At 39.0% G+C, this 72,089-nt stretch overlaps 2 protein-coding genes and 1 pseudogene across 5 annotated transcripts; 2 read left to right on the forward strand and 1 right to left on the reverse strand.

Moving 5' to 3' along the window:
- The first annotated feature begins 25,533 nt into the window (after nt 1–25,533).
- On the forward strand, nt 25,534–27,767 carry LOC107771011 (uncharacterized). 3 transcript variants are annotated; one of them, XM_016590347.2, is made up of 4 exons: nt 25,541–25,665; nt 26,386–27,083; nt 27,358–27,471; nt 27,618–27,767. In XM_016590347.2, exons 2-3 carry the CDS (start codon nt 26,454–26,456, stop codon nt 27,439–27,441), a joined length of 714 nt encoding a protein of 237 aa, XP_016445833.2. In that variant the 5' UTR covers nt 25,541–25,665; nt 26,386–26,453; the 3' UTR covers nt 27,442–27,471; nt 27,618–27,767. The 3 variants fall into 3 exon arrangements, with proteins under 3 accessions (XP_016445839.2, XP_016445833.2, XP_016445826.2); XM_016590353.2 differs by having other exon boundaries at nt 25,534–25,614; nt 27,358–27,767; XM_016590340.2 differs by having other exon boundaries at nt 27,358–27,767.
- Nucleotides 27,768–41,495: 13,728 nt separating this feature from the next.
- Nucleotides 41,496–43,534, forward strand: LOC107801522 (uncharacterized). 2 transcript variants are annotated; one of them, XM_016624861.2, is made up of 3 exons: nt 41,496–41,624; nt 42,375–43,023; nt 43,297–43,534. In XM_016624861.2, the coding sequence occupies exons 2-3, from the start codon at nt 42,394–42,396 to the stop codon at nt 43,378–43,380; spliced, it is 714 nt and encodes a 237-aa protein (XP_016480347.1). In that variant the 5' UTR covers nt 41,496–41,624; nt 42,375–42,393; the 3' UTR covers nt 43,381–43,534. The 2 variants fall into 2 exon arrangements, with proteins under 2 accessions (XP_016480347.1, XP_016480348.1); XM_016624862.2 differs by having other exon boundaries at nt 42,378–43,023.
- Nucleotides 43,535–49,629: 6,095 nt separating this feature from the next.
- On the reverse strand, nt 49,630–70,643 carry LOC107770868 (DExH-box ATP-dependent RNA helicase DExH18, mitochondrial-like; annotated as a pseudogene).
- Between the last annotated feature and the right edge of the window lie 1,446 nt (nt 70,644–72,089).

Raw genomic sequence — 72,089 nt, forward strand, 5'->3', positions numbered from 1 at the left:
CTTCTTCACAAATAAGACAGGAGCACCCTAAGGCGATACACTAGGACAAATGAAACCCTTATCAAGCAATTCCTATAACTGTTCTTTTAATTCTTTCAACTCTATTGGGGCCATACGGTATGGTGGAATAGAAATGGACTAAGTGCCCGGTAACAAATCAATGCCAAAATCAATATTCATGTCGGGTGGCATACTCGGAAGATCCGCTGGAAATGCATCCGAAAAATCCCTTACTATAGGAACTGACTCCACGGTAGGAGTATCAATACTAACATCTCTTACATAGGCCAGATACGCATCACACCCCTTCTCAACCATTCGTTGAGCTTTAAGAAATAAAACAACCCTGCTAGGAACATGATCTGAGGTACCTCTCCACTCTAGCCGCAGTAGACCTAGCATAGCCAACGTCACCATCTTGGCGTAACAATCAAGAATAGTGTGATAGGGCAACAACCAGTCCATGCCCAAAATAATATCAAAATCCACCATACTGAGCAATAATAAATCAACTCTGGTCTTAAAACCACAGATAACAATTAAACACGACCGATACACACGGTCAACAATAATAGATTCACCCACAGGTGTAGATACATAAACAGAAGAATTCAAGGAATCACGTGATACGCCCAAATACGGGGCAAAATAAGATGACACATAAGAATAAGTGGAACCTGGATCAAATAAGACTGACGCATCTCTATGACAGACCGGAATAATACTTGTGATAACAGAATGGGATGCAACAATATTTGTCCTAGCAGGAAGGGCATAATATCTGGCCTGGCCTCCCCCTCTAGGTGACCTCTACCTGCCCGACCTCCACCACTAGATGGATATGCAGGTGGAGTGAAAACCGGTGCAGTAATAATGGCCTGAGAAGCCTGAGGACCCTATGGAATAGGTGTAGATACATAAACAAAAGAACTCAAGGAATCACATGATACGCCCAAATACGGGGTAAAATAAGATGACACATAAGAATAAGTGGAGCCTGGATCAAATAAGACTGATGCATCTCTATGACAAACCGGAATAATACTTGTGATAACAGAATCGGATGCAACAGTATTTTTCCTAGAAGGAAGGGCATAATATCTGGCCAGGTCTCCCCCTCTAGGGTGACCTCTACCTGCTCGACCTCCACCTCTAGATGGATATGCAGGTGAAGTGGCAACTGGTGCAGTAATAATGGCTTGAGAAGCCTGAGGACCCTGTGGAGTAGGTGGGGCCTGAGAAATACGTGGAGGTGCACCCCTCCTAAGTATGGGGCAATCCCTCATGATATGACGAGTGTCACCATACTCAAAATAATCCCTCGGAGGACGTGGCTGCTGGGACTAGCTCGGGCCTGATCGACTAGACTGTCTGCTAAAAGCACCCCGTACAGGAGGTACAGAAGACACTAGTGGTGCATAATATGGAACCTGAGGTCTGGGAGTAGTCAGAATACCACTGGAAGATGGAAGTGCTAAATGAATAGGATGGGTCACATAACCTCTACCATGACGGGTTGCAACTGGGGCACGAGAATTATTATATGTGCTAGAATCTCGGGGTCTCTTAGCTTCCCTCTCTTCCCTCTCCCGAGTCCGCATACCTTCCAATCTCCTAGATATTGACATCACATATTGATATGTGATGTCTATCTCTAGATCTCGGGTCATACTGTATCTGATACTAGGGTGAAGACCCTCAATAAATCTGCAAACCCGCTCTCGAATAGTAGCAACTAAGGCTGGTGCATGCCTAGCCAAGTCACTGAATCGGACCGCATACTCTGACACGGTAATAGAACCATGGCACAACTGCTCAAACTCTGCACGCCATGCATCCCTAAGACTCTGAGGAACATACTCCCTTAAGAACATATCCGAAAATTGAGTGCAAGTGAGTGAAGATGCCTTAGCAGGACTATCCAACTCATATGCCCGCCACTACTGGTACGCTGCTCCTCTAAACTGGAATGCCGTGAAACAAACCCCACTGGATTCCATAATACCCATAGTACGAAGGATACGGTGACATTCCTCCAGAAAACCTTGAGCATCCTCTGAAGCTAAACCGCTGAAAGTGGGAGGGTGGTACATCTTATACCTCTCGAGCCTGAGCTGCTCCCCCTCTGAAACTGTTGTCCTAATCTCCGGCCGAACTGGGACAACCGGCTGCACTAGTATAACCTCTAGGGCATGATCAACTTGGGCCCGTGGCTCTGGAGTACGGGCGGCGGGAGTCTGTGCTCCTCCCCCGGCCTGAGATGTGGCAGGAGCAAGTGGAATTAACCCTGCCTGAGCTAGAGTGCCAAACATGCTCAAAAACTGGGCAAGAGTCTCCTGAAGTGCAGGAGTAGTAACAGGTGTCTCAGGTGCATGTTCTCCAACTAGAGCTACTGGTGGCTCTGGTGCAGCAGCTCGTGCAGGTACTCTGGCTACACCATGTGGTCTTCCTCGGCCTCTGCCCTGACCCCGGCCTCTTGCGGCTCCAACAGGGGGCACGGGTGTCTGATCATCGGATCCAGTTATGCGTGTCCTCACCATCTGTGAGAGAATAGAAAGACAATTGTTTAGATCTTTGAAATCAACAAAGGCGCACGATAAGGAATCAAAGAAGTGAATATTTCCTAACAGTTCCATAGCCTCTCAAAGATAAGTACAGACATCTCTGTACCGATCCAAAGACTCTACTAAACCTGCTTGTGACTCATAACACCTATGAACCTAGTGCTCTGATACCAACTTGTCACTACCCCAAATTCCCTCTGTAGGAGGTCATGATGGCACCTAGTCTCTAAGACTAGGTAAGCCTATTAATACGAAAAAATCATAAATATCTGAAATAAATAAACTACAACTCAAATAATTACAACTCCCAAAACCCGGTAGAAATAAGTCACAATCTTCTAAAAATTTATTCTCAATGTCTTTATGTATCAAGGTCTAAAGAAAAATAAGGAAGCAACATAAAATGATAGAAGGGAACTCCGGAGTCTGCGGACGCTGGCAGATATACCTCGAAGACTCCGTGCGCAGGTAACTCACTAACGTATAGATTGGTAAGATGTACCTGGATCTGCACAAAAAGATGTACAGAAGCGTAGTATGAGTACACCACAGCGGTACCCAGTAAGTGTCAAGCCTAACCTCGGTAGAGTAGTGACGAGGTCAGGTCAGGCCCTACTGGAGAATAGATAATGACATGGAAAAATTTTTAAACAATTTAATAAGATAAAATGATAATGGAAATGAATCAAGTAGTATGTCACATCTAATTACACCAAATAATGGCAAATAAATACCTCGTAGAAACAAAACAGAATTTCTTTTCAACTTTAAGAAAAATCACAACAAAAATCAAAGGCAACTATGGCCATAAATCAATATCAACAAGGGAACTACCGAGGTACCGCCCCGTAGTCCCAAATCATAAATAAATTCACAATATATCATATCCTTATCTCATTGCGGGAGCCTTCACAATTTATTTTAAAGAAAATATTTTTCCCGAAATAGCATCCCACGTTTTAGCCATCCTTATCACACCGCATGACTTCTAGTAGTTCCCCTACTAGCCACGCGTATCAAGCCACCCTTATCTCACCGCATGCATTTCAATACCCAAACTTTATACCACCGCATGAGCATAAATATCACAATTTGTACCTCAAGTGCTCAAATAATTTAACGTGCCAGCATAATTCAACAACAATGTTTTTTAAAATAAAGAGCTCACGGCTCATGCATCAATAATATTTTTCCACAATAAAGAGCTCATGGCTCCATCACAATGAGTACAAAAATCTTACACAAATATTCAGGAATAAATAATTCAGCAAAATAATATTTCAAAATCTTTAATACGTTGCTTCAATACCAAATTTAAAATGTCAAATATTTCATATTAATAATATTTAAATTTAAAAAAATCAATTTCAAATAATGCACAGAATAAAAGGAACCAAGTTTCAACTAAACAGGTAAAACAATTAGCAGGAAAAGGTCAAGCAAATTTAAAGTATACAAATGAAATCAACGATGGAAAATATAACAAGATTTAATAAATTAATTAATATGCAACAGTGATCTTCACAATTTAAAAACATAATCCTTCACATTTAGTCTGTGTACATACTCATCACCTCGTGCATACGACTTTCATCACATTACAATTAATACCAATCCTAGGGAAAATTTTCCCCACACAAGGTTAGACAAGTCACTTACCTCGACTTGCTCCAATTTAACCAAGTAGTATATTTTTTCCACGATTATCCGATTCCGGTCGACTCGTATCTAGTCATAATTAATTCGATACAGTCAACAAAAATTATAGAATAAATTTTGTAATAAAATATTATATTTTTCAATAAAAATCCAAAATTAACTCAAAAATGGCTCGGAATCCGGCGAAAGTTACAAAATATGAACGCACATTCAGCCACGAGTCTAACCATACTGAAATGACTAAATTCCAATAACAGTTCGACCCTCAAATCCTCAAATCTATCCAAGAGGGTTTTCAAATTTTTCCAACTTAAATCATCAATTAAATGTTAAAAACAGTGATAGATTCGTGTAATCAAACAAAGATTGAGTTAAGAACACTTACCCCAACGTTTTCTCTAAAAATCTCTCAAACATCACCTCAATCCGAGCTCCAATTCGTTACAAATGGATTCCCATTTTCAGAACTTAAACATTCTGCCCAGGCTTTTACTCATCGTGATCGCGAACATCCACACGCGATCGCGAAGCAAAAATTACCACTGCCCAAATTAACTCTACGCGATCGCGTATATCCTCACGCGGTCGCAGAGCACAGAATTCCCAGCTCTACGTGATTGCAGTTCTCTTCACGCATTCGCGAGTCACAAGGTTTCAAAGATACGCGATCGCGAAGCACAAAACTTAGCAGCCCTCAATTAACATTACGCGATCGCAAACAATGCCACGCGATCGCGATGCACAACTTGCCAAACCTATGCGATCGCGGTTGACCTCACGCGATCGCGAAGAATAAAATTAACACTGCCTCAACTAAGCCTACGCGATCGCGTCCCAATCTTCGCGATCGCGAAGAAGGTTTAAAATACAAGAAATCAGCAACTACCAGCAGTGCCAAAATGAAGAAAAATACTCTGAAAACCATCCGAAACACGCCCGAGCCCCTCGGGACCTCAATCAAATATACCAACAAGTCCTAAAATACCATACGGACTTAGTCGAGTCTTCAAATCTCATCCAACAACAGTAAAAACACGAATCACTCATAGATTCAATCCTAATGAACTTTGAAACTTTCAATTTCTACAAACAACACTGGAACCTATCAAATCAAGTCTGATTGACCTCAAATTTTGTACGCAAGTCATAAATGGCATAACGAGGCTATGAAAATTTTCAGAAATGGATTCCGACCCCGATTTCAAAAAGTCAACTCCCCGGTCAAACTTCCAAACTTAAATTCCTATTTTAGCCATTTGAAGCCTAATTTCACTACGGACTTCCAATTGAAAATCTGATCACGCTCCTAAGTCCAAAATCACCATACGGAGTTGTTGGAATCATCAAAATTCTATTTTGGGGTCGTTTGCACATAATGTAATATCCTGTCACTATTTGAACTTAAACCTTTTATTTTTTATCAAAATTCCATATCCTAGGCTAGGGACGTTGGAATTTGATTCCGGGCATACGCCCAAGTCCCAAATTACGATACGGACCTACCGGGGCTCTCAAAATACTTATCCGAGTCCGTTTGCTCAAAACGTTGACCAAAGTCAACCCAGTTGAGTTTTAAAGGTCAAATTCACATATTTTCCATTTTTCACATAAACAATTTCAGAAAATTTTACGGACTGCGCGCGCATGTCGAAGAATGATAAATAGTGCTTTCAAGTCTTAGAATAGAGAATTAATTATTAAATTTAAAGATGATATTTTGGGTCATCACATTCTCCACCTCTAAAACAAACGTTTGTCCTCGAACGGAGTTAGAAAAAGTACATGAGCTAGTGAATAAGTGTGGATAACAGCAGCGCATATCATGCTCGGTCTCCCAAGTTGCCTCTTCGACCGGATGACCCCTCTATTGAACCTTCACGAAAGCAATGTTCTTTAACCTCAGCTTTCGAACCTGCCTATCCAAAATGGCCACTAGTTCCTCAACATAAGATAGATCCTTGTCCAACTGAACCAAACTGAAGTCTAACACATGAGACGGATCGCCGTGATATTTTCAAAGCATGGAAACATGGAATACCTGATGAACTGCAGAGAGACTAGGTGGTAGTGCAAATTTGTAAGCCACCTCTCTAACTCTCTCAAGAATCTCAAAAGGCCCAATATACGTAGGGCTCAACTTTCACTTCTTCCCGAACCTCATCACACCCTTCATAGGCAGAACCTGGAGCAATACCCGCTCACCAACCATGAATGCAACATCACAAACCTTCCGATCCACATAACTCTTCTGTCTAGATTGGGCTGTACGAAGCCGATCCTGAATCAACTTAACCTTTTCCAAGGCATCCTGAACCAAGTCTGTACCTAATAGTATAGCCTCGCCCGGTTCGAACCAACCCACTGGAGACCGGCACCGCCTACCATACAAAGCCTCATACGGAGCCATCTGAATGTTTGACTGGTAATTGTTGTTGTATGTAAACTCCGCAAGTGGTAAGAACTGATCCCAAGCATCCCAAAAATCTATCACACACGCATGAAGCATATCCTCCAGTATCTGAATAGTGCGTTCGGACGGCCCGTCCGTCTGAGGGTGAAATGTTATACTCAACTCTACCCGAGTACCCAACTCACGTTATACTGCCCTCCAAAATCATGAGGTAAATTGTGTACCCCGGTCAGAGATGATAGATACCGGTACATCGTGAAGTCTGACAATCTCGCAAATATATACCTGAGCCAGCTGCTCTGAAGAGTAAGTAGTAATCACAGGAATGAAATGAGCTGATTTGGTCAGCCTATCCACAATCACCCAAAATTGCATCAAACTTCTGCAGAGTCAGTGGGAGCCCAACAACGAAATACATAGTGATTCGCTCCCATTTCCATTATGGAATCTCTAACTTCTGAAGTAATCCACCCGGTTGCTGATGCTCATATTTCACCTGTTGACAATTTAGACACCGAGATACATACCCCGCTATGTCTTTCTTCATCCGCCTCCACCAAAAGTATTGTCTCAAGTCCTGATACATCTTTGCAGCACCTGAATGAATGAAGTACCTTGAACTGTGAGCCTCCTAGAGAATCAACTCACACAAGCCATCTACATTGGGTACACATAGCCTGCCTTGTATTCGTAGTACACCGCCATCTCCAATAGTGACTTCCTTGGCATCACCGTGCTGAACTGTATCCTTAAGGACAAGCAAATGAGGGTCATCATACTGACGCTCGCTGATACGATCATAAAGAGAAGAATGAGAAACCAAACAAGCCAAAACTCGGCTCGGCTCGGAAACATCCAACCTAACAAACTGGTTGGCTAAGGCCTGAACATCCAAGGTTAAAGGCCTTTTTGCAACCGGTAAATATGCTAAGCTGCCTAAACTCTCTACCTTACGACTCAAGGCATCGGCCACTACATTGGCCTTCCCAGGATGATAGAGAATAGTGATATCATAATCCTTAAGCAGCTCCAACCATCTCCGCTGCCACAAATTAAGATCTTTCTGTTTAAACAGCTGCTGTAGACTCCGGTGATCAGTGTAGACCTCACAATGGACACCGTACAAATAATGCCGCCAAACTTTTAAGGCATGAACAATAGCTGCTAACTCCAGGTCATGTAATGGATAATTATTCTCATCCACCTTTAACTATCTGGATGCATAGGCAATCACCCTACCATCTTGCATTAACACTACGCCGAGGTTAATACGCGACGCATCACAATACACAGTATAAGATCATATACCTATAGGTAATACCAATACTGGGGTTGTAGTCAAAGCTGTCTTGAGCTTTTGGAAGCTCTCCTCACATTCCTCGGTCCACCTGAATGGAGCATCCTTCTGGGTCAATTTGGTCATAGATGCAGCAGTAGAAGAGAAACCCTTTACAAATTGGCGATAATAACCAGCCAAACCAAGGAAACTCCAGATTTTCGTAACTGAGGACGGTCTAGTCCAACTCTGCATTGCTTCAATCTTCTTTGGATCTACCTTGATCCCCTCGCACGAAACTATATGACCCAAAAATCCCACTGAATCAAGCCAGAATTCACACTTTGAAAATGTTGCATATAACTTCCTTTCTCTCAAAATTTGAAGCACAGTCCTTAGGTGTTGTTCATGATCTTCCCGACTCCGGGAATACACCAGAATGTCGTCAATAAACAAAATGATGAAAGAATCAAGATAGGGCTGAAATACATTATTCATTAAGTGCATAAATGTTGTTGGGGCATTGGTCAGCCCAAAAGACATCACAAGGAACTCGTAAGGACCATACCGAGTTCTGAAAGCAATCTTCGGGATATCTGGCTCCCGAATCTTCAATTGATGATAGCCTGAACGTAAGTCGATCTTGGAGAATACTTTGTCACCCTGAAGCTGATCAAATAGGTCATCAATACGTGGCAATGAATACCTGTTCTTCACGGTAACCTTGTTAAACTGGTGGTAATCAATACACATCCGTATAGAACCATCCTTCTTCTTCGCAAATAAGACATGAGCACCCCAAGGTGATACACTAGGCCGAATGAAACCCTTATCAAGCAATTCCTGTAACTGTTCTTTTAATTCTTTCAACTCTAATGGGGCCATACGGTATGGTGGAATAGAAATGGGCTGAGTGCTCGGTAACAAATCAATGCCAAAATCAATATCCCTATCGGGTGGCATACCCGGAAGATCCGCTGGAAATATATCGGGAAAATCCCTTACTATAGGAACTGACTCCACGGTCGGAGTATCAATACTAACATCTCTTACATAGGCCAGATACGCATCACACCCCTTCTCAACCATTCGTTGAGCTTTAAGAAATAAAACAACCCTGCTAGGAACATGATCTGAGGTACCTCTCCACTTTAGCCGCGGTAGACCTAGCATAGCCAACGTCACCGTCTTGGCGTAACAATCAAGAATAGCATGATAGGGCAACAATCAGTTCATGCCCAAAATAATATCGAAATCCACCATACTGAGCAATAATAAATTAGCTCTGGTCTCAAAACCACTGATAATAATTAAACACGACCGATACACAAGGTCCACAATAATAGATTCACCCACGGGGGTAGATACATAAACAGAAGAACTCAAGGAATCACGCGATACGCCTAAATACGGGGCAAAATAAGATGACACATAAGAATAAGTGGAGCCTGGATCAAATAAGACTGACGCATCTCTATGACAGACCGGAATAATACTTGTGATAACAGAATCGAATGCAACAGTATTTGTCCTAGCAGGAAGGGCATAATATCTGGCCTGGCCTCCTCCTCTAAGGCGACCTCTACCTGCCCGACCTCCACCTCTAGATGGATATGCAGGTGGAGTGGCGACTGGTGCAGTAATCATGGCATGAGAAGCCTGAGGACCCTGTGGAATAGGTGGGGCCTGAGAAATCCGTGGAAGTGCACCCCTCCTAAGTATGGGGCAATCCCTCATGATATGACGAGTGTCACCACACTCAGAACAAGCCCTTGGAGGACGTGGCTGCTGGGACTAGCTCGGGCCTGGTCGACTAGACTGTCTGCTAAAAGCACCCCGTACAGGAGGTACAGAAGACATTAGTGGTGCATAATATGGAACCTGAGGTCTGGGAGTAGTCAGAATACCACTGGAAGCTGGAAGTGCTAAATGAATTGGACGGATCACATAACCTCTACCATGACGGGTTGCAACTGGGGCACGAGAATTATTATATGTGCTAGAATCTCTGGGTCTCTTAGCTTCCCTCTCTTCCCTCTCCCGAGTCCGCATACCTTCCAATCTCCTAGCAATTGACACCACCTGTTGGTATGTGATGTCCATCTCTAGATCTCGGGCCATACTGTATCTGATACTAGGGTAAAGACCCTCAATAAATCTGCGAACCCGCTCTCGAACAGTAGCAACTAAGGCTGGTGCATGCCTAGCCAAATCAATGAATCGGACCGCATACTCTGACACGGTCATATAACCCTGGCACAACTGCTCAAACTCTGCACGCCATGCATCCCTTAGACTCTGAGGAACATACTCCCTTAAGAACATATTCGAAAATTTAGTCCAAGTGAGTGAAGATGCCTCAGCGGGACTATCCAACTCATATGCCCGCCACCACTGGTAGGATGCTCCTCTAAACTGGAATGCCGTGAAAGAAACCCTACTGGAATCCACAATACCCATAGTATGAAGGATACGGTGACATTCCTCCAGAAAACCCTGAGCATCCTCTGAAGCTAAACTGCTGAAAGTGGGAGGGTGGTACTTCTTATACCTCTCGAGCCTGAGCTGCTCCCCCTCTGAAATTGTTGTCCTAATCTCAGGCCGAACTGGGATAACTGGCTGCACTAGTATAACCTCTAGGGCATGGTCAACTTGGGCTCGTGGCTCTGGAGTACGGGCGACGGGAGTCCGTGCTCCTCCCCCGGCCTGAGATGTGGCAGGAGCAAGTAAAATTAACCCTGCCTGAGCTAGAGTGCCAAACATGCTCAAAACCTGGGCAAGAGTCTCCTGAAGTGCAGGAGTAGTAGCAGGCGTTTCAGGCGCCTGTTCTCCAACTAGAGTTACTGGTGGCTCTGGTGCAGCAGCTCGTGCAGGTACTCTGGCTGCACCACGTGGTATTCCTCGGCCTCTGCCCCGACCCCGGCCACTTGCGGCTCCAACAGGGGGCACGGGTGTCTTATTATCGGATCCAGTTATGCGTGTCCTCACCATCTGTGAGAGATTAGAAAGACAATTGTTTATATCTTTGAAATCAACAAAGGCGCACGATAAGGAATCAAAGAATTGAATATTTCCTAATAGTTCCATAGCCTATCGAAAATAAGTACAGACGTCTCCGTACCGATCCGCAAGACTCTACTAAACCTGCTTGTGACTCATGACACCTATGAACCTAGTACTCTGATACCAACTTGTCACGACCCCAAATTCCCTCTGTAGAAGGTCGTGATGGCACCTAGTCTCTAAGACTAGGTAAGCCTATCAATGCTTAATAATCATAAATATCTGAAATAAATAAACTATAATTCAAATAATTACAACTCCCAAAACCCGATAGAAATAAGTCAGAAGCTTCTAAAAATTTATTCGCAATGTCTTTATGTATCAAGGTCTAAAGAAAAATAAGGAAGCAACATAAAAATGATAGAAGGGAACTCCGAAGTCTGTGGACGCTGGCAGATATACCTCGAAGTCTCCGTGCGCACGTAACTCACTAACGTCTAGACTGGTAAGATATACCTGGATCTGCACAAAAAAATATGCAGAAGCGTAGTATGAGTACACCACATCGGTACCCAGTAAGTGTCAAGCCTAACCTCGGTAGAGTAGTGACGAGGTTAGGTCAGGCCCTACTGGAGAATAGATAATGATATGAAAAAATATTTAAACAATTTAATAAGATAAAATGATAATGGAAATGAACCAAGTAGTATGTCACATTTAATTACACCAAATAATGCCAAATAAATACCTCGTGGAAACAAAACATAATTTCTTTTCAACTTTAAGAAAAATCACACAAAAGATCAAAGGCAACTATGGCCATATATCAATATCAACAAGGACACTACCGAGGTACCGGCTCGTAGTCCCAAATCATAATTAAATTCACAAAATCTCATTTCCTTATCTCACTGCGGGAGCCTTCACATTTTATTTTAAAGAAAATATTTTTCCCGAAATAGCATCCCGCGTTTTAGCTATCCTTATCACACCGCATGACTTCTAGTAGTTCCCCCTACTAGCCACGCGTATCAAGCCACCATTATCTCACCGCATGCATTTCAATACCCAAACCTTATACCACCGCATGCGCATCAATATCACAATATATTACAATTTGCACCTCAAGTGCTCAAATAATTTAACGTGCTAGCATAATTCAACAACAATGTTTTTCAAAATAAAGAGCTCACGGCTCATGCATCAATAATATTTTTCCACAATAAAGAGCTCATGGCTCCATCACAATGAGTACAAAAATCTTACACAAATATTCAGGAATAAATAATTCAGCAAAATAATATTTCAAAATCTTTAATACGTTGCTTCAATACCAAATTTAAAATGTCAAATATTTCATATTAATAATATTTAAATTTAAGAAAATCAATTTCAAATAATGCACAGAATAAAAGGAACCAAGTTTCAACTAAACAGGTAAAACAATTAGCAGGAAAAGGTCAAGCAAATTTAAAGTATACAAATCAAATCAACGATGAAAAATATAACAAGATTTAATAAATTAATTAATATGCAACAGTGATCTTCAGAATTTAAAAACATAATCCTTCACATTTAATCTGTGTACACACTCATCACCTCGTGTATACGACTTTCATTACATTACAATTAATACCAATCCTAGGGGAAATTTTTCCCACACAAGGTTAGACAAGTCACTTACCTCGACTTGCTCCAATTTAACCAAGTAGTATATTTTTTCCTCGATTTTCCGATTTCGGTCGACTCGTATCTAGTCATAATTAATTCGATACAGTCAACAAAAATTATAGAATTAATTTTGTAATAAAATATTATATTTTTCAATAAAAATCCAAAATTAACTCAAAAATGGCTCGGAATCCGGCGAAAGTTACGAAATATGAACGCACATTCAGCCACGAGTCTAACCATACTAAAATGACTAAATTCCAATAACAGTTCGACCCTCAAATCCTCAAATCTATCCAAGAGGGTTTTCAAATTTTTTCAACTTATATCATCAATTAAATGTTAAAAACAATGATAGATTCGTGTAATCAAACAAAGATTGAGTTAAGAACACTTACCCCAACGTTTTCTCTGAAAATCTCTCAAACATCGCCTCAATCCGAGCTCCAATTCGTTACAAATGGATTCCCATTTTCAGAACTTAAACATTCTGCCCAGGCTTTTACTCATCGCGATCGCGAACATCCACACGTGATCGCGAAGAAAAAATTACCACTGCCCAAATTCACTCTACGCGATCGCGTATATCCTCACGCGGTCGCAGAGCACAGAATTCCTAGCTCTACGCGATCGCAGTCCTCTTCACGCGTTCGCGAGTCACAAGGTCTCAAAGATACGCGATCGTATCCCACTTCACGCGATCGCGAAGCACAAAACTTAGCAGCCCTCAATTAACATTATGCGATCGCAAACAATGCCACGCGATCGCGATGCACAGCTTGCCAAACCTATACGATCGCGGTTGACCTCATGCGATCGCAAAGAACAAAATTAACACTACCTCAACTAAGCCTATGTGATCGCATCCCAATCTTCGCGATCGCGAAGAAGGTTTAAAATACCAGAAATCAGCAGCTACCAGCAGTGCGAAAATGAAGGAAAGTACTCTGAATACCATCCGAAACACGTCCGAGCCCCTCGGGACCTCAACCAAATATACCAACAAGTCCTAAAATACCATACAGACTTAGTCGAGTCTTCAAATCACTTCTAACAACACTAAATACACGAATCACTCATAGATTTAAGCCTAATGACCTTTGAAACTTTCAATTTATACAAACAATACCGGAACCTATCAAATCAAGTCTGATTGACCTCAAATTTTGTACGTAAGTCATAAATGGCATAACGAGGCTATGAAAATTTTCAAAAATGGATTCCGACCCCGATATCAAAAAGTCAAGTCCCCGGTCAAACTTACAAACTTAAATTCCTATTTCAGCCATTTCAAGCCTGATTCCGGGCATACTCCCAAGTCCCAAATCACAATACGGACCTACTAGAACTGTCAAAACACTTATCCGAGTCTGTTTACTCGAAACGTTGACCAAAGTCAACTCAGTTGAGTTTGAAAGCTCAATTTCACATTTTTTCCATTTTTCATATAAAAAAATTTCGAAAAATTTTACGGACTGCGCATGTAAGTCGAAGAATGATAAATAGTGCTTTATGAAGTCTTAGAACACATAATTAATTATTAAATTTAAATATGACATTTTGGGTCATCACATGAACCTGCGAGGTTATGGCCGCAGGTGCGAGACCGCAGAAGCAGCCCAGTGGTCGCAGAAGCGGTTCGGTCTGAAGTTGGCTGGATCTGCACCTCCGAGCTCACAGGTGCGGACATTGGATCGCATAAGTGGAACGGGACCTGGGATGAAGACGTGCAGAAGCGGAAACAAATCCGCAAAAGCGGACTCGCAGAAGCGGAACCTTGTCCGTAAAAGCAAAGCTCTGGGGGCAGTGGGGTGTTCGCAGATGCAATGGTTGGACCGCAGCTGCAGGACAGCAGATGAGGTCAAGTGGCCACAGGTGCGATGATCAATGGGCAGCGGTGCTTTTTAATCGAGACCTAGCTCTCATTTCTCTCATTTGCTCTTGGGTTCGCCGAAGTTGAGGAGCTATTTTGAGAGGTTTTTCATTGAGCAACATGAGGTAAGTGATTCCCACCTATTGCAAGTTAAATACTTGGATTATATAAGGATTCTTATATGGGAATTTATAGAAATTCATGGAAATTGTGTTTAAGAGGAAAAACCTAGAATTGATAATTTTGGATTTTGACCATGATTTTGGAAATGGAATTGAGAATAAATTATATATTTGAGTTTGTAATGTTATGGGTAATGTTTATCTTCAAAAGAATTCGAAATCTGGGCATGTGGGCCTGAGAGTTGATTTTATTGACTTTTCGAGCGGAGTTGAGAATTATTATAAATTGTTAAATTGTAAGCATTGGGGTATATTTTGATTTAATATTACGTTGCTTGACTAGTTTCATAACGTTTGGCTTGGAATTGAAGAGTTAGAGAGGCGTTGGAGCCGGTTATGGAACTTCGGAGCGAGGTAAGTCTCGTGTCTAACTTTATGAAAAGGAAACTACCCCTAGGTGATGTAATTGTTATGTGCTAATAGTTGTGGGTGCTACGTACATACGATATGACGAGAGTCCGTACGTATCTAAATCATGTTTCTGTCCGGGTAGACTTAGGACTTTACTATGTAATATTTGAAATACTTGAATCCATCCTGCTGGCTTAATTAATTGAAATTATAATTGAATTTATTTAGAAATACATGCATATATGTTAGGTCGAGCCTTATCGCCTTGAGTTGTTGGCTAGTTATTTGAGAAATGGTAAAGTATTATATTCACCTTGTACTCAGGTATTGTATTGTAAGCATGTGTCTCGTAATTCGATAACTTCCTTCCTTTCTTGTGGAGCGAGCCGAACGCCTCGGCAGTATAATATATGCATCTATGGTTCGTGTCGCTTGACCCTCGGTAGTGTACAAATTATTCTGGATCGGGCCGAACGACCTTGGCATAATCGTGCATTATATCATTGGTAGTCTGAACAATCACGAGATTATCTTTCTGTTGATGCCCATCATTTTATATGATGTCCCTTATTCATCGATATTGGCACTTGACATTTTCTGACCAGTTAAGATAGGATACAAGATTGAGAAATTCATACTTTGAATTAAATATTTGGAAGATTATGTAACTTACAGATTTACCCCGTTATCATTGTGCACTTCATATCTGTTATGAATTATTATATTATTTTATTGGACCTCTAGTAAGTGTCGATGTCGACCCCTTGTCACTACTCCTCCGGGGTTAGGCTAAATACTTACTGGGTACGTGTTGATTTACGTACTCATGCTGCACTTCTGCACTAAATGTGCAGGATCTAATAGGTTCATTTGGTGATCATCTTGGCACGTAGGCGCACCTGTTGAGGAGACTTTATGTGAGCTTCATACCAGGCTACGCATCGCAGTCTACCGAGTCTGCATCGTACCATTTATTTTATCATGTCTTATTTACATTCTGGACATATGTTGTATTATTATTGTACTCCTTAGAAAATGCTCATGCACTTGTGACACCAGGTTTTGGGGTTATACTAGTTGATGCTTATGGTTTCATTTATTATTAATGCCTTTTAATTCTTTTATAAACTACAAATGTTGTACGTTCCCGTGGATTTTGAAGTGTAAAACTCTTTCCTTATTAAAATCTATGATTTTGAAAGTAATAAAATGGGTAATTAAATTGATAAATCACTGTTGGCTTGCCTGACGGCGGCGTTACATGCCATCACGACCTGTTGTGGATTTTGGGTCGTGATAGCTTGGTATCAGAGCGTCAAGTTCACTTAGGTCTCACGGATCATGAGCAAGTCAAGTAGAGTCTTGCATATCGGTACGTAGACATCTATATTTATCTTCGAGAGGCTACATGGTTGTTTGGAGAACTTCCCTTCTTGATTACTCATCGTGTGATTTGATTCCATTGAGGCTTGTGCCTTTATTTCCTTCCTACTCAATCTTACGCAACGTGGGGCGCTTGTTATCAATTGGGCATCGAGGAGTTGTAGTAGTACTGTAGATGTGGTGCAAGATGTTTTTCCCTGCGTGTTCGGGCTGGCTATTATCGTCACCTTGCGGAAGGATGTTCTTTTGTTCCAGCTCAGTATCTATATTTCCTATGGTTTCGAGATTGTGCACGGACTGCTATGATGTCTATGCGTTGTTATCACACAATGTTGGTTTAATAGTAGGGTGATTGTTTATGTGTTGAGGCAGTGAATGACTTGAAAAGAGGATTTCTCAGTGCATGATTTAGAGGTTCAACATTTAATTCCAGCAAAGGAAAGGCAATCGGACTATATATATATTCAGGTTCGATTGATGAAGTAGCGAGACTTGATATTTTTTAGCGTAGTGGAATTCTCATTTGTGATATGGTGTCATCATTCGTGTTCGAGCGCATTAGGGTTTTCGGTGTTATGGTCTTCTTTGATTTGCCTTTGGGGTAGGGTGTTATGAAATGGTGCCTGAGGAGCGGTTGTCAGAGATAGCGATGTGTAGCGGTTCAGAATCGAATTGGTATTTCTAATGTTGATGGCTCGAGAAAGGTTATCTTCTAGGAGGTTTAGAGTTGGTAGGAATTCATTAGTTCTGGTGCTACAGGTATGGATTTGATTTGAGACAACATTTGGGCAGCGAAGTATGAGGAAGGATATGGCGGGAGGTGTCTCGTGGTAGTTGAATTACTAGCAAGTCAAGTATGAGAAGCGGAGGTCGATAAATTGCTTAAAGGAGATGGTTTGACCGAAGTGGGAGTGGCAGAGTAGCGTATAGATTCTGTGGTAGGATAGCCACGTGCTTTGAGAAAGTTTAGGGCGATTTGGGAATCGTGATGGAAGGTGATTTGGTCTACGAATATTATTTGGGATGGTGGCTACTGTACCGAGAGAGGTTGGATACGGAAGAAAGGGGTTTGCTTGAAATGAAGAGTGGTGTGAAGATTTGATTATATTTTCGGATGCAACGTGACTTCGAGTTTGGAAATGTATTGTCGGGCTGTCAGTTGATGCCAATGGGGGATGAACATACTTTTACAACTAGTGGGCGAGCATGGCCTCAGGAGAGTTTACTAATTTTGTGGTAGTTGTACCCAGTTCAGGGTTATTGGAAGATGTCGGTAAGGAATTCCACGAGTGGGTGATCTCCTGTGAGTAGATTAGCGGTTGCGTGATTCTGATGAAGTTTCTGTGAAGAGTTCTACTTACTACCCGACAGAAAGTCGAATATGCGATTATGGCGGATAATTCGGAATGTTCATGAGAGGTTTGACGAATAATTTCGATAAATTTGGCGGTTAAAGGTGCGAGATCATGGTAATTGAGAATGAGGAATCCTCATGGGTTCTGGGTTTATGTAATGGTAGCTTAAATCTAAGTGGGGGAGCCCCACCATCTACGATTAGATCACGTGGTTGTCTGCTTGTGCGGTTTCTGGTTATTATACTATTGGTGGGTTATTATGACTGAGGAATAAAAATATCAGGGGTAATTCAGGCAAAGAACTTGATGGATGTGTGCTATATTTGGCTTTATCGATTCATGTTCAGGTTTTTGGGAAGACTCTGAGTTTATGCTTTTTGTGGATGTGAGGTACTAGGAAAAGAGTTCAACCGGTTGCTTCTTTGAGAGGGTGTTCACGTGCTGGTAGAGCGTGGGAGTATGTTATATTCGGGACCAGGTCACAGTGGGTGACTCTCGACAACAATCCTAGTAGGTTAAGGAATTAAAGTGCAGTGCCTATGGACTTTGGGTCCATTGTGTGGCTAAGGATCGAGTTGTTGCAGTGGATTATGAAAGGGGGGGGGGGCTTGGATTGTTATATGTTATCATCGGGCCTATGGAACGGTATTAGAGGAAAGGAAGAAACAACTTCGGATTCGCGGAAGGTCTTTTAGATTGGGTGTACCAGTTGGAGATGTTATTGTGCGCATGAGGAAGGTACGAGACGGTTCATGGGTATTGAGATGACGTGGTCTCGTGAAGTGGGTCACTCGGGATGCGTGCTGAATGAGTTTGTTATGTTTTGAATGGAGCTATTATTATTTCAAGGGCAAGTCAAGAGTAAATTGGAAGAAGTTGGGTCGGTTAATAATGGTTTGAATCAGCATGATTGTGGCAATGATCAGTTCCTTTGGCGTGTTAGTTATACGGGTGATTTGTGGCTGTACGTGTGGGATTGACAACCACCGTAAATTGATTGAGTTGGAGGTATTTGATTATAATGGCATGTTATGTGTAGATGGATCCCAGAAGAGTTAATGTTCGTTTAGACCACGACTTGAGGTTTGTATTTTCTATGGTCGCGGGGATTCAGTTGTGTGTTGCAAAGGTTCTTTTGAAAAGAGTTAAGTGAAAGGTTTCTAGCCAATGAAGTATTTATTCTACTAGTTGTTCAGAGGTTATGATGAAATCTTGTATTCTCATGTAGCGACATGATAGGTGTAGTGAGCGGCATGGGAATTTGAAAGTTCAGGATCAAGGTTGTGGTTCGGTGTTGACAAAATGTCATGAGCTCAGATAAGCAGGGGGAATTTAGATGTTCAAGGTAAGCTGGAATTTTCTTTAGTGTCACATGAGAATGGCGTTGTGTGTAAGAGGCTATGTGTATTGATTTGCGGATTGTTGATTTGCTTTACATAATTAGAACGGTTGGTGGTATGGATGTGCGGAATTTGCTACCTGAGAGGAAGGTCGTGGGAGCGTACCCCACGGGGAGATTTGTATAAGTGTGTCATGTTAGTCACTTGATTGTTAAAGATTGAAACCAAGTACGTGGATTTTTGGTAATATCGTTAATGTGAGAGTTTATGCCTAGAAGGCGCTCTATTCCTTGGGTCGTGAACTGTGGAATTTTGGTCCGGAGTGGACGGATGCTCGTGGGTGTCATAAATAGGGCCATTGTGGTTCCTTGAAAGGTTGTTGGCCTAGTATGGGATGATCGGAATTGGCTTGGGGTCCGTTAGTGGGTCTAATGTGAATGTGTGCTCTACATCAGGTCGGATGGGTTCATTCGGCATAGCATTTCTTGCGGAGTCTTCGGGCGTTGGATATTATGCTCTTTGTCAGCTATTCCATGTAATACTCTATTATGCCATTTGGATTGTGAGACGGCTTGATTATTCACACATCTGTTGTGATCTAGTGTAGCTTGCGGAGCTATATGAGCAGGATGGCTCTCGAGATGCAGATCATATATAGCACCTTAGTTGTGCTTGGGTTTCGTAGCATATGACGCTATCTGTCTCCCCAAAATTTGTATTATGCACTTGGCGTGCTTGTGTCAATATTCGGGCATTTCGTAGGTATAAGCGTTACTGCTTGATGTGTGTTTTCTTCTTGATTGTTATGTGCGGATCGGGTGGCACGCCACCACGTGTATATTTTTTGGATAGGGTGGCACGCCTCCACAGGCATGTTATGTGGATCGAGTTGCACACCGCAACATTGTCATGTTTGGATCGGGTTGCATGCCACAACAATGTCATGTTGGATCGGGTTGCACACCGCAACAGCGAGATGTTGAACATAGTTCCTTATACTTATTTTGTGTGCCTAGCTTTTCATCCCTGAGGTAGGTTCACATCATCTATTCGGTCGTTTTATTCGTTACGCGGGCTGGGTAGTCCTTTTCCAGAGTTCGTTTTTCCTTATTTATCACATTCAAGTTTGTAGCTTGTTGGCGCATTGTGGGCGTCATATGAAATTTTTGGCAGTGTCTGAGATGGATTATTCCTGAGCAGCTTGTACTGGGTGAGACGAGGTTATTGGACCCGGGATTAGTGCGATCGGAGCTATGTAAGGTACATAAAAGAGAAAATATTATTATTTAGTTCATGATGAGGTAATGGTCCTTGTCAGGAGGAGAGACTCCATGATTTGTTGATTCTGCGGGTGGTCATTAGTTTCTACACATCTTTGTCGTCGTGGCGGTATTTTGAGAGTTGGAACATGACTTATATGCGTCATGAGACATATTGCGGTCATCAGATTCGTGAAATTCCAGTTATTATGGTCGGAGGATGTTATTATGGCAAATGACTTATATGGTGCATGGTGTGATTTCAGCATAGGTGCATGATCATGTTTTGGTACAGTGTGTTGTGATTGATACGGTGTTCGTATGATAGAATCAGGTCTTGTAGAGAAATTCGGAGGTTGGAATTTGGTTCTAAGGCTTATTGACTAAATAAAAGGGAGGATCTTCAGTCTGACTCAAGATAATGTGTTTAACTAGATTGTGGTGGCACATGTAGGTGCACTAGGTGTTATACAGTGATTTTGGACAACTCTAGAGCAGTCCTTAGCACGTACGAGGACGAACGTTTGTTTAAGTGGGGGAGAATGTAACGATCCGACCGGTCATTTTGAGTTTTAGCACGTCGTTCAGTGGTTTGAGGCCTTTAGTAGCTTCACTTCAGGTATTATGACTTATACATGTGATCGGAATTGAATTTCGGGAAGTTCGAAGGTGATTTGGAAAGCAAATTCTAATTTCGAAAGCTTTAAGTTGGAAAAATTGACTAAGGTTTGACTTTTGAGTAAAGACCTCAAAATCGGGATTTTAAGGTTCCAATAGGTTTGTATGATGATTTAGGACTTGGGCGTATGTTCGAGTTGAGTATCGGGTGGTTTGGGAGCATTTCGGCGCATATTATGGAAGGTTGGCATTTTGGATGTTTAAGAAATTCTTATGTTTGATTTGAAATGCATTTTGTTGTTATCGATGTCCGTTCGAAGTTCCAAGCCTTGGAATAGGTTCGTATCATGATTTGTGGCTTGCACAAAAAATTTGGCGTCATTCCCGGATGTTTAAGTGTGATTCGGATGCGTTCGATGAAGTTTGAATATTTGAAAGATTAAAGAAAGGTTTCGGTCATTGATTCGTAATTTTGATATTTTTTGACGTGATTTGAGGCTTTGACTAAGACCGTATTGTGTTTCGGGATGTGTTGGTATGTTTGGACGGGGTCCTGGGGGCCTCGGGTGCGAATCGGATTGGAAACAGATCCAGTTTGGACTTGGAGGAACAGCTAAAGCTTAAGGCTTCTGGTGTGATCGCACCTACGAGGTTATGGCCGCAGGTGCGAGACCTCAGAAGCGGCCCAGTCACAGAAGCGGAATGGGGCCTGGGATGAAGACTCGTAGAAGCAGAGAAAAATCCGCAAAAGCGAATTCGCAGAAGCGGAACCTTGTCCACAAAAGCGAAGCGCTGGGGGCAGTGGTGTGTTCGCAGATGCGATGGTTGGATCGCACCTACGGGACCGCAGATGCGGTCAAGTGGCCGCAGGTGCGATGATCGCTGGGCAGTGGTGCTTTTTAATCAAGACCTAGCTCTCATTTATCTCATTTTCTCTTGGGTTGACCAAAGTTGAGGAGCTATTTTGAGGGGGTTTTCATCGAGCAACATGAGGTAAGTGATTCCCACCTATTGCAAGTTAAATACTTGGATTATATAAGGATTCTTACATGACAATTTATGGAAATTCATGGAAATTGTGGGATTTTAAGAGGAAAAACCTAGAATTGATAATTTTGGATTTTGACCATGATTTTGCAAAATGAAATTGGGAATAAATTATATATTTGTGTTTGTAATGTTATGGGTAATGTTTATCTTCAAAAAAATTCAGAATCCGAGCACGTGGGCCCGAGAGTTGATTTTATTGACTTTTCGAGCGAAGTTGGAAATTGTTATAAATTGTTAAATTGTAAGCATTGAGGTATATTTTGATTTAATTGCACAATTCTTGACTAGTTTCGAAACATTTGGCTTGGAATTGAAAAGTTAGATAGGCGTTGGAGTCGGTTATGGAACTTCGGAGCGAGGTAAGTCTCGTGACTAACTTTGTGAGGGGGAAACTACCCCTAGGTGATGTAATTGTTATGTTCTAATAGTTGTGGGTGCTACGTACGTACGAGGTGACGAGAGTCTGTCCGTAGCTAAAGCATGTTTATGTCCGGGTAGACTTATGACTTTACCATGTAATATTTGAAATACTTAAATCCATACTGATGGCATAATTAATTGAAATTATAATTGAATTGATTTAGAAATACATGCATATACGTTAGGCCGAGCCTTATCACTTTGAGTTGTTGGCTAGTTATTTGAGAAATAGTAAAGGATTATATTCACCTTGTACTCATGTACTGTATTGTAAGCACATGTCTCGTGATTCGACAACTTCCTTCCTTTCTTGTGGAGTGGGATGAACGCTTCGGCAGTATAATAGATGCATCTATGGTTCGTGCCACTCAACCCTCGGCAGTGTACACATTATTCTTGATCGGGTCGAACGACCTCGGCATAATCGTGCGTTATATCGCTGGTAGTCCGAACAAACACGAGATTATCTTTCTGCTGATACCCATCATTTTATATGGTATCTCTTATTCATTGATATTGGCACTTGACATTTTTTGAGCCGTTAAGGTAGGATATAAGATTGAGAAATTCATACTTTGAAGTAAATAATTGGAAGGTTATGTAACTTACACATTTACCCCGTTATCGATGTGCACTTCATATCTGTTGTGAATTATTATATTATTTTATTGGACCTCTAGTAAGTGTCAATGTCGACCCCTCGTCACTACTCCTCCGGGGTTAGGCTAGATACTTACTGGTATGCGTTGATTTTACTAATGCTGCACTTCTGCACTAAATGTGCAGGATCTGACAGGTTTATTTGGTGATCATCTTGGCGCGTAGGCGCACCTGTTGAGAAGACTTTATGTGAGCTGCATTCCAGGCTACGCATCGCAGTCCACCAAGTCTCCATCGTACCATTTATTTTATCATGTCTTATTTACATTCTGGACAGATGTTGTATTATTATTGTACTCTTTAGAAAATGCTCATGCAGTTGTGACACTGAGTTTGAGGGTTATACTAGTTGATGCTTATGGTTTCGTATATTATTAACGCCATTCTATTCTTTTATAAACTACAAATATTGTATGTTCCAGTAGATTTTGAAGTGTAAAACTCTTTCCTTATTAAAATCTATGATTTCGAAAGTAATAAAATGGGTAATTAAATTGATAAATCACCGTTGACTTGCCTGGCGGCGGCGTTAGGCGCCATCACGACTTATAGTGGATTTTGTGTCGTGACAATAAGTCACATCTCCCCGAGGTTCCTTTTCCTGAAAATTAAGAAGTAATTAGAGATATATATATATATATATATATATATATATATATATATATATATATATATATATATATATATTCAGTTTAGCTTACTTGTAAAACTAAGAATATTTTATAATGAAATTACCATTCACAAACGATGGGCTACAAAGATAATTGAACATCCAGTATGCAACGCTCCATCCTTAGTAGAAGCTTTGTTTAACTTTGCATGTTCACTCTTCTTCTCCTTACACTCAGGGGTGTTCTACTTCGCCAAGAGCTGACTTCAGATATCTTCACGTATCCAATCAGGCCTGGTGCTACCTCTCCTAGCAACATGATGTGAATTTGATATCCGCTTCTGTGCTCTCTTTTCGAAGTTCTCATTCACCATATTTTCAAGTGTAGGCTGCCATACGCATCTAACCTGCAAAATTGAATAAATAATATTAGACGAATGAGGATAAGTATTAATAAAATTAATTTATTCTTACCTTAAATTGTTGCCACATATTCGTTCTGATCTGGTACGGTATCTGTCTCGAGGAATTCTACATGTCATGAAAAAATAGCTTCATAGATTCCACCACCATATGAGTGTCCTGAAATGATGGCAAATTTCAGTATTGGATACATACAAGTATACTTGCCATTTTCACAAGAACGTCTAACTAAAAAGAAGAAAAAAACTAATTAATCTAAACAAGTAAATTTTTAACAAGTCAGTATATACATATTTTATTGCAAAATTTATTGCTAATTTATCTATACCATATTGCAAATTATATAGGTAATTTATACATACTATTTTGCAAAACTAATGCAAAAACAAAACCTGAAAAACGACCAACGGATCTGCTGCCGAACCACCACCGGAGGGGAGATGAGCTGTCATATTCCTGCACCAAAAGCGAGTTAAACAACTTGGGAATAAAAAATTGGGGGGAGGGGGGCTGGACGAGGAAATGGAGCGGGTCAGGGAGAGGAAGTGTGAGAGAGAGGGAAATCATATCTTATATGGTTAGATTAGAGGAGAAAATCAAGAAATAGAGCGGGTGGGGGCAGAAGACAAGAGGGGAGGGGAGGGAAAAAAACTAGAGAAGAAAGAAGAAAAAACGGGTTAGGGTTGTATTAAAAATAGATTTGCGACCAAATCGGTCGCAAATTTAAAATTTGAATTTTCGAATTGTGACTGATTTGGTCGCAAATTCCGTTGACCAGTCAGACCTCGTTTTTTATTGCAGATTCCGACCAAATCGGTCGAAATATTTAATTTATTTTTTTTAATTTTAATTTTTGCGACTGATTCAGTAGCAAACCATAAAAAGAATTTTACGGTATTTTCTGCATAATTGAGCGACTGAACCAGTCGCAATTTTGAGCCAAAAATTAAAAAAAATTAACATGTATTTTTAATAAAGTTTTCGACCGAATCAGTCGAAAATTACGATAGAATTATTCACTTCAAACTTATTGGCCTTGAGTGCAGAAAAATATTTGTTGCACTTCGAACCTTTTGGCCTTAAGTGTAAAAAATTATTATTTTATTTTATAAAGTGGGTATAAGTTCAATTGTAACCCCAAAATCGGGTATAGATGCAAAAGCCACACCCTTTAGTGGGCTGGCCCATAGGCCCATTCATCATTTTTATTTTTGAAGAATTACCCAAATAGCCGCTCACTCTATCACTTAAACCAAAAATAGCCAATGATTATATAATATATGTATAATTTATGTATTATATATGTATAATTATATATAATTAATATATAATTTATGTATATCAGTTAGAAAAAGTAACTCATCATTTTTATTTTTCCTGTATATATTCAATTATTTGTTGCAGGAACAAAATATATATTCCTTCGCACAGTTCCCAGACCATTCTAGAACTTTTGTGACACAATCGAATAGCCACTTTACTCCCACTTTCGTCTTCATCCGAGAACGTAGGTTTCCTGTTCATGATCTCTTTCTAATATTTCACCTTATACTTGCTGGTAAGTTTTCAGATCATCAGATGTAGAATTGGTATAAACTGACTTTCAAAGTTTCTAAGATTACACTTATTCTAGCTTCTAAGGTTCAGAATTTTGAGATTTTATAAAATAAAAGCTAAGTTGGCTTAGTAGAATTAAAAATTGGCCGCCATTCACGTGATAATAAGGCCTGAATTAAACTTCTAATGCTTGTGCCTTGGGGATAATCATCCTATTATATATTGCAGTACACTCTCAAGTTCTTCACGTTTTAAGATATGACTATTCATATACGGTGTGTGCATTTGACTGCAAGCTCTTTGATTTCTCCGTTTTTTGAGATTAAATAGAGAAGAAAATCTTGAATAGTGTATGAGTTTGTGTACATGCAATTGGTGACTGTTTCACTACTGTGTCAAAAATTATTTGATGATGAAGCAAGCTCAAATATTTTATTGTGTTAGACCAGACCTATCCAAATTCAATCTGAAAGGAATACCAAATCTCCTAAGATAATGTAGGACCTATCCTAGTTCTTTCCTCTTGTAACCACAATTTGAATTCCAATTATAGATTATATAGTTACTGCAATTGTAATTATCCACATGCTGTAATTTTATCTGCATAAAAGGATCGAAAAGAGACTCAAAGAAAGTCAAGGAAGTCCCATTACATAGGCTAACTTGTTCCTTATGTTTTAGCTTTCTTTCTTCACTGTGTTTATGCTTTAATAAATCTCAGGTCCTCAACATATGAGATTTTCTTGAGGGTTTTGGAATAAAACTTGCATCAGTTATCAGCCAAACAAAATGACTACTTCTAAAGAAACCAAATTGAGCATGAAGCTTTTGATTGACACCACGGCTCGCAAAGTCCTATTTGCTGAGGCTGAAAAAGATTGTGTTGATTTCCTCTTTCACATTCTCTCTTTGCCAGTGGGAACTGTCACTAGACTTCTTAAGGAGAAAGAAATGAAATGTGGATGCTTGCCTAACCTCTACGAAAGCGTCGAAAATCTTAATGACAAGTACATTCAATCGAACCAATGCAAGGATATCCTTTTAAAACCCAAATCTTCAGTTGGGAATATCACGTCAGTTCCTTTTCTATTGCTTAATGACGTTCCGACACCTGAGAGGAGTTTCTATTGTTGTTCCAACAATAGTGGCCACTTTACTGTTTCTGATGACCCTAGTGCTCTATGTCCTACTTGTCAGTATAGTATCTCAAGAAAGTTGACGTATGTTGCTCCGCCGGATTCAAAGGAAGCTGAGGCAGCTACTGGTGGTTTTGTGAAGGATGTAATCACATGTATGGTGACGGATGACTTAGTGGTTAAGCCCATGTCCACCATTTCTAGCATTGCCCTTCTCAACAAGTTTAGTGTCCGGGATATTGCTGTGCTGCAGGAGGAAGTAGTAAGTATTGGAATGGAAGAGGTAATCAATTATACTGTGAACTTAAAGAATTCATATACCAACACTGTGTTTTAATCTGTTGTAGCATGTTTTTAGGCTTCCAATCTCACATATTTTGATCAGTTGCATATTGTTTGTTTAGGTGACCCAATAGTATTAAAATATGTTTACACTATTCATGTGTTTGAAAATAAGCTCAATAAATTTTGCTTGTGTGATATGTCTTTTTGTATTTCCTTTTTTCTTTGGGTAAGAAGTATTTCCTACTTAGTGAACTCCCACTATCATTTTGCAGGCGCTGGAGTTGCTGAAAGCATCTTTCGAGTCGAAAACAGTTCTGACAAGTGTTTTCATGAGCCGCATAAAAATGGAGAAATAGTCATAAGAGAAAATGGAATTGGGTGTTTCAGTTGAGTAATTGCCTTAAGTAGTAGTGGTTTTCTTTTGTTTCATTCCCGCTTGAGTTGATTCTGATTTGTAGGTTCATCTATTGTTAAATCGTACTTATGTATAGCTTGAGCTTCTTATGTCCTCTGTTTTCATCTTGTGTTACAGAGCATAGCTCCCTTGCGCTTCCACAATAGTCGCTATGAGTAGCCATTGGAAGTTTGTAAGAGTAACCTTGAACATCATTGTTCAGCCACTTAAGTTGCTCAGATTTCGTGTCTGTTTATCCACAATGCAATTCCTATGGTTTGGTTTTGACTTCAAGTTCTTCTGAATGGGCTTTGCCTAAAAATAGGGATTTTTATACAAATAGTCGGTGGAATTCATTACTTTTTTTTAGACGGTATATACAAATTATATAATGATTATACATATGTTACATATTTGCCTTTGTTTAATCACGGCTATTTAGGTTAATTCTGCGAAAATCTTTTAGGAAGTCATGTACACATCCCCACATAATCGTATTTTCCGTACCTATATCTTATTGAGAGGTCAAACTACACGTATTCCAAGCACTTTACATTACAGCTCCTACTGCTCATGCAATTCATACAAGCGAGTCAACCTGTAGCTAGGACCCAATTTATGGTTTCGTATCCTCCCTGCCCAAGATTGTATATTCATTTAAAGCACAAAAAGAGAATGGACGAAGAATGTCACTGTATAAGTACAACTTGTTTGTCATGAAAAATATTGTGATTATGGATAGTGAATTTCAAGTGGATGTGGAGTGTGGACTCATCACTCATATCCACTTTGGCAACAAATGTAGTACAAGTGCAAATTGAATTCTAGATGTGGGAAAACAACTGTTGGAATAGTGATTAACAAGTTATCTATTGAGCCCAAGATTGGACAGATACCATCCCATGTTCTCCATAGGCTGTTTAAATATGGCCATGGCAAAAGTGAATGGTGTGTAGGACCACGATTTAAAACATGCTTTTGTTCATTTGCTTGCACCTCTGCATTCCCCATTGTATTGCTAAGGTGAAGGTGAGTTTTAATTTCATTGCCAAAAAAGAGCAAAATAATTAGGAAAATATTGAATGAAACAAACGTCTTATTAACTGAGTAGGTTAGTTAGTTAGTCGGCTATTTATGCATAAAATGTCCTATACTATTCCTTGGTGCATGATGCATCTGAATACTACGTTTGTGCAGGCACAGAAAATCCAATTGTCATCTCATCCAAATAGACCTTTTCTATGTTATAATTAATAATGTCCCTACAACATTTAATCACTAGCTAGCACTCTAATGGAGGAAGGCAAAAAATATTAAAGCATACAGTGTCGTGGTTAGTTTCTTTCACTTGAGGACCTCAAAGGAGGTAATGTCTCCTTTGAAAATGGGAAGAAATGTGAGATCATTGGGGTTGGAAAGGTTCGTAAGATTGATTCTCACTCTATTTAGAATGTCTACTTGATAGATGGCTTAAAATACAGTCTAATTAGTGTATCACAACTGTGTGATAGATGTAACTTGGTAGCATTCACTTCTACCAAATGTTTTGTGATTAATCTTACCACTAACAAGATTATTTTGCAGGGAAAAAGAATGAACAATATATATAATGTAGTTATGTCCACACTTTCAGAAAATAAACTCACTTGCTTAAGTGTGATGGAAAATGATCCCCTCCTTTGGCACAAGAGACTTGGACATGCCACTCTGAGTCAACTCAACAAATTAGCCTCCAAGGACCTGGTGATAGGGCTGCCTAATATCAAGTTCAAGGAAGACAAAGTTTGTGAGGCTTGTGAAAGGGGGAAGCAGGTAAGATTCTCTTTTAAATGCAAGAAAGTGGTAAGCACCACCCAGGACGATGGAGCTGGTCCATATGGATCTCTGTGGTCCAATGAGAACATTAAGCAGAGGTGGTAAAAGATATGTGATGGTGCTTGTTGATGATTACTCTAGGTTTACTTGGACATTATTTTTAACATCTAAAGATGAAGCATTTGACATGTTCACTTCTTTTGTTAGAAAAACTCATAAACAACTAGGTAATCAACTTGCGTCAATTAGGTCTGATCATGGCACTGAATTTGAAAATGCTAAATTTGCTGAATTTTGTGATGAGCATGGCATAGATCATAATTTTTCTGCTCCTATGACTCCACAACAAAATGGAGTAGTTGAAAGAAAGAATAGGACACTTGAAGATATGGCTAGGACTGTGCTTCTTTCTAGTGAATTGCCCCATAGCTTCTGGGCAGAAGCTGTAAATACTGCATGCTACATCATAAATAGGTGCATAACTAGACTTCTTGTAGAGAAGACTCCCTATGAGTTACTTAAAGGGAGAAAACCAAACATATCCCATCTTAGGGCATTTGAATGCAAGTGCTTTGTGCACAATAATAGATAAAGACTCCCTAGGTAAGTTTGATCCCAGAAGTGATGGGGGCGTATTCTTGGGATATTCTTCACATAGCAAAGCTTATAAGGTCTATAACAAAACATCTATGTATGTAGAAGAAAGTGTTCATGTGGTTTTTGATGAAACTAACATTTTTTATGAAAGGCAGGGACATGATGATGAAGCAATTGGGCTGGTAAGAATCTCAAATGAAATGACAGCCCAGACTGAAGCTGCACTAGAGGAAGGAACAGGTGATGGAACACGTTCTTCCACCTATGGCAACATGACAAGGGGAATAGAACAAAGAGGAAATTATTCTCAAACCTCAAGGGAACATGTCCATGAACCTGTTCCACAACAACAAAGCATTGAAGGAACATCAAGGGAAAACCAGTTGGTTGTAAAATCTTACAAGTATCAAAGTTCTCATCCCATTGAGAACATAATCACTGATCCAACCTCTGGAATCAAAACTAGATCTTCATTAAAAAATCTTTGTGCTTTTGATGCCTTCGTATCTCTTATTGAACCTAAAAATATTGTTGAGGCTTTGCAGGATGCAGACTGGGTAAATGCAATGCAAGATGAACTCAACCAATTTGAAAGGAGTCAAGTTTGGCATCTGGTACCAAGACCCAAGGACAGATCATTAATTGGCACAAAATGGGTCTTCAGAAACAAACTTGATGAAGATGGAACAGTTAGAAGGAACAAGGCAAGATTGGTGGTTCAAGGATATAGCCAAGAAGAGGGCATAGACTATGATGAAACCTTTGCTCCAGTTGCAAGGTTGGAAGCAATAAGACTCTTCATAGCCTTTGCTGCTTACATGGAATTCACGCTTCACCGGATGGATGTCAAGAGTGCCTTCCTCAATGGCTATCTCAAGGAAGAAGTGTTTGTCAAGCAACCTCCTGGGTTTGAAAGCAAGGAAAGTCCTGATCATGTGTACAAATTTGACAAAGCACTTTATGGGCTCAAGCATGCTCCAAGAGCATAGTATGAAAGATTATCAAAGTTTTTGCTTGAGCATGACTAGGTAAAATTGACAATACTTTATTCTTGAAAGAAAAAGGTAAAGATCTCTTGATAGTTTAGATATATGTTGATGATATAATCTTTGGAGCAACTACTGATAAGTTAAGTAAAGAATTTGCTAAACTAATGGGGAGTGAATTTGAAATGAGCATGATGGGTGAGCTTAATTTCTTTTTAGGCTTACAAATTAAACAAAATTCAAATGGAACTATGATCCATCAGTAAAAGTATGTAAAAGAGTTGCTTAAAAGGTTTAAAATAGAAGATTCCAAAGAAATTGACACTCCTATTGCAACAGCTACAAAGTTGGATATAGATGAACCTCATTCATCTGTTGACCAGAAGTTGTATAGGGGAATGATTGGCTCATTGTTGTTTCTCACTGCTAGTAGAACTGACATTATTTTCAGTGTAGGCTTTTGTGCAAGATTTCAGGCAAATCCAAAGTAGTCTCACTTGACTGATGTCAAGAGAATTTTGAGATATCTAAAAGGCACCACTGATCTTTGTCTATGATATCCAAAAAGGCAGTAATTTCAATGTAGTGGGATATGCTGATGCTGATTATGCAGGTTTTCTAGTGGATAGAAAGAGCACCTCATGTATGGCACACTTTCTTGGCTCATGTCTTGTGCTACCAAAAAGCAAAATTCAGTGGCCTAATCTACTGCTGAAGCTGAGTATGTTGTTGTTGCTTCATGTTGTGCTCAATTATTGTGGATCAAACAACAATTAATGGACTTTGGAATTGATGTTGGTTGTATCCCCATTTTTTGTGATAACACTAGTGCAATTAGTATGACTAAGAACCTGGTTCATCACAAGAGAACTAAGCACATAGATGTTAGGCATCACTTTTTTAGAGATAACTATGAAAAAGGGTTTGATAACTGTGGCATTTTGTGCTACTAACAAGCAAATAGCTGGCATCTTCACAAAAGCCCTAAGTAGATATCACTTTGAAAGGAACATGTTAGAATTAGGGATGATTAAGATCACCTAAAAGGACCAGTTCAAAATTCACAATTAAAAAAAATGGTTAGAAAATTTGTAAATTATGTATATAATTAGATTAAATTTTGCTCAGTCTCATACTTTCAATAGTATACTTTTGTGTCATGTGCTAAAATAACTCATTAATCTCTAATGATATTTTCTCTATTTTGGAAAATTTAGACTTGCACAAGAGAATTCTCAGTGAAGAACCTGGTTCATCAAGATAACACGGTATGTTTTCTACACTCTGCATAATTTGAAATAATAAAATTTGGATGATGAGAAGAGTCCTACCTAAGTCCAAATTCCTTTTAAACTTATCCAATATAAGTGAACCAGTTCCGTTCAAAAGAATCCTAACCAAATTAAACCACCTAGATACTAGGGAAAGACTCCACCATCTCTTCAGAACTGACAATTCAGTTTGATTAGACTTTTAAAAGTCTGAAAAGCCTGCCGTTATCCATTAATTGCCCCCTTTAAATTAATCATCATCATTTCTGTCTTTATTCCAAAATTTTCAAGCCGTCGAAATACTCCCAATCTTCTCTCATCCTTCAAATTTCAATCTACCTCTCTTTTTCTTCCATAACCAAGCATAGCAATGACTAACCCTTCTGAAAACCCCGGCATACCCCCACCATGCTCCTCATCTTAAACCACTCCTCAACCTAAGAAAAGAAGAGTTAAGATGCATGCTCATAAGACAGTGGCTGAGAGTGAATTATCAAAGAAATTAGACGCTCAATTGAAAGCTAGCCAAGCCCAAGAACCCCAGAATTCTGAAGAATCCTTCAAGTCTACTACTGAGGGGGTAGGAACTGGGTCTTCTGATATAGAACAGGTAACCTCTGATCCAATTACTACTACTGAAGTCATTTTTGAGTTTGCTGAGAATCTGGAGAACATGCTTATTCTGGTTGGATCTGTGGTTGATGTAGAATCTTCTGAGTCCAGAAGGATTGGGGTAAAAATAAAAAAGAAATAGGAAAGGAGAGTGGTGGTGCTCTTAGTAAAGAAAGGGGAATGAGTAAAAGAGTGGTTGATTCTTCACCCACTCCTGATACATGTATAATGGCTGTTTGTGGAGCAGAATCAGGTAAAATGGAGGAAAGTGTGAAGAAAACAGGGGGAGTGGGTCTGGCGAAGCCGCTGATGGGCTGGTTAAACTTGGAAAAAATGTAGATGAACCTGGTTCATCAGTAGAAGAAACCCCCGCAGACCTATTGAAGAAAGTGAGTGAGAGCTACAACCCAAAGAAGAAGAGAACTTTCAAGGCTAAGATCCCTGGCACTGCTAGGGCAAACAAGAAAAGGAAGGTTGCTCCTTCTGATTCTTCTGAAAATCCTCCCACAAGAGGAAGAGCCACAAGAAGCCAGCTAAAGCAGAATGAGGCAGATTTGCAAAAAGCCTTAGAAGAAAGCAAAAGAAAAGCGGTTGCAAAAGGGAAGAAAAAGATGATTGAGCATGTTGAGGCTGTTGATGTTAATAATATGGATCTGATCCATCAAGATAAAGATGGGATTTAAGAAATGGTGGTTCAGACTCCCAAACCCAAGAAAGCCAAGACTTCCACTAAGAAGTCTATCTCTATGTCAAAGTCTGTTGAACTATCCACCATAGCAAAAAAGACCAGGTCTGCTGTGAAGACCAGGGGTGGGCATTCGATACTTTGGTTCGGTATTTAAGAATTTCGGTTCGGTATTTCGGTATTCGTTTTATCAATTATGTATACCAAATATCGTACCAAAATATTTTGATATGGTTTGGTATTTCTTATTTTTGGTTCGGTACGGTTTCGGTTTAAACCAAATCTTTACTATCTCCCCCACTCAATTAACTAATGTAATCCATGTTGATCATTGTTCTAACACATGACTATTTTCTTTTTAAAGTAGGATTACTTCATTAGGAGTCTATCAAAAACATTACTACTGGATCAAAAACATTACTAACAAAGCCAAGTACATTACAGTGGGACTACAGTTTATATTTCAGAAGTTGTCATAGCTTTTTCAAATAAATTGTCATGCTATGTTATGAGGCTTCTGCCTATTCAAATCTGTAGCACATCGGGCTGACTGTCTGTACACTTTTCATCTCTACTTCAAGATTTCTGGAAGTTCTTAATCAGCTTGGTGGAACCTTGCTAAAGCCTAAGGGTAAGGAATTAGGGAATTATGGGTTTTGGAATTTTGGGGTGTGGGCTTAAGGTTATTGGGCTATAAAATAAAAATAAAGTTGGACTTGAACTAAACTATTTCGGTATTTCGGTATACCGAAATACAAAAATATCAAAAATCTCATACCGTATACCGAACCGAATTACCGAAATACCAAAATTTCTATACCGAAAAAACCTAAATACCGAAAAAATCGAAACCAAAATACCAAATTAATTTGGTTCGGTTCGGAATTTGGTTTTTAGGATTTTATGCCCACCCCTAGTGAAGACAAAAAAAGTGAAATCTGTTAAGGGAGAAGAATGGAGTGGAGAGGAAGAGGAAGATGATTCAGATACTGAGAAGGACAAGATGACCAAGAGGACAATTCTGAAGGGTAGACTCCTCAGGGATTTGGAGGAGGAAGGAATGGTGCTACTGTTGGAGAAATTGGGATTGCAAGGCTGGAAGGACATGGTCCTTCAGATAGATGGCAGGTTGGTCAAGAGTGAAATTGTTGAATTTATGGAAAATGCTGCAGTGAAGGATGGACGGGTTACCAGCTTGGTGAAAGGGGTGCAAATGTCTTTCAATATGAAGGAGTTGAGTGAAATTCTAAGTGTACCTGCTGAGGGATACAATGACTACACAAAGCTTAAGTGGCCAAGCCTAGAAAACCTTCCTACTGCCCTATCAATTACCAGAAAATTCAGTGACTATGAGGAGGAACTTGAGCCCAAGGCTGTGTACAAGAATGAGATGAATCCATCCCACAAGGTGTTGTTCGAATTTGTCAACAAGTGTGTTCTGCCTAGACAGGAAAGGAGGCACATTGCCAACTTCATGGACTTGGTTCTGATGGAGTGTTTGGATAGTGGGAGGCAGATCAATTAGCCTGGATTTATAATCCAGATTCTTGATAGGGTTATAAATGGATCCAAGACTCATGTCATTCCCTATGGCTTCATTCTCACAGTTGTGCTTGCACATTTTAATGTGCCTTTGAAGAAGTGGGAGGTGTATACAAGCAAAGATTACTTTGGGGTAAATACTCTAATTGCTTGTGACTATGAGGTCCATGCCACTCTTAATGAACCTGGTTCATCCAAGAAGGTACCAGTCACTAGAAAGGTCAGAGCCTTGGTGCAAGAAAATAGGGCTAAGAATGCTGAGATTGAGAGGCTGAAGAAGAGGTTGTCATAGGTGGAGACTGAGAGAGAAGCTCTCAGAACTTAGCTGGCAAGAGAAAAGGAGAAGAATGATGGCATTCTTTAGAATATGCTGAAACTCCTCCAAGCCAAAAACCAAGCACCTAGTTCTTCCCAGCCTTAAGCCTCCTAGCCTAATGTAGATCAACCAGTGACCCAGTTCGGGATTTTTTTGTTTCTTTTGCTCATGTTTCCAGTGTTTTTATTTTTTCTTATGCTTTGTGGTAGAATCTTATCAATCATCAATGAAATTCACTGTCTTTTGCTCTAACTGTTTGTTTATATTTCTTTGATGGTTAAAATTCTTAGTGATTCATCAATGAAGGTTTGTTTTGAAAATTGACAAAGAAAGCTCAAGCATGAACCAAGTCCATCCCTTCTGTGTATAGACACAGGCAGATTCGAGCATGTGGGATGCACGTGAAGGAGATAAGCTTAACTTGGTATAATTGATATCTCGTTATCGAAAAGGTTGCATAATTAATAAGTAGAAAGACTTCTTAATCAAAGAGAACACTATCCAAGATAAGGGAGGAGTTAGAAATTGAGATCAACTAGAACTCTTTCACCAAGGAAGAGTAGCATTAGAACTCTAGTTATTTTCTACTCTACTAACTCTATAAATCACAGGATGTTCTCATTCTACAGGGACGCATAAAAGCAGAAGGTTAAACGTGAATTGAGAGCAAAATAACAAGGCATTTTGCAAGCAATTCGTGTGTGATTCAAGTGTGCAAACCTGAAGCTACATGAACCAAATAGAAGAATCAGCTCCAAATGTCTGTCTTTTGTTCTAGTTCAATTGTAGTAGGTATTTTCATATTGTACCTTTCAGCTTTATCTAGAGGTAATTGTAATAGGTACTCAGAGTATTCAAGTTAGAGTTAACTTGAAGTTGTCGCAACAGTTAGAGGATGTTTGCCACAACGGGATTAGAGTTAATCCTAGATTTACAAAAGTGGTTTGTAAATGCAGTTTTTGGCTTAGTGATTTAGTGAAAGAGTTTGGGAAATTCCTACTGGGAAGTAGGTCGTGGTTTTTCACCTTTTGAGCCAGGTATTTTCCACGTAAAATATTTGTATTTTTACTTTCCGCATTTATTATTTTAGTAATAGTAGGTTAAGGAACACATAGAGGAACTCAGTCCTTCTATAATTAGTTTAGGCAAAAAATTAGGTACCACACAAATTACCCCTCTTTTGTATGGTATTGAAGTTAAAAATACCAATTGGTATCAGAGCAGGTTATCTTTGAAGAGACTAACACCTTAGGAGAAGATCAACATGAGTGCACCACCTGGAAACTGGGAAGGGCAATCAACTGCTAGGCCACCACTTTTCAACGGCCAGTATTACTCTTTATGGAAAAACATAATGAGAGATCACATCATAGGAGAAGACTATGAGATATGGGACATTGGCACAGATGGCCCACTGGTTACCATGAAGATAAATGCCGAAGGAGAAAAGGTAGCAAAGAAAAGAGCTGACTGCACTGCTAACGACGTGAGGAAATGGGAGAAGAATGCTAAAGCCAAGAAATGATTTATTTGTGGACTCGGTCCAGATGAGTACAGTAGGATCCAAAGTTATACCACTGCTAAGGAAATCTGGGACACTTTGCAAGTGGCCCATGAAGGAACTCCTCAAGTGAAGAGGTCCAGAGGAACATTACTATATTCTCAATATGAGAATTTCACCATGAAGGAAGGGGAAACCATCCAAGAGATGTATACAAGGTTCACCACACTGACAAATAAACTAAAGTTTCTTGGAAAGATTATTTATGAAGAAGACAGAGTTGGGAAGATTTTGACAAGGGTTCTGCCAGTTACTTGGGAGAGCAAAATCACTGCCATTTAGGAATCAAAGAACATTGCCACTCTTAAATTGGATGAGCTAATTGTCAATCACACTACTTATGAACTTAGAAGGCAAACCATAAAGATGGATGTACCCAAGAAGGAAAAGAGCCTGGCACTCAGAATCACTGAAGGTTTTGATCTAGAAGATGATGAAATGGCTATGATCACAAAGGACTTCAAGAAGTACCTAAAGAGAGGAAAGGGTCCTTCAAGAAGTGGAAGCTACAGCAAACGAAAGGCTCCTGAAAGGCAAACCAATGAGGGATGCTACAACTATGGTAAGACTGATCACCACATCAAGAACTGCCCTCAATGGAAAATTGAATGGAAGAAGGAAAGAGCTGAACAAAGAAACAGGAAGAAGGAACAGGTTTAACCCAAGAAGAACAAAGGATCAACAAAGGCTATGGTTGCTGCTTGGGGAGAAAGCTCAGATGAAAGCTCATATTATGAAGATGGAGATGAACAAACACTTATGGCCATTGGATAATCTTATGAGGAATCTGAGGTAAGTGTAATTCATCTCAAAGACAAGATTAAATTTTTCTCTACACAAAGGCTATCTGAATTACTTCTAGATTTCATTGTTGAATCTGAGGATGTAAACAATGAAAACGAACAGTTGTCTAAGGAATGTGTGATTTTGAAAGCAAAGTGTAAGAACCTGGAACTTAGGGTTAGTGAGACTATAAGTGAAAATACTGCATTAAAGAACCAGATTCATGCATTTGAATCAAATGTCCTAGAGCTTAGATCTGAAAACCTAAAACTGAAATTAGGAACAAGTAAGAAGACAATTGATTGCACACAACTCACTCTAGAAGAAAATGTAGGTAAACTAAAAGATGAGTTGTATAAGAAGGATGAGCAGGTTACAACTTTGAGAGAGGATCTAGGCAAAGTCAAGCATGAACTAGACAGAACTTGTAAATGGAACAGGTCCTCCGATGCACTTTCATGGCTACAGGAATATCATAGTAGCAATAGAAGAGGACTTGGCTTTGGGAATATGCCACCTAAATGGGATTCTAAAAGTAAGTACCTTACACTTCCTTAGAACAAGATTTGTACTCACTGTGGTAAAACATGTCACTATAAAAGTGAATGCAATGCAAAAGAAAAGGCAAGCCAAAAGAACAAAGAATTTGCTAAGGGAAGAATAAGCTACCAAGTTGGGCTAAAAAGAATCTGATTCATCAAGCCTATAGAAAGGGACCCAAATTACAAATTGGCTCAGCAGTTAATCAGTTGGCACTTGGCTCAGCAGAATTACAAATTGTCCCCCAATACGCGATACATTCCTATGGTTTGGTTTTGACTTTACGTTCTTCTGAATGGCCTTGGCCTAAAAATAGGTTTCGTATCCTCCCTGCCCAAGATTGTATATTCATTTAAAGCACAAAAAGAGAATGGACGAAGAATGTCACTGTATAAGTACAACTTGTTTGTCATGAAAAATATTGTGATTATGGATAGTGAATTTCAAGTGGATGTGGAGTGTGGACTCATCATATCCACTTTGGCAACAAATGTAGTACAATTGCAAATTGAATTTTAGATGTGGGAAAACAACTGTTGGATAGTGGTTAACAAGTTATCTATTGAGCCCAAGATTGGACAGATACCATCCCATGTTCTCCATAGGCTGTTTAAATATGGCCATGGAAAAAGTGAATGGTGTGTAGGACCACGATTTAAAACATGCTTTTGTTCATTTGCTTGCACCTCTGCATTCCCCATTGTATTGCTAAATAAGGTGAGTTTTAATTTCATTGCCAAAAAAGAGCAAAATAATTAGGAAAATATTGAATGAAACAAACGTCTTATTAACTGAGTAGGTTAGTTAGTTAGTCGGCTATTTATGCATAAAAGGTCCTGTATATATATTTTATATATATATATATATATATATATATATATATATATGAAAGTGATATTATATATATAGCGACATTTGATTTGATTTTGAAAATATTATATCTATAAATTAAGTATGGGATCAGCTTTATTTTTTTAATAAATAAAATGGGAGGACAGAACAGCGCCTCAAGATACACTAAATTATTCCTTGGTGCATGATGCATCTGAATACTACGTTTGTGCAGACACCGGATTTTGAGAGTGGTTATGGGTTGTTTAGTATTTTAGTTACAAAAATATTTATCACTTATTCTGTAACTTCTATCTTTTACCATTTAATTGAAGAAAATTTCGATTCAAAAATACTAAAATGAGTAATTAAGTTAATTAATTATGATTGACTTGCCTGACAGCGGTGTTAGGCGCCATCATGACCACTAATGGATTTTGGGTCGTGACAAAAGAAAGATGGTATTCTTAGTGAAAAAATTTCGCAACAAAGTCAAAAACAAAGATAATTTTTAAAGACCAGTCTCTCAGAGAACAAGCGGTAAAATAAATAGATTTTTACCTTCCTATACTACATATGAAACTTTATTACCCTCCCTAATCAAGTTTTAACCTAATTATATAATCATAAATAATTTACCAATTATATACAAATAAGTTTTAAATGAATATTCCTTTATATTAGGAATTGAATAAGGAATATCAATTATTTTCCCGTCCTTTTATACCTGCCCTCCTACCCCATCTCTCTCTCTCTCTCTCTCTCTCTCTCTCTCTCTCTCTCTCTCTCTCCGTCTCTATATCTCTCATTCTCTGTTTTCTCCCAATTTTTCTTCCTTTGATGTTTTTTCTTTATGCTTTCTTGTTGTATAGAGTTTTAATGAAAGTCATCAATGGATTTCAATCGTTTACTATAGAGTTTTAATCTAGTAATTTCCTTTCATGTTGCACAATTGATGTTCGAATTAAAATTTTCAATCAATAAATTTTGAAGGTGTTTGATTCTCCACAATTGACAGCCATTAAAAAGCTTCGAAGTTTTGAATTCGAATTTAGATTTTTAAAAACTATTATTTGTTTGGATTGAGTTTTGCTGCAAATAATTGAGAATATTCTTTGGAGTTTATATCTCAATTTTGAGGGTGTTTGGTGAAAATTAGACTTGATTTTGGCCGAATTTCAGATTGAAAATCGAAAAACACAATACACGTATGAAATACAATAAGTTGTATTAAGAAGAAGAAGAAGAAGAAAACATGACATACAATACACTTATGAAATTGTATTAAAGTTGTATTATAGTTGTATGTAAATTGTATTTAAGTTGTATTATATTGTAGTTATATATTTTTTTATTTGAATGTTGTATGAAAGTTAAAAAATAGTTGTATAATGTATGAATCGTTGTATGAAATTTGTATTTAAGTTATAAATACTATATTTTTACACAAAATTGTTGATATGTATCAAAATTGTATTAAGAAGGGAAGTTTTGATTGAAGTTTCAAATAGGAAGAAAAACACGCCACGTACAAAATATATATAAATCGTATACAAAATACATACAAAAGACATATTGTATAAAATTTGTATGAAAATTGTATTTAAGTTGTATGATATTGTAGTTGTATTTAACTGGGAAAAACTAATATATGAAATTTGTAGATAAGTTATAAATAAGTTTTATACTATATAATTAGTTATATACTGTTTTTAGTTTATATGTAGTTGTAGATATATCAAATTTGTACGAAATTTATTTTTAATTTATATGTTATTGTACCATAAAAATTTGTATAATGCTTCACTTAAAATATCATTTATCGCGTGAAGGTTTTTTATTTCATTAGTAAGTGGTAGAATAAAATAAAAATAACATTCTATTTTTACTAAATAAATATCGAAAATAATAATAATAATAAATTTAAACCAGACAATGTATGACAATGATAATTAAGGAAGCAAATTCTTGTAAAATTCATAGAGCCAAGTTTTCGTTAAAAGCAATTAAGGCGGCAGAATTTTTTTAACATTTCCTTATCGCTCTAAAAAGCTTTCAGCAATTAAGGCGGAATAAAAATAAGGAATGAGTAGAGGAGAAAAAAAAAGGGGTGTAATTGAATCCTCTAGTTTAAGGCACTAATAATGGATTATATATGGAGAGAGGAGACAGAGAATAAGGAAAGAGGAGAGGAGAGAAAAAAGGAAAAAAATATAACTAAATCCCTTAATCTAAGACACTAATAATGGATTGTATATAATTTGTAAGTAATGCTTAGTTAGGACGGGCAATATACAATACTAGGATAATTTTGGTAAATAAATTTTAAATATCGTATAGATAGGAAAAAAATTCTATTGTGAATGTCGCTGATCCACCCTTTAGTGGGCTGGCCCATAGGCCCACTCATCATTTTTATTTTTCCTGTATATATTCAATTATTTGTTGCAGGAACAAAATATATATTCCTTCGAACAGTTCCCCGACCATTCTAGAACTTTTTTGACACAATCGAATAGCCACTTTACTCTGACTTTCGTCTTTATCCGAGAACGTAGGGTTTCCTGTTCATGATCTCTCTCCAATATTTCACCTTATACTTGCTGGTAAGCTTTCAGATCATCAAATGTAGAATTGGTATAAACTGACTTTTAAAGTTTCTAAGATTACACTTATTCTAGCTTCTCAGGTTCAGAATTTTGGGATTTTTATAAAATAAAAGCTAAGTTGGCTCAGTAGAATTAAATATTGGCCGCCATTCACGTGATAATAAGACCTGAAAAACTTCTGATGCTTGTGCCTTGGGATAATCATACTATTATATATTGCAGTACACTCTCAAGATCTTCACGTTTTAAGGTGTGACTACTTATATACGGTGTGTGCATTTGATTGCAAGCTCTTTGTTTTCTCCATTTCTGAGATTAATTAAAGAAGAGAATCTTGATTAGTGTATGAGTTTGTGTACATGCAATTGGTGACTGTTTCACTAGTGTGTCAAATTATTTGATGATGAAGCAAGTGCAAATATTTTGGTGTATTAGATCACACCTATCCAAATTCAATCTGAAAGGAATTCCAAACCTCCTATAATAATGTAGGACCTATCCTAGTTCTTGCCTCTTGTAACCACAATTTGAATTCCAGTTATAGATTATATAGTTACTGTGATTGTAATTATCCACATGCTCTAATTTTTCTACATTAAAGGATTAAAAAGGGACTCAAAGAAAGTCAAGGAAGTCCCCTTGCATAGGCAAACTTGTTACTTATGTTTTAGATTTCTTTCTTCACTGTGTTTGTGCTTTAATATACCATTTGAGATTCGCCTGAGGGTTTTGGAATAAAACTTGCAGCAGTTATCAGCCAAACAAAATGACTACTTCTGAAGAAACTAAATTGAGCATGAAGCTTTTGATTGACACCACAGCTCGAAAAGTCCTATTTGCTGAGGCTGAAAAGGATTGTGTTGATTTCCTCTTTCACATTCTCTCCTTGCCAGTGGGAACTGTCACTAGACTTCTTAAGGAGAAAGAAGTAAAATGTGGATGCTTGCCTAACCTCTACGAAAGCGTCGAAAATCTTAATGACAAGTACATTCAGTCCAACCAATGCAAGGATATACTTTTAAAACCCAAATCTTCAGTTGGAAATATCACTTCAGTTCCTTTTCTATTGCTTAATGACGTTCCGACACCTGAGAGGAGTTTCTATTGTTGTTCCAACAATAGTGGCCACTTTACTGTTTCTGATGACCCTAGTGCTCTATGTCCTACTTGTCGGTATAGTATCTCAAGAAAGTTGACGTATGTTGCTCCGCCGGATTCAAAGGAAGCTGAGGCAGCTACTCGGGGTTTTGTGAAGGATGTAATGACATATATGGTGACGGATGACTTAGTGGTTAAGCCCATGTCCACCATTTCTAGCATTGCCCTTCTCAACAAGTTTTGTGTCCGGGATATTGCTGTGCTGCAGGAGGAAGTAGTAAGTTTTGGAATAGAAGAGGTAATCAATTATACTGTGAACTTAAAGAATTCATATACCAACACTGTGTTTTAATCTGTTATAGCATGTTTGTAGGCATCCAATCTCACATTTTTTGATCAGTTGCATATTGTTTTTTTTAGATGACCTAATAGTATTAAAATATGGTTACACTATTCATGTGTTTGAAAATAAGCTCAATAAATTTTGCTCAGTGTGATGTGTCTTTTTGTATTTCCTTTTTTCTTTGAGTAAGTATTTCCTACTTAGTGAACTCCTACTATCATTTTGCAGGCGCTGGAGTTGCTGAAAGCATCTTTCGAGTCGAAAACAGTTCTGACAAGTGTTTTCATGAGCCGCATAAAAATGGAGAAATAGTCATAAGAGAGAATGGAATTGGGTGTTTCAGTTGAGTAATTGCCTTAAATAGTAGTGGTTTTCTTTTGTTTCATTCCCGCTTGAGTTGACTATGATTTGTAGGTTCATCTATTGTTAAATCTTACTTATGTATAGCTTGAGCTTCTTTTTGTTATTTCCTCTGTTTTCATCTTGTGTTAAAGAGCAGAGCTCCCTTGCGCTTCCCTAAGGCACCTGTCTCATTTGTGTTATCAATCAGAATTTCATCGCTACTAATCACGCTCTTAAGTAAAGTCTCTTGTTTAATTCATTCATTTACGAGGAAAGAAAAAAATTCTATCAAATCAACGTTGAGACAATGTAGTCGCTATGAGTAGCCGTTGGAAGTTTGTATGAGTAAGCTTGAACACCATTGTTCAGCCACTTAAGTTGCTCAGTTTTCGTGCCTATTTATCCGCAATGCAACTCTTAACTTGACAATAGTTAATTAGTTGGCACTTGGCTCAGCAGAATTACAAATTGTCCCCCAATACGCGATGCATTCCTATGGTTTGGTTTTGACTTTACGTTCTTCTGAATGGCCTTGGCCTAAAAATAGGTTTCGTATCCTCCCTGCCCAAGATTGTATATTCATTTAAAGCACAAAAAGAGAATGGACGAAGAATGTCACTGTATAAGTACAACTTGTTTGTCATGAAAAATATTGTGATTGTGGAAACTGAATTTCAAGTGGATGTGGAGTGTGGACTCATCACTCATAGGTAGTAAAGGAGGAGAGACGGAAATACGAGAACCAAGTTTCTACTGGGATTGAAACCCTTCAAGATGAGTTGCTAGCCTTTGTGATAAGGCAGATTATTCACTTTGGCAACAAATGTAGTACAAGTGCAAATTGAATTCTAGATGTGGGAAAACAACTGTTGGAATAGTGATTAACAAGTTATCTATTGAGCCCAAGATTGGACAGATACCATCCCATGTTCTCCATAGGCTGTTTAAATATGGCCATGGCAAAAGTGAATGGTGTGTAGGACCACGATTTAAAACATGCTTTTGTTCATTTGCTTGCACCTCTGCATTCCCCATTGTATTGCTAAGGTGAGTTTTAATTTCATTGCCAAAAAAGAGCAAAATAATTAGGAAAATATTGAATGAAACAAACGTCTTATTAACTGAGTAGGTTAGTTAGTTAGTCGGCTATTTATGCATAAAAGGTCCTGTATATATATATATATATATATATATATATATATATATATATATATATATATATATATATATATATATATATATGAAAGTGATATTATATATATAGCGACATTTGATTTGATTTTGAAAATATTATATCTATAAATTAAGTATGGGATCAGCTTTTTTTTTTTTAATAAATAAAATGGGAGGACAGAACAGCGCCTCAAGATACACTAAATTATTCCTTGGTGCATGATGCATCTGAATACTACGTTTGTGCAGGCACAGAAAATCCAATTGTCATCTCATCCAACTACACCTTTTCTATGTTATAATTAATAATGTCCCTACAACATTTAATCACTAGCTAGCACTCTACTGGAGGAAGGCAAAAAAAATTAAAGCATACACTGTCTATAGTGGTTAGGATGGATCCAGTGACGGAGTCAGAATTTTCATTAAGGGGAGTCAAAACATGAACAAATAAACTTACCAAGAAGTGAAGGAGTATCATTATGTAGTATATATACATATTTTAAAAAAACTTACCGAGCTATACACTGTAATTTTCTGATGAAGGGGTGTCGGTTGACACCCCTAGGGTGCATGTGGCTCCGCCACCGGATTGATCAAACAAGTCAAACCCTCCACATGTTTTGCATTTAATACAAGACTGCATTTTCTGGCTATAGTTATTCCCCTGAATTCAGATTTCTTTCAATGGTAATTATGATAATGAGAAGGATTCCTCATCCTAAAAGCATAAGCTTCAATTTAAGGGTAGCTATAGTTGTTGAGAGCTTTGTGATAAGTTTCTAAACTATTTGAAATTTCAATTTCAGTAACTCTTTAACTGGTCTCTTGATCTTCTCATCCAGTTATTCCTGTGTCTAAGACACCTAATATTCCCATTTTTCTGATCTTTCTTAAGGTGTTGTCACTATTATGGGTGTTATGGTAAAATATGTACTTTGTTTATTATTTCTTAAGACGCATTGTGGACAAGTAAAAATGAATGAAAGGAGTAATTGAAAGAATTTTCTTATTATTTATGTAATTTAACATGTTATATCAAATTGTTTATTACTACATTTTCTGGGTTATCATATTATATTAGCCATAAATAGTGACATTTTGTTACGAATTAATTTAACCCAAAGGTGTAATTGGCAAGTGCAAAAAACTTAAACTCATTGCAATTAAATGAACCCGTGGAATATACTCTGTATCTGCCCCTAGCTCTTGTTACCCTTGTTAAAGGAAATTAAATGAGTCATTTTCAGCTGAATTTATGATATTTTGCTTCTCTAAATCACTTAGTACTTCAATTTAATTTGGAGTGTAAATTTAATTATCTTTACTCGCTCCTTTCATCCAACGTTAAAGTTCCTTTGGCAATTTTGTATGTCAAATTTACAACAGTTAACAACTTTTTAAATTGTTTGAAGTTAAATTTCGCATAGAGAATTCAAACTTTCAAAGAAATTTCAAGAGGCTACTAATAAATGATACTTCATCTGATCCACCTTAATTGATTTTTTAACTTTTTTTTTATGGTCCACAATATTTTATTTTTTCAAATATTAAAAAGAAATTATTTTTTTTCAAAATGCTCTTGCAATAAAGAGCCTAGGAATAATTGTTATATTTCCAATAAATAATTTAAGGTTAATACTAAAAATTGAACTCCTTAATAGTATATACTATATAAAAACATCCAAAAAATCAACTAAAATGGACAGAAGAGGGAGTAATCAATGCTTTGATTTCACACTAAACACGTAACCAATTTGATTGAAGACTGATTTTGTGTCGCACTCATTTAATCCTCCTTTCTTTTAGTTTCTCCTGTACAAAATCTTTGCGATGCCTTAGTTTTATTTCTCCTGACTACCAAATCTTTGCGATCCCATTGGTTACTGAATTTGATTATTTAATAATAATGTTTTAAAAGGTGTTTTCGGGGCGAGGCACACCAAAAATACCCCCAGGCAATAATGGGGGGCGAAAGTCTCAAGAGGCATACGCCAAGCAATTCAGGGCGTATGCCCGGGCGTTGAGGCACATTTTTGTAGTGAGGCGTAAGCCCAAGAGACTTTTTCAAATTAAAATAAAATTTGCTGAATAAGTCCTTAATGTAATACTTAAATTCTCAAAAGTTAGCTTTTAATTACACAACAGTTTTAAAAAAAAAACTAAAACATTAAATTTAAAAGTCAAGACCTTTTTTTATTACTAGAAGCTCTAATTTATGGTCTTTCCCAATTATTTATCTTGTCCGCTAGTCTGCTACTATCTCCCAAAAGCAACAAACAATCAACTTTATTTTTTTGCAAATATAAAAAAACTCATTCTCCTCGATAGCAGCAAGTTCAAAGTTCAAATTGTAGGTTAGACATCCTTTTTGTTCCTCCATGTAAATTTTTTTATTCTTTTTAACTCAAGTTACTTGTGCTAAGTAGCATATAATTGATTGTTTTGACTAGTTATTTGTGGAGATGGAACACATCTATATATGTTTTTTTTACTTATTTATAGTTTTCTTCAAATTTTATGCAATTTACCTGTTTAAAAATATTTACTGTAATTATATTATTTTATAAAATATTAAAAATTAAATATCCATGAGGCTTACGCCTTGCTGAGACATATGTAAAATGTTTCGCCTTACTTTTAAAACACTAATTACTTATCTTATATTGCTTTACTTCTACGATTCAAATTTTGTGTTATACAGTATATAGACGTACTGTCATGATCAATGCTTGTGTTGCTCCTAGCGTATTCCCTCAAGTCTTTCTCTAATATTCATGTTGTTTTGTTTTAAACTCACTCGACATATGTTTAATGTGTGTATCTCCTTTAGCTATTTTTTCTTTTCTTTTTTGTATCTCCATTGCTATTCTATTGTTGTTCCAACATGGCGGTAAATATTTAATTAATACATATTCTCGCCTTAATTTATCACTAGGCCTAATTGTGGTTTCGGTGATACAAAGTAAAAGCAGTTCCACGGAGGAGAATTTAGTTATTCTCTTTCTTATTTGTAGGCTATAATTCAAATTCTAATACTTATATTCTTTTACAAACTACTTTAGAAAAATCGGATCAGCGGAGTAACAATCCAGAAAGAAAAAAGAAGAAGATTTAGAGTAATCCCCACTTATATTTTTTTGAGCTTAATGAACGAAATAAATTATTGAACACATTATTGCCAGTAGTACTTTACCGAAAATTATCTTACTGCAATTCCACCCTTGAGGACCATATAACAATTCAAAAATGAACCAAACAGGCGAATTTCCAATATTCTTCCCAATTATGAATTATTAGATTTAAAAGTTAGTATCTTGTCATTAAGTTATCTTCATGTAACCTATAGATGACGTGTTCGAGCAGCAGAAGCAGCCACTAATACTTTTATTAGGTTAGACTGTCTACATCAAATCAGCCACGTTCTCAACTTGTTTGAGACCTGAGGTCAACCAAAAAGTAATTTCAACTCAGGGGCGGACCTAGAGCATTGACTTCGGGTTTTCGGAAACCCAGTAACTTTTGCGTATACCCTGTATTTATATTAATAAATTCACTAAATATTTATAAATATCTAACTTTGAATTTAGATATTATTACATATTAATTTAAAATTACGGTAGGAATCCATAAGTCTCAAATTCTGTATTTGCCTCTGTTTCAACTCCATTCAATCCTGCTGTGGAGAACTTGTACATGACCGATGCAATTACTAGGGCCTCAAAGATTATGGCTCAGTGTAGTGCCTTGCTAAGGAAGGAAATTAAATGAGCATCGGGTTTCGATACCTGTAATAAGATTTTCCCTTCACTTTTTCAAACTGACATTTTCGCTTGTATCTACCAGTCCACCAAGAACCAACAAGTCTTTCTACTCTCAGTAAGGAAATAATAAATTAGAATGTCAAAGACTTATCTTTCTTACCTTCAAGTTCCACAGTAAAAAGAGAAGTACGACTCGGGGTAAGAAATCGGTTAGGTGGGGGAATAAGGTGATTTGGGACTCACTCAGCTAAATATATAAAGATTAATATGATAGAGCTAAATTGAGATTGAGACGTAATTGTTATTATTCAGGCAACGTGGCGTACTTCTGCTTCAAAATTATAGCCTCCTAATCGGTAAAAGTTACTCGCATCCCATGCTCGTATCAAACTAACATATACTCCAATATATAACATGTGTTAACAAATGAACTTTTATCACTTTTGCTTCAAAATAACCTCCGAGCCATTAAATCAATAGGTGCATAACATGTGTTAACACATGAAATTCCATCACTTTACCATGGTTTATTGAAAAATATTATCACCTCATTAAATCATGGTAAATTGATATGTTTTTTGTGTAACCTACCTAGCCACATCAATTACGTATAAGCGTTTGCAATGTTACGTGCCGATTCACACACATCAAATTCCAAAATAGGGAAAAGCAAAGACAATACCACACAGGAAAAGACACAGCTTGTAGTCATTATTCTTTATGCACAGAGCCAGAAATATAGTAGTTCAGAGAATTCCCTCAGAACTCAGAACAATAAACATGCATGTTATTATACACAGTACAACATATGAGACTTTCATCAAATAATCAATCATGGCCATGACAAGTATAGCTCACCTAACAAATAAACATACTAAGCATCAGAATCCTCCACCTTCCCTCGATTCTGATGTTGGTAGATGCAGCTTCTATGTATTCGGATCACAAACTCTTTCAGTCATTAAATCTCCATTATCTTCGCTCCAGTAGTCAGTTTAGTACAATGGTAGCCAACAAACGGGACAGAGACCCTCTGTTGCGAATCTTTCATTCCTTTAATAAGAACACGATGCATCATGACTAAACATGTGAATTTACGAAAAAAATAACAATGCATCCTCGCAATTAAGAGCATAAACACGATAACATCTGGACGAAACTTGCCTCTTCTTCCTTGTCATATTCTAAGTCTAGTCTACTATATCTGGGCGTTGTACAAGACTATCTGCTTTGCCGGATGCTCGTACAAGTCTATAGTATAAGAACCATTAAACTAGCAGTATTATGCTGCAACCTTCTCCAGCTGCTGCTGTTGAGACAAAGGTGTTTCCTGACTTCTCCTGAAAATGGAATCAAATGAATAAGCAAATTCCTGACATCTTAGGATTGGCCCTCGCAGGTAAAATGTGTATAAAGATAAATAAAGGATATAACAAACATAACTTTAACTGTAAATTGTTTGAGTAGCAAAAGATTGGCATAAACCTCTAGAGGCCTTTCTGTGAGTGACTTGTATATGAGGAGTAAATTTTGGAAATGATCTAAAATTAAGCAAAGACATTAGTGCACCTCCTCAACCTATATCTCTTCATGCAATATACTTCTAATGCAAATAAGATTCTGTTAGCGTCAAGTAAGATACCGATTCCTATGGCCCCCCGCAGCCTTTTCCTCTCTCGTGCTAGTTAGAAGAAGCAGGAATAAAATGTGTTGGTCTTTGCAAGCATGGTATCGAGTACAAGGAATAAGAAATCCAGTATTAATGTGCAGTAAAATGTACTCGATCAGTGATTTTACATCTAGAATCAGTCGTATTAATCATTGCCTTTCGCCTGAGGAATCTCAAGGAAAACGGATTAAAATGACCAAGTCATTTCAACGCCCAGGCTACAAATTTTAATACTTCAGTGGAGAATGAAGAGTAAAGATGAAATAGCTTGAATGGCCAATCACATCACTTCCACAATTGCAATGATTTTGGAAGTACCTCGTTAAGTGATCATAACAAACTAGGAAAAATAAAAATAAAAGGTAATAATTGCCTTTACCAATTCATGAGAGGGACATGAGTTCGACTCATCCAGCATAATTTAGATGTGTATATTATTTAAATTGCTCAAATAAAATCGAGAAAGAAATAACCGAATCAGTGGAACGTAACAACTGACCTTGGCCTTTCATTACCACCATCCTTCTCCTGGCCTTTCCGTTTCCCGGAATTCCTTGACGACTCTGGTTTCCAACGAGCATTTGCTAGTGATTCACCTAGTAACTCAGCAATCCCCGTTGCCATCTAAGTTGCTCCGACACGGCAATTTAGGTGCCGCACTCGTGTCGACACGACACTAGTATGAGTGTGGGTATGGGATCCGTACCGGATCTGATCAAACAAATTTGGATACTTTGATCACGACGAACGGAAAAATTCGAGACGAGATACAATTTGATTCCCAAAATCAGAATCAAAACTAAGGTAAATTTGAATAAAATAATATACCTTATCTAGAAAATCAATCATTTACTTATCTATAACTTGAAAATTCACACTTTACAAGCTATACGTAAGTAATCCACAAAATTTCTCATAATTTAGAAATATTTTTATTTTTTTGAATTATTTTTAGCCGGATCCCCGCACCCTTATTCGTACTAGGATCCGTATCCCCGAATCTTAGAATTTACATCTCGAAGGATCCGACCTCTAAATTCGCACCCATATCGGACACCTTCACCTAGTAACTCAGCAATCTCTGTTGCCATTGCCTCAGCCTTTTTGAAATATGGAAATTTGTCGTTCTCAAAGTGATTAGATAACCACATATACATGGACAACACTTGGTGCCTAGTCTCAAGATCCAAGAGCTCCGAATCATTACGAGCAGAACATTTTGGCATACCCCTTGCTATATTAACAGGCAGCTCTTGTGCATACGATGACGCAAACTTGAGAAGATGGTACATTGCTTTTGGGTCTCTAATGTTAACATGAGCAAAGCAAAAATTGAAACGATCTTAAAGAAATAATCCTTGAACTTTCTCCAGCATATTAGCTATCTTTTTTATGTGGTTATACTGGCACAAGAAATAAGAACCATCCAAACGGTAATTTTCACCAAACCTATCAAGCAGCTCGGAGAATGTAGAGTTTGGAATTTGCCCCACAAATAACTCAACCTGCTCATAGAAAGGAAAGAGCCCAACTTTGTGAACTCCGTCAAATGGCTTCTTCAGACACTCGATTAAATAGTCTAAATCCACCAGCTGTAAAGTGGTGGTTAGTCCTTCAGGAGAGCGACTTCTCCTTCGACTAGCTCTTCCGGCAATCTGCTTCACCTGTGACGATGGAACATGAACAATCTTGTCACCATTGTACTTTGACAGGGTGTTGAAGATGATTCTTCGAATGTTCAGGTTTAAACCCATTCCGACCGCGTCGCTGGCAACCAAGACATCAAACTCATTGTTTGGATCGTTAAACAAGGTAGCTTGCTGTCTTCGAGTTTCTGGTGGTAAGGCACCATATATTACACAGCAATGGTGATTAGTATAGTTCTCAATCGCCAATTTTACCTCAAATATTTCTCTCCTTGAAAAAACAACAACACAATCCCCGGACCTCACGTTTTTCAGATCACCTAAAAGAGTCTTGGCTTCAACAACCAATGGCTTAAACCTCTCATAATGTTGCTCTACCAACTCATCCCCAGTTTCAGAAGAGATTTTGCCAGTACACTTGGGTCTCCACAAATATGTATCTTGTCAGCCTTTAACCCTAGTAGAGCCCTTGTCCATGCATAACCTCTATGCGAGTCCGCAATCATTTGGATTTCATCAATAACTGCTACATCATACATTTCATTAGTTGAAACCATCTCAACCGTGCAAGCAACGTGATTAGAAAATGGGACATGCTTCTTCTCCTGCCCTGTAAGAAGAGTACAATATACTCCTAATCTATTCACCTTATCGAAAACCTCCATCGCCAACAATCTTAGAGGACTACAATAAATTACCTTCTTCGCTTCCATGAACCTTTGAAATGCATTTATGTTTTACCACTATTTGTGGGACCACAATGATATATGATCTTGCGTTTCATCGCCCTGGCAAACGGAAACCAAGTATGAGGTTTTGTCAAATCCGCCGACTCAACCATTTTCCTGAAGTTTTTTATCTCATCAGGAAACTCTTCTAAGCAAAACTCCACGAAGATCGGAAACAGAAACTTTTCAGCCTCAATGCACGGACCAAGCGACACTAAGTACTTTGCAATATCAACCTTGCACTTTTTGAAGAAAAAGTTACTAAACTTATTGTCACGATCCAAAATCCGTCTAGTCGTGATGACCTCTAACCCAACCCGCTAGGTAAGCCAATTAACCACTAATCAATTCCAATAATAATTAATAAAGTAATTTAAGTAAGAAATATCTTAATCTTACACATTCCTTAAGAACTGGTAGAACAAATCATGAGCTTCTAAGAATAGAGTATACAAAGTTGGTACGAAATAAATACATCATCTATTTGAAAAGTACACAAATAGAGTTTTATGAATCTAAGGCTACTATGAATAAGAGGCAGCTACAACCGGAGCGCAGGTACATCTTCAGATCCGGCTCCCAACGAACACAACGACATCAGCAATCAACGAACACAACGACATCAGCAGTCGACATCTGCACACAAGGTGCAGAAGTATAGTATGAGTACAACAGACCCCATGTACTCAATAAGTAACAAACTTAACCTTAGGTTGAAAGTAGTGACCAGCTTGTACCAAGGTCGGGTCCAAAACCAATAGTCTACAACGGTCCTTAACAACGTAAAGCAAGTAATACAAGAAGCAACTCAAAAATAAAATGCTTGGCTAAATCATGATTTCTAAAAATAGTTCTTCCTTTCAAGTACATCAGTGAAAAACCAAATCGTTTACCGAAGTTGCCAAAATATGAGTAAGTTTGAAAACAGTAATTTTTCTAAAATCCTTTCAATGGTAATTAAGATGTCTCATTTTCTCTCCAGATAATTAGTATAAAATAAATGCATCAATATGCCCATATGTCAACACGTGTGAGAAATCATGAATGACGTGATACCGTACAACATGAGGAAAAATACATCTCTATGCATGTATGTCATGTGTGCATGTCAATGCAATGCTGTATGTGATGCACCATGCTGACAGCTTCATGTGCTCACACTCTCGAATACTCAACCGCTCGGTACTGTATATGGCCCATACGGCCCAGGGAATATCTATCTCGGAACATATACATCACTAATTATAAGTCACCCAGTACCGAGGAATGGAGAGATCCATCTCCAGGTTCACACTCTCAATTACTCAACCACTCGGTACTGTATATGGCCCACACTACTAGAAATTCGATAAAAATCGACCAAAAAAACTGATCAACGTTGGTCGGTAATGGCCAAAAATCGACCAAAACGCGACCATTTACGTGTGGACAGTATTTTTGTGGTCGGAAAGGAATACCGACCAAAGTTGGTCGGAAATTACCGACCAACTTTGGTCGGTCAATTAAATTCAAAAAAAAAATATTGCAAAAAAAACCGACCAAAGTTGGTCGGTTTTTTCCGACCAAAGTTGGTCGGTATTTTAGTTATGTAATAAAAAGATTCACCATCTGAGAATCGAACCGGGGTCTGTACTGTGGCAGAATATTATTCTACCATTAGACCATTGGTACATTTTGTTTTAAGATTGTCTTTTATTTGATTTATACTCTTTAATTGTATTTCCGCACGAAAATAACCGACCAAAGTTGGTCGGTTTTATTAAAAAGTAAAATTACCGACCAGGAATTTTTGCAGATACGAAAGCCGCATGTGCGGTACTCTTTCCGCAGGTACGAAAAACCTGTCTGGGCAGAACCTTAAAATGGACGAAAACTCAGTCCATTTCTTTCTATTTTTCATCCATTGTTGGGGGATTTCAGAGCTTTTGAGAGGGGAGTTTTAACTAGCAATTGGAAGGTAAGATAATTCTACACACCTTGAGTTAAATACATAGATTATAGGTAGATTATAACTAGTAAATCTTAGAAATCAAGGGGTTAAATGAAAAATCTAGATTTTTATAAAAGTGAGATTTTAACCATGAAAATAGTTATGAAATTGGGTAGAAATTATATATTTAAGTTCTTGAGATAATGGGTAACGTTTTTATCTGAAAATTCCCAGAATCCGAGCACGTGGGCCCCGGGTGAATTTTAGGAATTTTACCATTTTGGATAAGGTAATTTATTTAATATTTAGTATATATTAATTATTTTGTATAATATTTGGATAGTTTCGGATCTTTCGGCGTCGAATCGAGAATTCAACGCGACGTGATAATCGGAAAGTGGACTTTAAGACGAGGTAAATCTCTTGTCTACGTACTCATATTACACTTGCTGCACTTTTTGTGTAGGACGTGAGGCAAGTACTTGTGGGGGAACTATCGTCTTACACCCACGTTATCCAGGGGCATAGTTGTGAGCTGCCTTTCTGAGCCGTTCTGCAACTACTAGTGTCTCTCCTTGTATTTTTCATTCTGTCTATTTTTATTTCAGACAGTATTTGAGGCTTTGTATAATCTACTAGATGCTCATACACTTGTGACACCAGGTCTTGGCACACACATTGGTAGAATTTGGTGTTTTATTAATTTCTTGGTTTTAAATTTTATCAATATATGTTTAATTTATTAAGTTGGCTTGCCCAGCTGTAGTGTTGGGCGCCATCATGACCTATAGGTGAAATTGGGTCGTGACAATATGGTATCAGAGCACTAGGTTCACGTAGGTCTCACAAGTTATGAGTAGGCCTAATAGAGTCTTGCGGATCGGTACAGAGACGTCTGTACTTATCTTCGAGAGGCTATAGAGTATTAGGAAATTACCTTTCTTCATATTCCATCGTGCAATTGATGTAGTTCTAAATATCCTTCTCTTATTTTCTCTCATATGGTGAGAACGCGCTTGAATGAGGTTCCAGGCCAGGGACGAGCTACTCCCCCAGTTACTAGAGGCCGAGGGAGGGCTCCATCCCGTGGTAGAGGGTGAGGACGTCCCAGCACTGTGCCAGTTATGCCGCCAGTGGGTCCAGCAGAGAACCTCATTGTTGAAGAACAGGATGGGGTACATGTAGCAGAGCCAGCTTTGGTGGATTTCACATCTGCACCAGGATTTCAGGATGTCATGGGTCGTATGCTGCATTTCATGGACAATATGACTCAGGCCGGTTTATTTCTGGCAGACCCAGCCATATCTCAGGCGGGCGGGGGAGCACAGACCCCTACCGCGCAGGCTCATGGATAGGAAGCTGCTGTATATCAGACCTAGGGTGCACTACCCGTGGGTGGAGCCCAGCCAGTGGCAGCAGCTACACCTAAGCCTAGGCCAGCTGTAGCCGCCGATCCTCGGAAATTATTGGACGGATGGACTAGACTACATCCTCCTATCTTCGGGGGGTGAGCGACATGAGGATCCACAGGACTTCATTGATCGTTGCAGAGATAGACTACAAAACATGAGGATATTGGAATCTCATGGGGTTGACTTCGCTACTTTTTCAACTAGAGGGCAGGGCCCGTAGATGGTGGCAGTCTTATGTTCTTGGCAGGACAGCAGATTCTCCTCCCATGACTTGGGACAGGTTCACCCGTATCTTCTTGGACAGGTATATTCCACCCTACCAGAGGGAAGAGTTGCTCCAGCAGGGTCAGATTTTAGTGACCGATTATGAGGCAAGGTTTTCTTAATTATCTCGCCATACACTTATGATACTCCCTACTGAGGTGGAGAGAGTGCGTAGGTTTGTAGCCGGTTTACATACTGGCATTCAGGCCACTATGGCTCGAGAGGTTGAGATGGGTACTTCTTATGAGCGAGTTATGGAGATAGCCCGGAGGATTGAGGGTGTGCGTCAGCGGAGCCGAGAGCAGATTATGAGAGATAAGCGGTTCAGGTACTCTGGAGAGTTCAGAGGTGCTCCGTCTGGGGGCAGAGGTCAGTTCGTGAGGGGGCAGTCCAGCAGACCCCCATTTCCAGCACCACCACCTCCTCGGGGTACTCCAGTGCGACCTTATCTCAGTGCTATACCAGAGAGTTCTTACCGCCCACTAGCTATTCAGGGTCCTCCCAGTGGGTATTCAGGTCCCCAGGGCCAAACTCTTAGTCAGCATCCCATCGCACCGAAGAGTTGTTACGAGTGCGGGGATCCCAGTCACATGCGGAGGTTTTGCCCCAGGCTTCGGGGTAGACCACTACAGCAGGGTCAGCAGCCTATGCTTACCGGACCAGTTGCTCCACCAGTAGTTAGACTACCAAGAGGTGGAGGACAGGTGGGTAGGGGTTGTCCTAGAGGTAGAGGTCAGCCAGGCGAAGGCCAGCCAGTTGGCGCTCCAGCTCGATCCTATGCTTTTCCGGCTAGACCAGATGCATAGGCCTCAGATGCTGTGATTACATGTATTATTTTTGTTTGCAGCAAAGATGCCTCAGTATTATTTGATTTAGGATCCACGTATTCATATGTGTCATCTCTATTTGCTCCATTCCTGGGTGTTTCTTGTGAGTTCTTGAGTACTCCTGTTTATGTGTCCACTTCTCTAGGCGATTCTGTTATTGTGAACCGAATCTACCGGTCTTGTATTATTACATTCTGTGGTTATGAAACTAGAGCAGATCTCTTATTGCTCGAGATGACCCATTTTGAAATTATTCTGTGTATAGACTGGTTATCTCCATATCATGTTATTCTAGATTGTCATGCCAAAACTTTTACCTTGGCTATTCCATCTTTGCCTAGGCTGGAGTGGAAGGGTTCGTCGGTTAGTTCATTTAATCGGGTTATTTCTTTTATAAAGGCTCAACACATGGTTGAGAAGGGTTGTTTGTCTTATCTAGCCTATGTTCGGGATACTACTGCAGAGACTCCGGCTATTGATTCAGTGCCAGTAGTTCGGGAGTTCTCCGATGTATTTCCTTCAGATCTTCCAAGTATGCCACCTGATCGTGATATTGATTTTTGTATTGACTTGGCTCCAGATACTCAGCCTATGTCTATTCCACCGTATCGCATGGCTCCAAGAGAATTGAAAGAATTAAAAGAGCAGCTTGAGGAGTTACTAGCCAAAGGGTTCGTCAGACCGAGTGTATCGCCTTGGGGTGCACCGGTATTATTTGTGAAAAATAAGGATGGAACAACGCGGATGTGTATTGATTATCGCCAATTGAACAAAGTCACTATTAAGAACAAATACCCGTTGCTGCATATTGATGACCTATTTGACCAGTTGTAGGGTGCTAGGGTTTTCTCTAAGATCGACTTGAGGTCAGGGTATCATCAGTTGAAGATTCGAGATTCGGATGTTCTGAAAACTGCTTTCCGTACTGGATAAGGTCATTATGAGTTTCTGGTAATATCTTTCGGTTTAACTAATGCCCCGACAGCGTTTATGGATCTAATGAACAGGGTATTCAGGCCATATATTGATTCGTTTGTCATTGTCTTCATTGATGACATTTTGATCTACCCGCGCAGTAAGGAGGAACATGAGCAGCATATGAGAGTAGTGTTTCAGACATTGCGGGAACAAAAGCTATATGCTAAGTTCTCTAAATGTGAGTTTGGCTAGAGTCTGTAGAATTTTTGGGACATATTGTATCGGGCGAAGGTATTAAAGTTGATCCCAAAAAGATTGAGGCAATTCAGAATTGGCATCGACCCACTTCGGCGACTGAGATCGGGAGTTTTCTGGGTTTAGCAGGTTATTATCGTCGTTTTGTGGAAGGTTTTTCATCTATTATAGCAACTTTGACCAAATTAACCCAGAAGGGTGTTCAGTTCCGATGGTCCGATGATTGTGAGTCAAGCTTTCAGAAGCTCAAGACAACATTGACTACAACACCAGTGTTAGTGTTACCTTCCAGTTCGGGAATGTATACAGTGTATTGCGATGCTTCACGTGTTGGTTTGGGTTGTGTATTAATTTAGGAAGGGCGAGTTATTGCACATGCTTCACGTCAGTTGAAGACCCCACGAGCAGAATTATTCGGTACATGATTTGGAGTTAGCTGCGATTGTTCACTCTCTTAAGATTTGGAGGCATTATCTTTATGGGGTGCCCTGTGAAGTTTATACTGATCATCGCAGTTTGCAGCATTTGTTCAAGCAGAGGGACCTAAATTTGAGGCAGCGCAGATGGCTGGAATTACTAAAAGATTATGTTATTACTATCCTATATCATCCAGGTAAAGCAAATGTAGTTGCAGATTCCTTGAGTAGAAAGGCAGAGAGTATGGGTAGTTTGGCTTTCATTTCAGCAGAAGAGAGGCCATTAGCTTTAAATATCCAGTCCTTGGCCAACAGACTTGTGCGGCTAGATATTTCAGAGGCCAGCCGAGTTCTTGCATGTGTCATAGCTTAGACTTCACTATTGGAGCAGATCAAGGATCGCCAGTATGATGACCCACACTTAATGGTTCTTCGAGAAACGGTACTCTGAGGTGGTGCCAAGGAAGTTACTATTGGTGTGAATGGTGTTCTGCGACTCCAGGATCGTCCGTGTGTTCCTAATATGGATGAACAGAGGAAAAAGATCTTGGAGGAGGCACACAGTTCTCGGTACTCTATTCATCCAGGTGCTACGAAGATGTATCGTGACTTGAGGCAGCATTTTTGGTGGCGACGAATGAAAAAGAACATAGTTGAGTATGTAGCTAGGTGTCTAAATTGCCAGCAAGTTAAATATGAGCACTAGAGGCCAGATGGCCTACTTCAGCAGATGACCATACCAGAGTGAAAATGGTAACGAATTACTATGGACTTTGTAGTTGGGTTGCCGCGAACCTTGAGGAAGTTTGATGTAGTTTGGGTGATTGTTGTCAGGTTGACCAAGTCGGCACATTTTATTCCTGTTGTGACTACTTATACTTCAGAGAGGTTGGCCCAGATTTATATTCAGGAGATAGTTCGGTTTCACAGTGTGCCAATTTCTATCATATCAGATAGAGGCCCTCAGTTTACTTCACATTTCTGGAGAGTAGTACAGAGTGAATTAGTGACCCGTGTAGAGCTCAGCACAACCTTTCATCCACAGACCGATGGGCAGTCAGAGCGGACAGTTCAGATTTTGGAGGATATGCTCAGGGCATGTGTAATTGACTTTGGAGGACAGTGGGATCATTTCCTGTCTTTGGCCGAGTTTGCTTATAATAACAGTTACCAATCCAGCATCGAGATGGCTCCATTTAAGGCTTTATATGGCCGTCGATGCCGTTCACCTATAGGATGGTTTGAGCCCGATGAGGCTAAGTTATATGGTACTGATTTGGTAAAGGATGCCTTGGAAAAGGTAAAGTTGATTCAGGAGCGACTTCGTATAGCATAGTCCAGACAGAAGAGTTACGCGGATCAGAAAATGCGTGATTTATCATTTATGGTAGGTGAAAAAGTTCTCTTGAAGGTTTCGCCGATGAAGGAAATTATGAGATTCGGGAAGAAGGGTAAGTTGAGCCCAAGGTTTATAGGCCCATTTAAAGTGTTGAGACGAGTTGGGGAGGTCGCTTATGAGCTTGCATTGCCTCCCAGTCTATCGGGAGTTCATCCGATTTTTTATGTATCTATGCTCCGGAAGTATCATGTTGACCTATCACATGTGTTGGACTTCAGCACAGTTCAGCTAGATAAGAGTTTGGGTTATGAAGAAGAGCCATTTGCCATTGTTGAGAAACAAGTTTGCCAGTTGAGGTCCAAGAGGATTTCTGCAGTAAAGGTCCAGTGGAAGGGCCAACCAGTCGAGGAAGCGACTTGAGAGGCCGAGGAGGACATGCGGAGTAAATATCCACACTTATTTAGCACTCCAGGTATTATTCTAAACCCGTTCGAGGACGAACGTTTGTTTAAGAGGTGGAGAATGTAATGACCCAACTGGTCATTTTAAATTTTAGAAACCCGCTCCCTAAAATAAAACTCCCCGAACATGCTTTTATTAATTTATGACTCACTGGGATGGTTGGTTCGGGATTTGGAAGTGTGTGGGTTGAAATCAGAACACTTGGTTCCTTAAGTTAGCTTTAAATGGATAAGTTTGACTTCGGTCAACATTTTAAGAAAACGACCCCGAAATCGGGATTTGACGGTTCCAATAGGTTCGTATGATGATTTTGGACTTAGACGTATGTCCGAATCGGGTTTTGGATAACCCGGGAGCGTTTTGACGCTTAATAGTAAAAATCAACTATTTGAAGGTTTTAAATTCTTTAAATTCGGTTTGGTGTAGGTTTTTGAGTAATTGAAGTCCGTTTGGAATTCCGAGTTTGGGAATAGTTCCGTATAGTGATTTAAGACTTGCACACAAAATTTTGTGTCATTCCGAGTAGTTTAAGTATATTTCGGCGCATTGGAAGTAAATTGAAGAACTTGAAATTCTTAAGTTTGAATCAATTTGGTTTAGGGTATGATTATTAGATTTGATGTTGTTTTAAGCATTCTGAGAGTTCGAGCGAGTCCGTTTTATGATTTTAAACCTGTTGTATGTTCGGGCGGGGCCCCGAGTGTTAACCGGACGAGGCTTGGACCAATTTTGGAAAATTGAGAAAGGACTGAAGCTCCCAGCTACTGTCATAATCGCACCTGCGCTTGGACAGCTGCAGGTGCGAGCCACCAATTGCAGGTGCGAAGGAGAGGAGCCTGCCCAGCCATCGCAGGTGCGAAGTATTTTGGCGCACCTGCGAATGCGCAGGTGCGAAGGCCTGATACGCAGGTGCGAAGTAATGCGCATGTGCGATGGAATGGGCGCACCTGCGCTTGCGCATAAGCGAGCACTTCTTCCGCATGTGCGGAACCAGGAAAAGAGGGAAAATGCGCACCTGCGAGGACTTTCCGCAGATGCGAAAGCCGCATGTGTGGTACTCCTTCCGCAGGTGCGAAAAACCTGTCTGGGGAGAACCTTAAAACGGACGAAAACTCAGTCCATTTCTTTTTATTTTTCATCCATTGTTGGGCGATTTCAGAGCTTTTGAGAGGGGGTTTCAACTAGCAATCGGAAGGTAAGATAATTCTACACACCTTGAGTTAAATACATAGATTATAGGTAGATTATAACTAGTAAATCTTAGAAATTAAGGGTTTAGGTGAAAAACTTAGATTTTTATAAAAGTGAGATTTTAACCACGAAAATAGTTATGGAATTGGGTAGAAATTATATATTTAAGTTCTTTAGATTATGGGTAACGTTTTCATCGAAAAATTTTCAGAATCCGAGCACGTGGGCTCGGGGTGAATTTTAAGAATTTTACCATTTTGGATAAGGTAATTTATTTAATTGATAAATTTCGAATCATTTAGCATATATTAATTATTTTGTATAATATTTGGATAGTTTTGGATCTTTCGGCGTCGAATCAAGAATTCAACACGACGTGGTAATAGAAAAGTAGACTTTGAGACGAGGTAAGTCTCTTGTCTAATCTTGTGACGGGGGAATTACCCCATAGGGATTAAATTGAATAATTGTTGCTAATTGCGAGGGCTACGTACGCACGAGGTGACGAGAGTCCGTGCGTAGCTACTATTAATGCTAAAGACCGGGTAGTTTAGGACTCAAAGCTTGAATTAATTATGTACATTTTATTCTTTGTTTAATTAATATTAATTGATATATATGAATATATTGTGAATTGTTAGATAAAGATATTAAAGGATGGAAATCTCATATGCTTGATTTTCTATTTAAATTAATTAATTGTTAAAAGAAATTATCTCTTCCCGAATTTATCTTATAATAAATATACTCTCCTTCCGGAGGTACATAAGAAAATGTCCTCCTTTCTTGTGGAGCGGGCCGAACGCCTCGGCAGGATAGATGCATCTATGGATCATGCCGCACGTCCCTCGGCAGTGTACACGACACTCTGGATCGGGTCGTACATCCTCGACAGAAATCGTTCTTAATAATAATAATTACACGATACTTTAATAGTCATTTCAAGCTTGCGAAGCTAATTGATAAATTGGAGAATCCTTGAAATTTAATGAATTATTATTCGTGCTTGTTAAGGAATTAATTACTATTCCTGTAAATGAGATTAATTGATAAATTAAAAATTATTTGAATTTAAGGAATTTAATTAATATATTGAGAATTATTACATTTGAAGGAACATGATTATTTCCGCTGGTTAAATAAATTATTGTAAATTCTGTGAATCGTGCTAATTTAGATATTCTAGTTGTATTTCAGTTATTATTATTGACCCATAGTGAGTGTCAAAGTTAGCCATTGCGTCTCTACCATTTCGAGATTAGGCTTGATACTTAATGGGTACACGTTGTTTACGTATTCATACTACACTTGTTGCACTTTTTGTGCAGGATGTGAGGCAAGTACTAGTAGGGGACCTATCGTCTTACACCCACGTTATCCAGGAAAATAGTGGTGAGCTGCCTTTCTGAGCCATTCTGCAGCTACTAGTGAGAGAGAATCTTAATTAAGAGATATATCCTTTTAGGTGAGAGAGAATCTCAAGAGAGAGATTTTATGGAAAGTTGTACATAATTTAACTAAAAGGGTAAGATTTTAAAATAAATTGTGTTTTATGTAATTTTGTGAAAGTAGTTGTAGGAAATTTAAATAAGTCTTAAAAAGATTGTATTCTATGTAAATTCCTCAAATTCTTAAGGCCCCAAAAATATAAAGCACTACTATATCATTATATAATATATATGTAATTTATATTTATATAATTATTGATAAAAATAATTTAATTTTTTATATTTTTTAAAAATTTGGTAGAAGTAGGATTGAATGAGGTAATATGATAAAACTTTTCTCTCACTAAATTAAATAATATATTTACTTTCTCATCAATTCTATTTTTCTTTCTTTATGTATTGTATTTTTTTTTCATATTCTCACTAGTTTACTTCCTAATTTCAACTCAGATTCTCTAAATTAGAAATTCTTTTTTGTCACATTTGATTGATCCACACATCAGAAAGCAAGTTCTTTTGTGTCTCATCTTTTTTAACTAAGAAATTTCTGAGACAAGTGTCGTAAGGTTGAGAACACGATAGATAATAGGCTCAACCCTTTTACCATATTCATTTAATGTTATATTTTTATATAGGGGAGAGTTTAATGCCATACGATGTGCGCCTAACCCACACATTATACTGTAACGATTCGACCGATCATTTTGAGCTCTAGCACGTCGTTAGGCGGTTTGAGGCCTTGAGTAGTTTCAGTTCATGTATTATGACTTGTACGCGTAGTTGGAGTTGAATTTCGGGAAGTTCGGCGTTGATTCGAATAGAAAATTCTTAAGCTTTACGTTGGAAGAATTGAATAAGGATTGACTTTTGAGTAAACAATCTCGAAATCGGGATTTGAAGGTTTCAATAGGTTCGTATGATGATTTCGGACATGGACGTGTGTTCAGGTTGAGTATCGGGTGGCCTGGGAGCATTTTGGCGCTTATTGAGGAAGGTTAAATTTTTTGGAGGTTTTAGAATTTTATATGTTTGATTTGAAGTGATTTTTGGTGTTATCGATGTCCGTTTGGAGTTCCGAGCCTTGGAATAGGTTCATATCGTGATTTGTGACTTGCACGCAAAATTTTGCATCATTCCGGGATGTTTATGTATAATTCGGATGCGTTCGGCGACGTTTAAGAGTTCGAAAGTTTAAAGGAAGGTTTCGATTGTCGATTCATAGTTTGGATGATGTTTGATATTATTTGAAGCCTCGAGCAGGTCTGTGTTATATTATGGAACTGGTTGGTGTGATTGGACGTGGTACCGGGGGCCTTGGGTGTGTTTCGTGATGGTTTCGAACCAAGTTAGGATGATTTACTGTTGTTGGTGTCTGGTTTTGTTCTTCGCGAACGCGAAGGGATTCACGCATTCGCGAAGAAGGATTTTTGGGGATTCTGGTTTTTCCCATCGTGAATGCGGAGAAGAGGCTGGGGTGGCCTACGCGAACGCGAAGAAGGAAGGGGAGTTGGGGTCTGACAGGTGTTAAGCCTTCGCAAACGCTCTTCGCGAAGGGCAGGGGTCAGAAGGCTTCGCGAACGTGACGTGGAGGTCGCGAACGCGTAGAGGAAAATTTGGAGGCAGTGATTTTTGCCTTCGCGATCGCGATGATTTTTCCGCGATCCCGAAGAAGAGTGGGTCAGGGCAGATTGATTTAATACGGGACTCCGCCTATTTCTCTCCCATTTTTTATTTGGTTGGGCAATGTTTGGAGCTCATGGAGGTAAGATTTTCATCATCTATGTCAAGGTAAATAATTCCCATAAAATGTTAGTGAAATACGTGGATTACATATGGATTTAAACATGAAGATTTGTAGAAATTGTGAGATTTTGAAAGATGCCTAAAATTTGGTAGTTTTGGATTTTTACCACGAAATTGGACATGAAATTAAGAATAAATTATATTTGAGTTCGTAATGTTATGGGTAATGTTTATCTTCGAATAGTTTTGGAATCCGGGCACGTGGGCCTGAGAGTTGACTTTGTTGACTTTTCGAGCGGAGTTGGGAGGTGTTATAAATTTATTAATTATGATGTTGGAGTATAGTTTTATTGGTTTCGGATCGATGGGCATTGTTTGAGGTGCTAGAGAGGAGTTGGAGCCGGTTATGGAACTTCAGAGCGAGGTAAGTCTCTTGTCTAACCATGTGAGGGAAAATTTACCCCGTAGGTGTTATATTCTTATGTGCTACATGCTGTGGGAGCTACGCACGTATGAGGTGACGAGTGTCCGTGCGTATGCTAGAGTTCCTAATTATGTCCGGATAGACTTAGGTTCATACCATGCTATAATTTTACTATTTGAGTTATCCTTGCTCGCCTAATTTCTTTATTTTGCGTTACGACTTGAGACTAGACTTGCATAGGGTGACGGACTCGCTATTGTAGAGATGTGACGAGCTACTTGATAATCTGCAGAATAATTTGTGCTTCCCTTACAAATTCCTCCCGCGTTATGTGTATTCATTGCAAAGTTTTCCTTAAATTTCATAGCTCACACGTATATTCGTGTGTGGGGTCAAGGACCCGTTAAATCTTCTTACTCTAATGGGATCGGGTCATTCACCACGGCAGTAGAATAGTTGCATCTATGGTTCGTGTCGTTCGACCCTCAGCGGTGTACACATTATTATGGGATCGGGCCACTCACCTCGACAGTATCATATTATTTATGGGATCGGGTCGTTTGCCTCCGCAGTACCACATTCTTATGGGATGGTGCCTATCTAAGAAAGATTCATGATTTTAAAAATACTAAAATGAATAATTAAGTGTTGGCTTGCTAACGATGATGTTGGGCGCCATCACGGCCTATAGTGGATTTTGGGTCGTAATAGCTTGGTATCAAATTGTTAGGTTCACTTAGGTCTCACGAGTCATAAGCAAGTCTAGTAGAGTCATGCGAATCAATACGGAGACGTTTTTACTTATCTTCGGGAGGCTACAAGTTTGTTAGGAGCACTTCCCTTATTGATTCCTCATCGTACGATTTGATTCCATTGAGGCTTATGCCTTCATTTCCTTTCTATTCATTATTATATGATGTGGAGTGTCGGTTATCAATTGGGTATCGAGGAGTTGTAATGGTACTGCAAATATGGTGCATGATGTTTTTCCCTACGTATTCGAGTGGGCTATTATCGTCGCCGTATGGAGGGATGTTCTATCATTTCAGCCTAGTATTTGTTTTGCCCACGGTCGAGATTTGATACTTTCAAATTTGGAGGAAATTTTGTTTATATTGTGCTATCACCGTCCCTGGTTGAATGCGATGAGGCTCATCAGCATATTGATCTTCATTTGATTGACTCTGGGCACGGTGATGTGGAATGGAACCTAAGAGGAAGCTATCAGAGATGGTTGTGTGTTGTGACTTTAGGATTTAATCGGCATTTCCAATGTTAATGGTTCAGGGGAGATGATTTTTGAAGTGGTTTCTATGCTTAGGAATTTCGAATGTGACGAGAATGGCTTGATAGCATATTGTTGGGCCTTCGGGTGTTGTTGATGAATAAAGGGATTCTTACGGATGGTGGATCAGTGTGGACCCAGGGAGGTGTAACAACCCGGCCAGTCATTTTGAGTGTATTAGCCTCGATACCCCTATTTATTTCCTTCTTTATGTTATATTGTGGTTACGTGACTTGTCGAGAGGTTTGATTTATGGTTCGGGAGAGAAATGGAACACATAGTCCCAAAATTGGAAGTTTAAGTCAAAGGAGTCGACCGTAGTTTGATTTGTGTGAAGACGACTCCGGAATAGAGTTTTGACTGTCCCAATAGATCTGTAGGGTGATTTTGGAATTAGGAGCGTGTCTGGATATTGATTCGGTGATCCGTAGGTCATTTCGGCGTTAATTGGCGAAAGTTGGATGATTTTTGAAAAGTTTGACCGGGAGTGGACAATTTGATATTAGGGTCGGATTCCGATTCCGAAAGTGGGAGTAGGTCTGTAATGTCAATTATGACTTGTGTGCAAAATTTGAGGTCAATCGGACTTGATTTGATAGGTTTCGGCATCGGATTTTATAGTTAGAAGTTCTAAAGTTCATTAGGTTTGAATCGATGCGCAATTCGTATTTTTGATGTTGTTGACATGATTTGAAGGATCGACTAAGTTTGTATGATTTTTAAGGACTTTTTAAGTGTTTAGTTGAGGTCCCGGGGGCCTCAGGGTGGTTTCAGATGGTTAACGGATCGAGTTTGGAAATTAAAGAATGGCTGAAGTGCACCAGTTTCGGTGCAATCACACCTGCGCAAGTTTGATCGCATGTGCGAGCTCGCAGAAGTGAGAGGGAGAGCATAGAAGTGGGACTGAAGGGGGTGGTCAGTGGTCGCATGTGTGATGAGGAGGTTGCAGAAGCGGAGTCGCTCCTGCGGAAGAATGATCACGGAAGCAGAGAGTAAGGGAGGCTGAGGTGGTAAGGGTTTTTGCAGAAGTGGACGTGCGGGCATAGAAGTGCTTCCGCAGATGCGGATTATGATGCGCAGGTGTGAAGTCTGGGAGCCTAAGTGAGCTCCCTAGATGCAGAGGTTTCACCACAGGTGCGGTCCCGCAGAAGCAGTATCTTTGTGTGCAAATGCGCAAAGTGTTGGGAAGAGAGTTTAAAATCGAGGGTTTGCCATTTTCTTCATATTTTGAGATATAGAGCTCAGATTGAGGTGATATTTTGAGGGATTTTCATAGAAATCATTTGGCTAAGGATTTTTGACTCGTTCTTTTATTATATTTCACTAATCTATCTTCGATTTCTTCATTTAATTAAGGATTTAGGTTGAGAAATTTGGGGAAAGAGCTGTAGAGTTCTTAGACCAAATTCTTGAGTTTTGAAAAGCGAAATGGGATCGGATTTGAATAATATTTATATGGTTGGACTCGATATCAAATGGGCATTCAGATTTTATAATTTTGGTCGGGTTCCATGACGTGGTCCCGGGTCGACTTATTGGAGCGATTTTTCATTCTTTGCTAAATTCGTTATCTCATTATTTAAATTAGTTTCCTATAGTTATATTTATAGTATGAAATTATTTTGTCTAGATTCAAGCCAATCGAAGTTCGAAAATCGAGGAAAAGGCCTTCTTATTGATTGATTGAGCGAGGTTTGAGGTAAGTGGCTAGTCTAACCTTGTATGGGGAAAATCCCCTTAGGATTTGGAATTGTTTTTATAATTTGCAATATATGAAGGCCGTGTACGCGAGGTGACGAGTGTGTAGTCAGGCTAAATATTAAAAAATCTAGGTTTTGCTAAGTAGTTTCCTTTTATTTCCTTAATCGAGTTACTCTAGCCTGTGTAGTCATCATGTTTAGCCTAATTTCACATGTCTACGTGTCTTATCTCTTATTTGAAATTTATACAACATGCTTAGTTGAGTTTTCTGCTTCCTTGATTCTGTATTCATTCTTTAAATGTAGGATTCTTTGCTTGTAATATTATTATTTCATTTGTTATGTGTTGGTTTTCGTGATTATTGTTGAGGTGACTGTTTGGTTGTGGCACGAGGTTTCTGCCGTGCGGATTGTTATTGTGGCATGAGGTTTCTGCCGTGCGGGTTGTTATTGTGGTACGAGGTTTCTGCCATGCGAATTGTTATTGTGGCAAGAGGTTTCTGGTGCGCGGTTGTTATTGTTTGCACTAGGTTTTTGTCGTGCCGTTGTGAGATATTTACTTTTGGGACTATGAGGCGGTATCTCGGGAGTGCCCCAGTTGATTTCCTCTATTTGTTGTATTGTTGTTGTTGTGGTGGTTGTTCCTAAACTTGTAAGATTCTTCCACCCTTAAGTGTTGTAATTGTCTTCTTGATTCCGTGTTGTTTCCTTCCTCTGAATTTCTATTGTTACACTTCTCTATCATTTCATTATATTATTATATCTTTTGTCTTGTTTTTTATTATTTCTAGTAGGGACCTGACCTGACCTCGTCACTACTCTACCGAGTTTAGGCTTGGCACATACTGGGTACCGTTGTGATGTACTCATACTACGCTTCTGCACATCTTTTTGTGCAGATCTAGGTACTTCCTACCAGACTAGATATCAGTGAGTTAGTCCGTACGTGGAGACTTCAAGGTATATCTACCAGCGTCCGCAGACCTCGGAGTCCCCCTCTATCTTTATTATGTTGTTTTCCTTATCCTAATTAGACTCTGTTGTATATAGATATTTAGTATTTCTCTTTAGAGCTTGTGACTTATATCTACCGGATTTTGGGAGTTGTATGTTCTTGAGTTGCAGATTTTATTTATTACAGTTGTTGATGTTTTGAGTTTTAGCTTAATACTTCAGTTATCCCGCATACTTGTTAGGCTTACCTAGTCTTAGAGACTAGGTGCCGTCACGACATCCTACAGAGAGAAATTGGGGTCATGAGAAGTTGGTATCAGAGCCCTAGGTTCATAGGTGTTATGAGTCACAAGCAGGTTTAGTAGAGTCTCGCAGATCGGTACAGGAACGTCTGTACTTATCTTCGGGAGGTCATGGAACTGTTAGGAAAAGCTTCATTTCTTTGATTCCTTATCGTGCGAAATCTTTGACTTCGAATTCTAAATATTCTGTCTTTCTATTCTCTCACAGATGGTGAAGACACGTACTGCTAGATCGGATAACCAGATACCTGCACCCCCTGCTAGAGATGCGAGAGGCCGTGGCCGGGGTAGAGGCCGAGGATGTCCACGTAGTGCAACCTGAGCACCCACACGAGTTGCTACAGAGGAGCTACCAGTAGCTCCAATTGGAGTACAGGCACCTGAGACTCCTGTTACTGCACCAGCCCTCCAGGAGACTCTCGGCCAGTTTCTGCGCATGTTCAGCACTTTGGCTCAGGTAGGGTTAATACCACTTGCTCCTGTCATATCTTAGGCTGGAGGAGGAGCACAGACTCCAGCCGCCCGTACCCCAGAGTAGAGAGTCCAGGTTGACCAGGTTCCAGAGGTCATACTGGTGCAGTCGGTAGCCCCAGTTCAGCCCGAGGCTAGGGCAATAGTTTCTGAAGAGGAGAAGCTCAGTCTCGAGAGGTACAAGAAGTACCACCCTCCCACTTTCAGTGGCTTGGCGTCAGAGAATGCCTATGATTATCTTGAGGAGTGCCACCGTATCCTCCGTACTATGGGTGTTCCGGAGTCTAGTAGGGTTTATTTCACTACGTTCTAGCTTAGAGGAGCGGCTTATCAGTGGTGGCGAGCATATGTGTAAGGCCCCATTAAAATTTTCTAAGGATTTAAGATTTAAATATACGCCAGCGGTATTTGGGAATAACGTATTTGAGTATTAAAGGAGACCTATGGGATATCACCACATCATTTTGAAATGCAAATATATGTTTAAGGTGTGTTAGAACATATTAAGAAGTTTTGTGAATCAGAAGAATTTATGTGTAACAAGTTGGATACATTAAATGGAAAGAATTTTATTATGTAAACATGATTTCATACTTATATGAAGGTTTGGAAGTTAATTCGGGTCTATATCATAGCAAGGTATCAATTGAGGGTGAGTGGAGCAGCAAGAAATCGAAAAGAAAATAACTGGGAGCGTGCTAGGGACAGTGCAATGTGCGGATTGTGGCAAGCCAGCCCTCTCAGCAACTTTGAAAACCAGTGAAGTATAGGCATTTGGCGTTGGCGCTGGCACGCTACCCCTACCTGAAGATTTTCCCTTAAGTACTCACCTTGGGGGTTCATTTCCCCCATTTCACTTGGACGGATTTGGGAGTTCTTCTCCACTCTCTCAAGACCACCAACTCCTCCCATATTCAAGGTAGGAAATTCCCATTATCTTGGTGTGAAATTCCATCATTTCTACACTAGTATTGATGAAATATACACATAAAATACATAGATCTTTAAGAAATTTGTTCAAGAACTCAAAGGAGAGTTTTGCAAGATTTCTTCCAAAAGGTAATCCTACACCCTTAGACTTACATGTATGGATATATTATGGGAATATGATTATGAAGTAAGTATTAGAACTTATGGTATGGTGATTGGAAGCCATAAGTTCCCAATTTAAATACATAACCATTGTAGAGAAAGGTGATTATTTGGTAGAATTTTGTTGGTTGGGTGTGGATGAATGGTCATGTATGTAATGTTCGAAGTTGTGAATTGTTTAAGAATGATGGTAGGATAAATTATAGGTAAATGGTAGTATTTAGATAAACTAATTCTATGGTTAAGAGGGGTAGAGATTCATGCCTACTAGGTGTTTGATAAAATGCCTAAATGACCTAAATTATGGAATTTGTTACTAAGATTGGTCCCATTGGATGTTGTTAATGTAGATTGAAGTTGCTTAGTGTAGTGGATCGTTGTAGTATCATTAAGGGACGAATTTGAGGTATGTTGGCTAACTCATCTCTTAGAATTGAACTTCACATTATTCTTGTAAGTTTCAAGTTGTTCACCACGAACCGATTATTCCGAATAAGCTTTGTGACAAGAGATATATGTTCTGTACGTGTTCCAAATGTTATTATTGTGTTGTGTTACTATTGTGAGAACGTATTCAAAGTATGGATTGTTTATCTAAATATTACAACTTCAAGTCGTGTTACAAATAAAAACTATGATGCTAAATTGTGTAGAGATCGTGATTAGGATTACACCACCACTCGCATACATTGAGGTGAGGCGGCAAGGCCGCTTTGTGTAAAGTTTTGGTATTGTGGAATACACCTCCACTCACATACATTGGGGTGAGACAGCAAGACCGCTTTGTGTAGAATTTTGAGATTGTGGAATACACCTCCACCCGCATACATTGGGATGAGGCGGCAAGGCCGCTTTGTGTAAAACTTGGGTATAGTGGAATTCACCTCCACCCATATATATTGGGGTAAGGCGGCAAAGCCGTTCTGTGTAAAGGTAGTTATAGAGAATCCTCTACTGGAAATTTATAAATGTTATTTGAAGATCTTAACAAATATGTTTGACTTTTATGGCTATCTAAGCCCTATGATTTTTACCTTGATTCATCATATTCATATTGTATTTCCAAATTCTTGAATAGATGTTTTGGTTTTCATACTAGTACTATTCGACATATACTAACGTCCATTTTGCTGGGGGCGCTACATCTTTAATAGATGCAGGTGGTTCCACAACAGGAGACATTGATCGGTGATAGCGGTACATCCTCTTCCCAGCTGACTTGGTGAGCCCTATTTCATTTCGGGTCATGTATCTTTTGTTCCTTGT

Source organism: Nicotiana tabacum, chromosome 22, assembly GCF_000715075.1.
Source record: "Nicotiana tabacum cultivar K326 chromosome 22, ASM71507v2, whole genome shotgun sequence".
In the NCBI taxonomy this organism is placed as follows: domain Eukaryota; kingdom Viridiplantae; phylum Streptophyta; class Magnoliopsida; order Solanales; family Solanaceae; genus Nicotiana; species Nicotiana tabacum.

Bases quoted from the DNA above. Each gene is read 5' to 3' on its own strand.
- LOC107771011 (XM_016590353.2), top strand. From the start codon at position 26,454: ATGACTACTTCTAAAGAAACCAAATTGAGCATGAAGCTTTTGATTGAC. The intron at 27,084-27,357 runs GTAATCAATTAT...ATCATTTTGCAG, and splicing joins TAAGTATTGGAATGGAAGAG to GCGCTGGAGTTGCTGAAAGC.
- LOC107801522 (XM_016624861.2), top strand. From the start codon at position 42,394: ATGACTACTTCTGAAGAAACTAAATTGAGCATGAAGCTTTTGATTGAC. The intron at 43,024-43,296 runs GTAATCAATTAT...ATCATTTTGCAG, and splicing joins TAAGTTTTGGAATAGAAGAG to GCGCTGGAGTTGCTGAAAGC.